Below are 71,760 nucleotides of genomic sequence, written 5' to 3'. Positions count from 1 at the left end.
TTCAACAGAATATTATTTTTTGTTAGTAGTGCAGACCAGAGCTGAGAGACAGACGTCTGTTTTGATGCGACATGTGATGTAGCATGTCAACTCACCACGTAGGGCTAAATAAATCACCACATGCATTAAAATTAATCATAATACACGGACAAAACTGGAGAGAGCGCTACACAGAAAGAAACGAGTCTTGTCAATCAGACACAGACGACGGCAGGTGAGCTTAGATTCTGATCTCATCCAGACTGAATTGCAACTTATCTGACAATGAAAGCAACATTTATTTATTTATGACTTTATGTTTTAGTTTATGCAAAAACACACGATGTGCAAACGCATGCTCACCGTCTCAGAGCTGCAGTGTTATGAAATAGCTCTATCGCATTGATGTGCTCTTTGTTCAGGCAGACACGTTTGTCAATTGATTCAAGTAAAAGCTTGTGCATTAAACATTGATCATTTCTTTGTGTCTAATGCTGTCGCTTAAAGCGTTTTAAATATGTTATGAGGGCTGAATGGTGTTTTTCGTCTGTCAGCTGTCTGCACTGTAAAAATCCCCTCTGAACAAAGGCAATATGAGCAGCCACCAAGCGAGTCTAGTTATACCGTTAAATAAGGCAACACATTCTTCTGTTGTATGATTTAATTTGTTGTTGTATGTACATGGACAGCAGGCGGTTATTTCCAATACATGCACACAATGAGTTTTTCCATTTCCAATTCTTGAATGAATCGTTCATTTGAGTCGGATCTTTTCAATGATTCGATTTTCAATGTATGAACGATTTGAATCCTATTGAATCGTTTCTCGCCTCAGACACTCGTTTCACTGTCTGGGAATCCTCTCTTTTTCGGAGATATCGGATTCTTAAATAATTAGTCCACTTTTAAATAAACTTTTCCTGATTACTCACCCCCATGTCTTCCAAGATGTCATGTCTTTCTTTCGTCAGTCGAAAAGAAATTAAGGTTTTTGATTAAAACATTCCAGGATTATTCTCCTTATAGTGGACTTCAATGGCCTCCAAACGGTTGAAGGTCAAAATTATAGTTTCAGTGCAGCTGAATGTTTCCACATTCTTCAAAACGCTTACGCTGAATGTCCTACGCCTTCCCTATTCTACTTACGGAACGAACGCAGCGCCAGTTTGGTTTTTTTTTCCGTAAGTAGAATAGGGAAGGCGTAGGACATACAACGTAAAGCGTTTTGAAGAATGTGAAAACCGGAAGTATGTTCAAGGCGATATTTTGTGTTTATAAATCATAAACAGTTGTATTTTTTATTTTTTTTTTTCGAAAATGACCGATCGCTTCGCTAGATAAGACCCTTATTCCGCGTCTGGTATCGTTTAAACCCCTTTGAAGCTGCACTGAAACTGTAATTTTGACCTTCAACCGTCTGGAGGCCATTGAAGTCCATTATATGGAGAATAATCCTGGAATTATCAAAAACGTTAATTTCTTTTCGACTGACGAAAGAAAGACATGAGCGTCTTGGATGACATGGGGGTGAGTAAATTATCAGGAAAAGTTTATTTAAAAGTGGACTAATCCTTTAATAACCGATGATTGAGCTGATAAGAGCATAAGGAAAAGGCTAGATTAATTTTAGTGAAATAACTGTAAAACATTTAAAATTACAGAAAAAATCTAAATAAAACTTATGCTTACATATGTTTTATTTAAGTGTAATATGCCTCACTGGGATGTCAGGGACCACGTGGAAACGTAATTACGTCATGACGTAAAATAATTGCTGAAATGTGTTGTAACGAACTGTTCGAAGGAACCGATTCGTGGAATGAGTCGGACTTTCCATCACTAGCGAACTGAAATTAAGGAGGCGTGATATGAGAATTGTTGTGTAGCTTTTAAACAATGTAGAAGGAGCGTTATCAAATTGCTAGACTATAACTTGTTCAGTATTGTTTTGGATGGAAGCATTTTAATCTGAGCTTCGATTAAGAGCCAAACAAATGGAAAAACAAACATCCGGCGCGACCTTAAAATGTGACGTCAGTGACTAGCACTCATGCGGCTTTCATTTACGTCAACAACACACAATCTCCCAAACTGAGGCTTTATGCATTTTTCATATGGACTGTGATGCTCAGCCGCTGCACTCTAGGATTCAATCCAAAATATTCTTCATAAAGCAGACAAACGAAACAAAGGGAAAAGGCGTCCATCAGTTCAGGTAGTGCTGGTTATGCTCAGTGTTATTCTCCTGGATGACTTGTATTGAACAGAGGAGGAGGGGTGAGAGATGCTCTGTCTGGATGGCACACAGTGTGCTGAGTCAGATTTAATGATATTGGGGATGTTTGTATGGATTGACTTTATCTGTATAACTCTAGAACAGCCTGTCTAGTATGCAAGAGGAAAAATGCTTTCTATTTACTGAATAACCAGTCCTCACATGTCTGCCAAATATTACTACAGCTATTGCTAGTACTGTACAGTACTGAAGCTTTCAGAAACCTTCTGTCAGATTAATATTATTATTTTATTTTATTTGTGCAAGTTACAATAATATATTGTCTATTATAGGTTAAGGACACCTTACAAGCATAAAAAAGCACATATCAACATAAAATATAAAGGCCCGTGGCTTAAAAACACAACATATACAGTAAGATGGGTAAATAAATACAATCACATTAACGCCTGTCCAAAAAGATGAGTTTTAAGAAGAGATTTAAAAACAAGAAAAAAAACTGTTACTTAAAATTTTTGGATATTCTGTGGAAGCGACTTCCATAAATGTTGAGCTGCGTAACTAAAAGCTCTCGAACCCATGGAAGTCAATAGTGAGTGCAGAAGAAGATCTAAGAGTATATGTATGTGAAGAAACATACGAAGGGGTGAAATTATTGAGTGCCTTATAGGTAAGCAGAAAATCCTTACACAGTCAATATTGTATTTAACCAAATTCAAGTGCAGATGTTGGAAAACATGTTAATTTGAAGGAGTTCTGGAAATGAAACATGCAGCTGGGTTCTGCACTAACTGAAGTTTGTGAAGAAGCTTACCACAGTCATTGCTTTTCACAGTCATAATACAACTTTTATTTAGCAGCAATGCTGGAGTTTCTCAATTTGTTACTGCTTTGAGAGGCAGGCATCTACAGAAACTCCATCCTGAGTGCCTACCATACTACAAATAACTAGTGTCAACAGTTTCATCTGTTCTGCATGTTTAAACAGTTAGTGACCTCAGGTTTCAGACCGCAGCGTTTGCTTTGTATAACTAAAGGATTTATGCATCTGAAACCCCATAGCCATTTTGTGGGCAGCCACACCACTGCTGGCTGTAATGCTGAGCCTATGACTCTTTTAATTCTCTTTCACCTGTCGTCTGTTATTTGGAGTAACATGAGTAATGCTTTAGAGTTGGAGTGGTATTGTTAGGAAAACAACAAAACATCCCATTGCTGAATGCTTTATTTGATTTAAAACTGTATACACCTCAGCATGTAATAGAAGAGGTGGCATCTTGTAATCCCACCTTTGTCAACTGGATTGCTATTTATCGCCCTCCTTTAAATTGTCTCTCGCAGCTCCATCCAATCTTCCCACTCAAAATGAAGTGTATGACAGATACCAGCACGTTTCCGTGGGCACTGTGGTTTCTATAGTGATGCTTTTGATGGAGAATTGAATGTGTGCAGCTGGCTGGCCAACACATCACGACATGTCCCGGTCCAACCTTTCCATACCATTCGTCCTTTCATCTGGAACACCGTTTCATTTTTAAAATCAACCAGCCGGTTTATTTATGCAGCTAGTGTGCCAGAGTCTTTATGTGCACGAGAGACCAAATTTAAAAAGCTTTTGAGGCCTCGGGCCAGTGAGAAAAGGCCACCGACTATTGAGGAGCAAACCGTATGTAGCTATAAGCTATAAAATGAGTGGGAATTTGTGAAGTGATAATTTTCATGATATTTAATGCTTGAGCGCTTCGGTCTGGCTCGCTTCCCCCATTATGATTCCGTGCTCGTTGTACAAAATGCCTTGAAGCAACCATTATGCTGTATGGAAAGGAAATGTGAACCAAGAAAGCACAAATTAAAATGGATTTACAGCCTGGCAAATAACACAGAGATTGTAATGCACAGACGTTAAACATGACATTAATTAATAATTAGCATTAGCTTTAACAAGAGTTCTTCTCTTCTCAAACCCTATTTACCTCAGTTGTTTTATATTATTTATCTTTTAAATTTGATTATATCATTCACAATCCTTCATGAGATTGCAGTTCTTTCCCTCATTGAAGTTGTTAAGTACATTCTTGTACTTTTGTATTTTTGTCAGATTTTTAAATCTTTTTTTGCTTCAAATCTAATGTTATGTTGGTGTGTTTGGTTCAAGGCTTATAACTCTTTAACTAAGACTTATATTATGGGACAAATGAATGGGAAAAAAATACTTCCAGAATCAAGACAATTGAAAAAGTGGGTGGGCACTGTTGCACTCTATTAGGGGCAGGACATTCTTATATAAGAGAGCATTTGATTGGAAAAAAAATCTGTATAGTGCAGGATGAGTCATCAATACTTTTGGACTTTTTTTTCTGAAGAGGAAGAATATAGATTTTAAGTGTATACATCTGTTAAAGAGTATTTTGAAATGAACTAAAAGCCACAAAACCCAATTTTTGACTTCATAGGGTGTGTTTCTCTCTTCCTGTAGAGTCCTAGAGTGAGGCCCAGGCTCCAGCAGGCCTTGGAGAGCACCGGCATGATGGAGGGGGGTATGCAGCTGCTGAACCGGGATGGCCACAGCATCTCACACAACTCCAAGCGCCACTACCATGACTCCTTCGTGTCCATGAACCGCATGCGGCAGCGCGGCCTGCTCTGCGACATTGTGCTTCATGTGGCCAACAAAGAGATCAAGGCACACAAGGTGGTGCTGGCCTCCTGCAGTCCATACTTCCACGCCATGTTTACAAGTAGGTCTGCCATTTTAGAAATGAAAATGGTGAAAATTGAGACATATTGGCCAGAACCAAAGCCTCATTTCCACTTCTGGAACTTTCCCCTGGAGCTAGGGACTTTGGGGTGGTACGACCCGGGGACCAGTATCTAAATTAAGTTACGTGTAAAAATGTCCCCCTCAGAAAGTCCCTGCTTGCGATAGTGCTGTCAAAAGTACCGACTTCGGTACCAAGTCGTAATGCTTTGAGCTCTGTTGAGTGGAATTGTAAACATCTCTAATTGGCCATTGTGTTCATGTGCTCATCAGATATGTCTGTGATTGGCTACAATGATCAACGTTTCAAAAACATGTTGGAAATAGACATCAATGATGCTCTTCACAGAGCACTTACACAAATACACACGAGCAGTGGACCTATCCCGCTTTCAAAACACTTTCAATTTTAAACACTTCCGTGTGCTTTCAAACGCTCCCATGCATTGACCATTGTAGCCAATCACAGACATATCTGATGAGCACGTGAACACAAAGGCCAATCAGAGGTGTTTATGGATCCGCTCAATGGTGCTCAAAGTGTCACATTTTTAAAATTTCAGTACGGACTTGGTACCATGGTTGGTACTTTTGACAGCACTAGCTTGCGAAGTAGTACTTTTTCAAAGTTCAGTAACTTTCAGGGGTGGGACTTGGGCACTGAACATGCTCATTGGTTAAGTTCATGCAGCATTTTGATAGCAGAATTTTATTAAGTCTATTAAAAGCTATTTGAATCAACAAAAATACGACCGATAGACTATGATGAGGTTTAGGCTTTATTAAGGTAATATGCGGAGGATGAAATCCAGCGGGAACCGTAAAGTCACCCACAGTCCTACGTCACTGGACTAATTTGCCTAATCTTCATGGTGCTTTAGACCACGATGGAAATGCAGACAGCAACAGGTCTGGGGAAAAAAAAATCCTTGGACAAATTGTTCCGGGTAATTTTGGTGGAAAATTTTTTTGGTCTGGTAATGTCATTTTATTTTTAGAAGCTGAATTTCTGCATATATTTACTATATTTCTTTTTCTTTCTTTTTTTCAAATCAAGAGTAAGCTACCATATAGATAGTTTCAAAACTAACACACAAACTAAAAGGCACAAAAACACTTTTGACTTCACATGGTCTTTAAGGTGTATTGTGTATTGTGTAGTGTTTATTTCCTATGTACATTACCTCAGCTTCCGTTTCAAGCTTTTCCTTCCTTCCTGCCTTTTGTCATCTCCTAATGTTTGCCATGCTTTATTCTCTTCCCTGTCCTGGTCTCAGGTCAGCAGGTGCCTGGTTTTTCCTATTGCTCATCAGCCCCGCTGCACCTCAGACTAGAGTGTGATGGTATGAGTCAGGACAGTGTGGGCTTTTCAGAGCCATGACTATTCTGAATTGACCATACACTAGATCTACTTACTACACACTGATTTAAACTCCATTATACATATAAAAACTTACAACTAAATTGTACTGACATTGAGTGTGCTGCATTTTTCTTACAGGTAATTCTAATTCAAAATTACTTTTCATATTTTCTCTAAATGTCTGCTAACAGTATGATGAAAATAATGTCCAAATAGAAATAATTGGTTAAGATTTATAGATGTAAAAACACAAAAGAAGATATTATCTTTCCTTTCATAAAATAACACTATGCAAACAGTTTAACTACAGATAGTCGAGGAAATAAGTTTTGTGCAAAAGAAGTTAGAAAATTGAATTTAAATGATCCAGCATTTTATTTTTGTTTGGAATGTTAATTTAACTGTTCAGTGTTGTCATGCATTTCAAACAGTATTATTTTAGTATTATTTTGTTTAGTATTTATATGTAGTATAAATACTATTATAATATTGATTTATTTATTTTATATTTTTAGTTATATTTTAAATATTTATTTTTTATTTTTTACAAACCTGATTCCAAAAAAGTTGGGACACTGTACAAATTGTGAATAAAAAAAGGAATGCAGTAATTTACAAATCTCATCTCATTTTATTCACAGTAGAATATAGATAACATATCAAATGTTGAAAGTGAGACATTTTGAAATGTCATGCTAAAAATATTGGCTCATTTTGGATTTCATGAGAGCTACACATTCCAAAAAAGTTGGGACAAGTAGCAATAAGAGGCCGGAAAAGTTAAATGTACATATAAGGAACAGCTGGAAGACCAATTTGCAACTTATTAGGTCAATTGGCAACATGATTGGGTATAAAAAGAGCCTCTCGGAGTGGCAGTGTCTCTCAGAAGTCAAGATGGGAAGAGGATCACCAATTCCCCCAATGCTGCGGCGAAAAATAGTGGAGCAATATCAGAAAGTAGTTTCTCAGAGAAAAATTGCAAAGAGTTTGAAGTTATCATCATCTACAGTGCATAATATCATCCAAAGAATCAGAGAATCTGGAACAATCTCTGTGTGTAAGGGTCAAGGCCAGAAAACCATACTGGATGCCCGTGATCTTCGGGCCCTTAGGTGGCACTGCATCACATACAGGAATGCTACTGTAATGGAAATCAAAACATGGGCTCAGGAATACTTCCAGAAAACATTGTCGGTGAACACAATCCACCGTGCCATTGGCCGTTGCCGGCTAAAACTCTACAGGTCAAAAAAGAAGCCATATCTAAACATGATCCAGAAGCGCAGGGGTTTTCTCTGGGCCAAGGCTCATTTAAAATGGACTGTGGCAAAGTGGAAAACTGTTCTGTGGTCAGACGAATCTAAATTTGAAGTTCTTTTTGGAAAACTGGAACGCCATGTCATCTGGACTAAAGAGGACAAGGACAACCCAAGTTGTTATCAGCGCTCAGTTCAGAAGTCTGCATCTCCGATGGTATGGGGTTGCATGAGTGCATGTAACATGGGCAGCTTACTCATCTGGAAAGGCACCATCAATGCTGAAAGGTACATCCAAGTTCTAGAACAACAAATGCTCCCATCCAGACGTCGTCTCTTTCAGGGAAGACCTTGCATTTTCCAACATGACAATGACAGACCACATACTGCATCAATAACAAAATCATTGGTGCGTAGAAGGATCCGGGTACTTAAATTGCCAGCCTGCAGTCCAGATCTTTCACCCATAGAAAACATTTGGCACATCATAAAGAGGAAGATGCAACAAAGAAGACCTAAGACCGTTGAGCAACTAGAAGCCTGTATTAGACAAGAATGGGACAACATTCCTATTCCTAAACTTGAGCAACTTGTCTCCTCAGTCCCCAGACGTTTGTAGACTGTTATAAAAAGAAGAGGGGATGCCACACAGTGGTAAACATGGCCTTGTCCCAACTTTTCTGAGATGTGTTGATGCCATAAAATTTTAAATCAACTTATTTTCCCCTTAAAATGGTACATTTTCTCAGTTTAAACATTTGATATGTCATCTATGTTGTATTCTGAATAAAATATTGAAATTTGAAACTTCCACATCATTGCATTCTGTTTTTATTCACAATTTGTACAGTGTCCCAACTTTTTTGGAATTGGGTTTGTATTTCAGTTTTAGTATTTCAGTTAGTTGCCAAGGCAGCATTTCTAATTTTGATTTGTTTCTATCCATTATTTTTTTTAACTAATATTTACTTTATTTCCGCTTTATTTTAATTAACGAGAACTATTTTAAATCGTTTTAGTTGACAGTAACAACACTGGTCTCAAGGGTCGTTCATTCATACAGTTATTTCTGGTGTCGTGAATGTCACAGAACGTTGACATTGCAACAAAATCAAGCAGTTTGCAAATTTTATGCAGAAGATCTCATGCAAATATAGTACAGACAGTGAACCACTGTCTGAGACAGTTCAAAACAGCAGTCAAGTAGGAACATCCGCTAGCATCCAACAGCACAGATACTCTGTGAACTCCGAGCAGATGTTCATCCCATTTGTGATCAGATTTCAAAAGCTATTGCCAGGGGAGCAGCACCAATAACTTTCAAATGTGAACATCCACTTTGACGAACAGTACTACCACCAGAGCTCGCTGTATGTGTGAACAGGACATTAGGGTATTTCAAAACCCTTGAAAGCTGCCTAATTCTACCAGTGATCTTCAAAAGCATCCATTGCACAGCTGTGTATGTTGTGACTGTGCAGATGAGATGTCCGAGAGCCGTCAGACCCACGTGACCCTGCATGACATTGACCCTCAGGCTCTGGAGCAGCTGGTGCAGTACGCCTACACTGCCGAAATCGTAGTAGGAGAAGGAAATGTGCAGGTATGTCACCTTTAGTGTCTTTTGAAGAACAAACTGTGTGTTCATGCTCACAATTACCTTGTATCAGGATGTAATATTGTTTGCTCTGTAAGGTACTGAGCATAGTGGTATGTTCAGATGCAAATGCAGGTCTTCTATTTATGCTGTTTCAAAAGAACAAACGTATATGTGGCAGCTAGGTGTGTAACAATATATCGTGTTGCAATATAAAAATGCAACAATCTGTATTGTGTATAGTTAATTAATGAAAATTACTGTGTGAGATAAAATTCAAGCTTGCATAGTTTTAGTGTCAGTACTATGTTAAACTACTATATATAATGTATAATAATGCAATGGGGGAATATTTGTGGGTCCTGATAATGCCAAATGCCTTGTGTTACCAGTAAAAAGTGGCCTACATTATTTTAAATATATCTAGTCAGTGACAGAGAGCAGGCATATTGTCTAAAATAATTCTGTATATTCAGCTTCAGAATCATTTTTATTCTGGTGTCACCATTGTGCTGTGCATATTCATTCAAGTCCAAGCCTATTTATTTCCTCCCCCAATGTAATACCAAATTTAGCATTTTAATTACCAGTACATTTTTTGTTAACCTTTATGTCTTGGAGTATCGTGATATGTATTGAATCGTGACATGAGGGTATCGTTACACCCCTAGTGGCAGCTAATTTACACAAATTTGTCTCATTAGACTAAAGGTGCTGTCACATTAGCGAAATTTCAGAGAATATTTGGCAAAATTTGGCCTGCAGAGAAGGTCCATTGTCTGTTGTCAATAGTGTAGCGATGTATAAAGCACCACTTACCCGGAAGTCACTTTTAAACCAAGCAGCTTTCTCTTGTTTATCGTGACAATCTTGAACATGAACGAGATCTGCAGCAGGCCTCATGCGAAGCTCATTATTGTGCAGATTCCTGTTGAAATGCCCACAAAATTTTGAGAGCAAAATCCAGTAAATGTGACCGCATATAATGATGTTAAATATTAATTTCTGAAAATGACTACTACATTTTAACTTCAACTGCCTTCTTTGAACAGACCTTGTTGCCAGCAGCTAGTCTCCTGCAGCTCAACGGAGTAAGAGATGCCTGCTGCAAATTCCTCCTCAGCCAGCTGGACCCCTCAAACTGCCTGGGCATCCGTGGCTTTGCAGACACTCACTCCTGCAGTGACCTTCTCAAGTCAGCCCATAAGTACGTCCTGCAGCACTTTGTTGAGGTCTCGAAGACTGAGGAGTTTATGCTGCTACCTCTCAAACAGGTGAGTGATCTGCTTTGTAGTTAATGTAGTAAAATAGTAGTAAAGTAGTTAAAGACATAGTAAAATTATACATTTTCAATATTATTTTAGTATTTTGTCATTTTTATTCTATTTAAATTATATATTTTTAACTTTTAGTAGTTTAGTGCTTTAGTACTTTGCCACAGCAACATTTTTCCCTACTTTCTTCTGTGAAACACAAAATTACATTTTTTTTTTTTTTATTTATTTTTTTTTAGGTAAAACACAATGGTGAATGAGAACTGGGGTTGTGAATCTCCAAAATGACAAAAAACAACATGAAAGTACATATGATAGCTTTGTGTGAGGAACAGACTGAATTGCACGTGGTCATAAAAAATTTAAACCGTAAGAAACTCGGATCCGAGAGGGATTTTAAGAATAGATTTATTCAGGATGTAAAAATAGGGGTGTAAAGTGTACCCGTTAAATGATGCATGGGGAGTGCTGGGGAGTTGAGCCATAACAATCCTTGAGGGAAAATGGTTTTGGCTACGGATGTCTAATTATATTCATATGTCACTGACACCACTTCCTGTCACATTGGCCTTGAGCTTTTTAAAAACAGAATCTCTTGATCCGGCCTCTTCTTCTCTCTGTTGTCAGGGAAGTCTTGATTCTTTTGACTTAGTCTGAGAAAGAATGATCTGCACTCTTTCGACCTTCCCTGCAGGAAGGCTGGTCACATCCTGGCTTTTAATTCATCCCCTCACCCTACTCAAAGAAAAACACAACTTTCCCAAGGTCTGGAGAAAGCTGTTCATTAGCATTCCCATTAAAGGCACAATATGTAAGATTTTTGCAGTTAAATATCCAAAAACCACTAGGCCAGTATATTTTGTTCAGTTGAGTACTTACAATATCCCAAATGTTCCCAACTATTTGTAAATCGTGAGAAAATAGCGATTTTAACCAAGGTTACGGGACGTGTCCGGGAGTCGCCTGTCAATGCGTGTTAACCTCTGTTTTATTTTGTAGAAACCATGGAAACACCAAAGACTCTTTAATGTATTACATGTTTTATTAGACAAGGGAACAACAGTTTGGTTACATTTATAGACAGAAAACTAAATATTGCTATATTGCTCAACATGTTTAGTCTTATTGTTTAAATCTAGTTTTCTTGATTGTCTGAGAGTACCATACTTTACCATGCCTCAGAAAAAAACACTATTTTGTGAAGTAGCTAACATAGCATAATCAAATGCAGCTTTATTTTTAGGAACAGTAATACAGAATTTTCTCCATCATACAATACGTTTTAAAATTAATTGCATGCCATTTATCAACAAGCCATCCAGCGTTTGATATATTCTAAAATCGATCTAGCTTACTGCAGTGTGCTTTCTTTTACACTGCCTGTGAAGTGAAGACGACATCTCCCATGAATCAGCGCTCGTCATCAAGCTACGCTTTTTGTTTTGAATATGGACCTCTAGTGGTGAAAATCTATATATTGCAGCATTAATCTCAATGGCAGTGGTTCAGCTGGTGCAGAGTTTCTCTGAATTATGTGGTTCAAATTCTGATATCTTTGCTCATGGGCAGAAGTTTTTAATCACCAGAGCTGTAAAAGCCAGTGACTAGCAACTATCTTAAACTGTGTCAAAGGAAGCAGACATGGAAATATGTCAAATTATGTTTTTAAGATCCCTCCAAAAATGTAATTTTTATATATATACTTACATAATGTACTACCATTCAAAAGATATAGCCTATATTTTTAAAGTGCCCCTATTATGCTATTTTAAATGTTCCTAATTTTGTTTTGGAGGTCTCCTACAATATGTATCCAAGGTCAAAAAGTACTTTAATACACATTGCACATCACCTCATTTCTCAAAGAGTCTAAAAACGGTTCAATTAATTTTATTCAGCAAGGCCGTTTTAAAGTAATAAAAGGTGGCAAAACAGATATTTATAATGTTACAAAATATTTCTGTTTCAAATAATAATATAATAAAAATAAAATTGTCTTGACTTTTTTAAAAAAAAGTTTTTTGTTTTGAATTTGAATATTTCATAATATTACTCTTGTATTATGTTGTTTTTGTTTTTTTCCAAATAAATGCATTGGCGAGCACAAGAGACTTCTTTAAAAATAAAAAATCCTACCGACCCTCAATTTTGAATGGTAGTGTAGTGTACATATTATATATCACTTGGGAAAAATATATTCAGTCAGAATACACAGGAACGTTTGAATGGCTGTGAATGGAAAGAGATGTTTTTTTTTAACCCCCATTGATATAGTTACAGCATCTATCAGCAGGAACTAACTGGACCATGCCAATCAGCCAAACTTTGAACTTTTCTTCGACTCACCAAAGCTTAAATGTCAGCATGCATTAGAGCGTGGTGACACTGATATAAGTGCTCTCTGCATCAGCACTTCAATACACTGTCAATCATCCGTTCGAATATGTGGTGACAACGGCACGTCAGTGAGAAGCTGAGACGGCTAATCAGCAGAACGCCCTGCTCTCATACGACACTAATTTCATCAGCTCTAATCCGCTCTCTTCATAGAAAAGCATTCTTTTGAATATTCAGAGTGCTGCTGGTATTAATGTCCCTGTGTTTTGAAAAGTTGCATGATTCCATGAAATCCCCCCTGCTGTTCAGACACTGATTAGAGAGGACCATTAGCAAGGACTTGCTGATGACATAGACTGCCGTTCCCTCTCTGTCTGTGATTCTCTCTCATTTTTAACAGCTGTTGCAGGCTAGAGGCTCCCATTGGCCCCATATTTAACCCACAAGACCTGGGACATGCTTATAGTCATGTTAACTGTGCCCTTTGCCCCAAATAAACAAACAATCTGTGACAGGAACACTGCAAAGGCTGTTGTAGTGCTTCTGAGTGTGTAGATTATAAATGATGGTTTGATGGTATTACATTTGTCCTTAGCAGTTGTGGTGCTGGTCAGTTAGGTTGTAATTCTTAAAACCTCTGTCCATGTATGAGCTGGTGTTGGGCATTAGCTAAAGTCTCTTATATCACATCACACACACACACACACACAAAAATGTAATGTGTGCAATTTGTTTATCACCAACAGCAGCTAATGGAATTGCAAAAATAATGGTTATGGTTTCCCAGACACTGTTATCACTTCTTCCACCCCCACCTCCCCATCTGCCATTGTTCAATCTGAAACTCACTCAACACTGTTGGTTGACCCAGAAGTTGACATGTTTACATGAAGTTGGCAAACACAGCAGTGTTTTGATCACAAGTCAATTGAACAAGTCAAACTATAACTAGTCTCTTGTTTATTTTTTTTTTTTTTCCCATTTCGATTTATAAATAAATAATTACGGAAGAGGATTAGGGCCAAGCAATAATAAAAAAATAAAACCATCTCGAGATTAAAGTTGTTAAATTTCGAGAAAAAAGTCAAAATAAAATATTGAGAACAAATTTGTTAAATTATGAGAAAAAAGTCGTTAAATTTCGAGGAAAAAACGTTGAGATAAAATGTTGAGAATAAAGTCATTAAATTACAAGAGAAAAGTTGTTATTATGAGAACAAATTTGTTAAATTTTGAGAAAAAAGTCGAGATAAAATGTTGAGAATAAAGTCATTAAATTACAAGAGAAAAGTCGTTAGATTATGAGAACAAATTTGTTAAATTATGAGAAAAAGTCGTTAAATTATGTGAACAAATTCGTAATTTGTTCTCGTAATTTAACAACTTTTTTCTCGTAATTTATTGAATGAGCATGTTAAATTTCTCAAAATTTCTCAAAGTTTATTCTCAACATTTTATCTCCACTTTTTTCTTGAAATGTATGAGTTTTTTCTCAATTTAACAACTTTAATCTCGAGATGGTTTTATTTTTTTATTATTGCTTGGCCCTAATCCTCTTCTGTAAATAATAAAAAAAAATCTGCAGAATGGATTTAAACCAGGTAAGATGTGTTAAATGGAGTAGTATACTATTATGGGTAGCCAAAAATGAGCCAAAACACAACTAAGAATATGAAGAACTTTGAAACATAATTGGAATATATATTATTATGCAAGTTAAATTAAATTATATTATTACAATACAATATTTATGTTATCGTTCAAATGTTTGTAGTCTGTAAGATTTATTTATTTTATTTTTTTAAAGAAAATAATACTTTTATTCAGCAAGAATTCATCAAAGAATAATGAAAAATGCCACAGTTTCCACAAAAATATTAAGCAGCACAACTGTTTTCTACATTTAATATTAATAAGAAATGTTAAATGTTGAGCACCAAATCAGCATATTAGAATGATTTTTGAAGGATCATGTAACACTGAAGACTGAAGTAATATTTTGACTGTATTTTTGATCAAATAAATGCTACGTTGGTAAGCATAAGAAACATTTGAATGGTAGTGTGTACGTGTATTTATGAAATATATTTTCAATTTATTTTTTATGATTACACTAACTTCCTTTAGTTGATGTGACTTTACAAAAAATATTTTTTCAAATAAATTAAGGAATTAATACAGTGTTGATTAATGTGATATTGCCTTTCAAACAAACATTTTTAAACAGAGATCTGTTTTTGACATTATAATGTGTCACAATTGAGCACATCTGTACTGTGCAATATATTACATAAGATTGTTGTACAGCAGGGGTCGGCAAATAAGTTTGGCATCGGGCCCAAAAAATTGTTCGCCACTATATGGCGGGCCAGAACATAGTCAAAGGATAATTTAAATTAATTGATGAAAAAATGCAACTAGAATTGCCTGTGACCGACTGTTACAGTGTCTTTTGTAACTGGTAGTGAGCTGTTACTCTGTGTTAAACCCTGTAGTAGGACAGTCATTAACAAAAAGCCACATTTGTGTGGCAGTGGCCGGGTTTTATTAATATTTTAAATTAATAAAGCAGAGTAGTGACACATAACATGACAAGTATCTTCATTCACCAACTTGCAACACTGACCGCCTTGCTAAAACACATATGTGAGAGATGTGGAATGGATAAAAATAAAAGGAGTTGAATAAGTCCATTAATGGCATGTTTGAGTCATGCTCTTAACGAACTGTTTTATTTCCATATTGTGAATAATAAATGTGTATCATTTTAATTTGCTTGTTACAAAATGGTATGTAACTTATTGTAATAACTATTTGCAGTAGCCTACTTTTACACTCAGAATAATTCCTTGGCATCCTCATGTACTAAACTGCATATTTTTTTTATTTTTTATATTTTTTAATATTTATTGTTTGCATGCTGTGGGTACGCTATTAAGTCATGTGCAGAGTGATGTTAACGTTTAAGCTAGCTGGTGAGAGAAAATCTCACTATCAAAGAGTCTAAAGAGGAAAGTTGACAGCGAAAATAGGGCATACAAAGAAGAATGGAAAGACAACTATGCGTTCATGATATCTAGTTTTGTGAATGCTAAGCCGGTGTGTCTTATCTGCAACGAAGTTGTTGCTGTTTGCAAAGAATATAATATAACAGGCTGTTCACATGTTGCATCAAAAAATGCATGGAAAGCGCGGCCACGCCTCTTTCCTTTCCAAAGCTCTTGCGCTCCTGTGACGTCTGTCCATGAACTGCGCTCTCCAGACAGATCCACTTCAGAGCCAGTCGCTATCAAAATAATCTGGCTGTGGGCGCGGGCCAGATATTATTGCTGGCGGGCCAGTTTTGGGCCACCTATTGCCGACCACTGTTGTACAGTCTCTCAACAATTGCATTTAAATGCACTTCCTTCAGACTAAAACACATTTGTCTTTTCAAAATGTAATGTAGACACTTAAGTCTGATGGAAACCATAATCCTTTAGTCTTAAAGATCAGTAATGAACCCTTTCTTGTGATTTCTGCAGGTGCTGGATCTGATCTCCAGTGATAACCTGAATGTGCCATCAGAGGAGGAGGTGTACAGGGCTGTGTTGAGCTGGGTCAAACATGACATTGACGGGCGGAGGCAACACGTGCCCCGGGTGGGTGTGATTCCTCCTGTCAAACTGCGCTTTTAGCAACATCACAATAAATCACAGGATTAGGACTTATAAAGGATTGTCTCTGCAACTCGATACTTGTTTCTCTATTCCGTTCCTTTGTATTCTCTGATCCTTTTTACATACACACGTCTTACCTCTCACTCTACGTCCATTACTCTCTTCAGCTGATGAAGTGTGTGCGTCTGCCCCTGCTGACACGAGACTTCCTGATGAGTAATGTGGATACAGAGCTGCTGGTGCGTCACCACTCCGAGTGCAAAGACCTGCTGATCGAGGCACTGAAGTATCACCTGATGCCTGAGCAGAGGGGCGTGCTCAGTAACAGCCGCACCCGACCACGTCGCTGCGAGGGAGCCAGTCCGGTCCTCTTCGCCGTAGGTCTGTAAATGAGGGCCAGAGTATGTAAAAACACACGTGCACAAACGTCTATATGATGTTGGATTGATTTAAATGTATGTCTTTCAGGTGGGGGCAGTCTTTTTGCTATTCATGGAGACTGCGAGGCCTATGACACCAGGACTGACCGCTGGCACATGGTTGCGTCCATGTCAACACGGCGGGCACGAGTCGGAGTGGCTGCTATCGGAAACAAGCTCTATGCTGTGGGCGGGTATGCAGACCTTAAAGCCTCATCTTTGTCAGAGATAAGCTGCTTTTTTCTTTTAGAACGCCAAACTAAAGTGACAGAGACCCTTGTGTTTTAGGCACCTTTTGAAAATTCAGAGTTTTGTGGCACCAATGTGAACGTCTCTGCTGCTTTAGAATCGAAATGGTCAAACTTGAGATTTACCTTTATTTTTTTTTTAAACCCTGGAATAATTTTCCCCAATTTTCTCAATTTTGAATTTTATTTCATAATTTTGTTTATTTCTTTTGTATCTCATAATCATGACTTTTTTATCTTAATATCTTGTCATTTTGACTTTGTCATAACTGACATTTTATATTATAATTTTTTATCTCTTAAATATAACTTTATCTATCTATCTATCATCTGACCATATATACCCTGTGTACCCTAGAAACTGCATAGCAACATCTTAGCAACCACTCAGAATACCTTAGCCAAACTATCAAAACTACTAAACTTAAACTTTCAAACTTGGAAACTTCAAACTACTTCAGACCGTCTTTTTCAGGCCAACTTAAAGTTTGTCTTGACAAACTTTTTTCATCTAGTTATTATTATTACTTTATAAGACAAATGGTAAAAAGTTAACGAAAAGGCACTGTTGATTAAAGAGCTAAATTTTGACTTAAATAGGCTTGGACTTGGACTTTTTTCATCTAGTTATTATTATTACTTTATAAGACAAATGGTAAAAAGTTAACGAAAAGGCACTGTTGATTAAAGAGCTAAATTTTGAATTAAATAGGCTTGGACTTGGTCCCCAATGCACAGGGCAATGGTGACACCAAAATATGGCATTATCAGGACCCACAAATATTCCCCTATTGCATTATTACACATTATACTCAACATTATATAGTAGTTTAAAGTAGTGATATCACTGAAACTCTGCAAATTTTAATTTGTTTCTGTACAATTGCACTTTCCAATGCACTTACATGATAAGAATAAACCATCTAAAATGCTTTGAATTGTCATACTACTAAAACAACAACAAAAAAAAAGCTCAATATGGTGATTTGAATGTTTGAGCTTTCACTTTGCATTGATCTGAAGCGCACGCGCTGCAGCGACACTCCTCAATCAATCACAGTTCTAATCACAAAGCATGTCAAAATGATTATTCCCAAACTTTAAAGGGTTAGTTCTTCCAAAAATTAAAAATAAGAAAAATCTCTCAGGTATCATAAAAAATCATTTGTGTTTGGAATAATATTGTTGCATTTTACATTGCAATATTTTGATATAATGATATATCGTTACACCCCTAAAAAATAGCACAGATTTGATTTATAACATAACAAAGGGTACAGAATGTACAGAAAGCTATGTTGTTTCCTTAAGATTACCCTACTGAGGCAATCAAGAAGTTACCTAAGATTAGTTAGGAAATGTGTCATGAATTTCTGTGAATTATGACAGTCTTTTCTTTGTTTAAATTGCATCTTTATCATGCAAGTAAAGACATGCATGAAAGATCTGTTGTTCCTCTCTGTCATTTCCCAAACCAGGTATGATGGCACCTCTGATTTGGCTACTGTAGAGTCGTATGATCCAGTAACCAATGTGTGGCAACCTGAAGTGTCAATGGGAACGAGGAGGAGCTGTTTAGGTGTGGCAGTTCTTCATGGGTTGCTATATGCAGCAGGAGGATATGATGGTGCTTCCTGTCTCAACAGGTATACTGTTCAGTCAAATAAATATGAAAAGCCTAAAAATAATTCTAAAAAGAAATATATAAAACAGCAATGATTGTTAATCTAAGATCAGTTAAAGCTCTGGAAATGTATGTTGAATTATCTATAAAATTGAAAAACTAATATAACTATATTTGTAATATTACAAAAAAATATTTTTAATATACACATTTTAATATATAACTGCATTAATAGCATAATAATTTGGAAATATGATGATATGCAAGAAGAATTTCTTTTTCTTTTTTTTTCATAATCATCAAATAATCTGACATTTCTCTCTCTTTGATTTTTGTCTTCAGTGCAGAGAGGTATGACCCTCTGACCAGTACCTGGACCTCCATCGCTGCCATGAGCACCAGGAGGAGATATGTTAGAGTGGCCACATTAGGTAAAAAATATATAATGCTAATGTAATATAATGTAAACTATTGTCCTCAGTATAGCTGCAAGCTTTACGAGTATATCTTAGCCAGTTGAAATGGTTAATGTCCTCCGTGATTGCTCTAAACTGCAAACATGAACTTGTTTCACATATTCCTTCTATTAGATGGCAGTTTGTATGCCGTCGGTGGGTACGACAGCTCCTCACACTTAGCCACAGTTGAAAAATACGACCCTCAGGTATGTGACACATTTCTCTCTGACATGTTGAAACGTCTCCAGAGTGTGTTTTATGTTTTCTCTCCATGGATAAATAAAGGACTGAAGATGTTATTATTTTTTTTAGAGTAACGCCTGGACTGCCATTGCCAACATGCTGAGCAGGAGGAGCAGTGCAGGGGTGGCTGTACTGGAAGGCATGCTTTATGTTGCGGGAGGCAATGACGGTACAAGTTGCCTAAATTCAGTGGAACGGTACAATCCAAAAACCAACACCTGGGAGGGAGTGGCTCCCATGAACATCCGCAGGTTCGAAAATTAAAGTTCACCCAAAAATTTTAACTCTGCCATCATTTACTCACCATCATGTATACATTTCTCTCTTCTGCAAATCACAAAAGGAGATATTTTTCTTTTTGTTTGTCCATGCAATGAAAGTCATTGGGGTCCATTGGGCTTGTTTTGGACCCCATTGACTTTCATTTGCTATGTTTCCATTCAAAGTTGCAAATTTAACTTGTGCTCACATAAAACATTTGCAAATAAAGTGTGTTCAAGAGTACAAAATCGCCACTTCCTGGCACAAAATATTTGTAATAAAAATGGAAGTTTCTGCAATCATGGAAGAAACTGTGGTTCTTTTTTTCCTCCATCTCAAATGAATTGTGTCTCAGAGCACTCAGATGAAACACAATAAATAAATGCTGTCATGTTATCTTGCGTTCAGGTGCTTAGGAATGCAATCGTGCGAGATTCTTCTGGGAGGGAATTAAACCAAATCATTCTGATGACAGACTTTGGCTCAAGCATTTCAAAATTGAGATGCTATGCAATGAAATTGGTCTGCTGGTTAGTCCAGTTAACCAATCACATCCACTGTTGAGGCAAAGTCACGTAAGGTTTTTGTTGCACATCGAGGGACTTATTCGGTAAATGTCCATCGTATTTTATGCACATATTGTCTTAACGAATTAAAAAATGATCCGTCTCAATTGAGTGCAGGAGTTATGCACATTTAGAATTCATGCGCATCTTTGTCGTTTCCATCCAGCATTTTTTTAAATGCGATATTCTAAAATGCAGGTTTGGAATGACAAAAAAGTTGTTTTTTGGTAAACTATCCAAGTCCAAAGAAATAATTCAGTTCCTAATGGACATTTTTTTCTTCTCTTGATCATCAGGAGCACCCATGACCTGGTCGCTATGGATGGCTGGTTATATGCAGTTGGAGGCAATGATGGCAGCTCTAGTCTCAATTCCATAGAAAAATACAACCCTCGTAGCAACAAGTGGGTGGCGGCGTCATGCATGTTCACGCGCCGTAGCAGTGTGGGAGTCGCTGTCCTGGAGCTCCTCAACTTTCCACCTCCATCCTCTCCTACACTTTCCGTCTCCTCCACCAGTCTTTGACAAAGGGTAAAAACCCGGCTTAGCTCTAGCGGCCTGCCCTGCGTGGCAAAGAGGCGCAACTGCTCTGTTTGAGCACCAGACGAGGAGTGTTTCGTGGGCCACAGCGGCCCCCCTCTGCCTGGAGGAATACTGCAGCATTCCACAGCTCATGAGGGTAAAAAAGGATGAAAAGAAAAATCACACACTCTCACACACTCTAGGCCTCCACAACTCTCACCCTATAAACCCCAGTGCTTGAAAGTGCAAAATAATGTTGCTCTGCCATTTTGCTGTCACTTTGTGTATGATGTATATCTAAATGTATATTTAATTTATGTTTGATTCTTTTTTGAAATATTAAGAAATAATATATATTAAAAAAAAAAGTATGAACAACTTTAGGAATGTAGCTCTTGACAGGTTCTGCCATGCATGTTTACAGAAATTTCGTCTTGGCAGAACATAATAATGTAGTGCTGCTGTGCCACACTAGGTGGTAGTAACGTGCAATGCTGCCCTGTCTCACCACAGATGCGCATGGACATTTAGAAGCAGAAAATTCTCACAAAGCGGGGGCTGGACTCTACACTACATACAGCTGAGTGTGGTCAGATCATGTTGATGACATAATATATGTTTTATGTATTTTCCTATTTATTTATCAAATGTAATATAAACATGACACTATTTCAGAGATGTTTGAAGGACCACCTCTGACTTAAGAGCAGAGATATAGTTTTAACATACTAATGGACGTACTTTTTGCATATCAGAGAAGCACTGGTGTTTGGTATGAAATATGAGTGTAAGGGAGAACAGGTATTTAGTGTTTTATCTAACGGACATGTTCGGTTTGGTTTCTACAGTCATGTATTACAAGCTTTTGAGAGTTTGAGCTCTACAGGAGTACAAACTCAACACTAATGACATGTCTATATCACTAACCAGGAGAAATGTCTTTCTAATAAAGACTATAGCCATACCTAAAAACTAGCTGTGACGTTAAAGCTGCACTTTCTCATTTCTCATGTTTTTGAAAGGGTGATCGGTGCTCAGAACTAATCCTGGTTAACTAACGGGTAATCAGTAATACTGACACTTCAATATCAAGCCCTTCAATGTGAGTAACTCGGCTATTATAAGCTCCTATATGTTGTTTGTCACATTTATTCGTATTTTGTCATAAGTCTTTGGTTAGTTTCAAATGTTGTTAACATTGAACCATGTCATTGTATATTGCATTTTCTAAATTCTGTTTATTTGCCAGGATTGTCAGCTTTGATTGGATCTAGATAGTATGTGTTGTGCTGTGATGCCATTGGTAACAGCCACTACCAGTGCATCTTACCTCAGATGGGCAGATGAGTGAACGGTGGGTTTTGTAATTAGTTTAACTGATGAGAGCACAGATCACCCCAAAACGGGGGATAGTTTCCACAAGAATTAACATTTATGACTTTCCAAACCTGTATGACGTTCCTTTCTACGTAGAACACAAAAAAGGAGATTTTTAGAAGAATGTCGAAGCTTCTTTTTTCTTTTTTTGGAAGTAAATGTGAAAAAGGTATAGTCGTATGGAAAAAGAGCAGCTTGGACATTCTGCTAAATATATTCTTTTATGTTTCACAGAAGAAAGTAATGCATACAGTTTTGGAACAACATAAGGGTATGTAACATTTTTGTGTGAACTATCCTTTAAGTAGATCCTGCTCTCTGCCATTGTATGTAGGTTTTAAAATGTAGCGTAGTATTATATGATTTCAAAACTTCTAAGAAGTTAGGATTTTATTTCCTTTTTTTAAGGACTATAATTCAGAGAAACATGTTTAGGTCAGTATAAGTTTATGTCCAGGGAGATCAGAGTGCTGCATATGTGCATTTCTGTAGAGGTGAAGCATCCTGCACTGACAATACATAACACCACAGGACCACAACCCCACAGAAAGGAATTACAGTATGTATATAACCAAATATCCTGAAACTTTGTGCAATGTCAATGTAACTGGCTGTCTTTTCTTTTGTCTTTTTTTTTATTGTAATGTTGTTGAATGTGTTATATTGTGCCGGTTATGTTTTGCTATATTTAAGAACAAACATGAATTTTTTGCACTAATGTCAAATGGAGCAATATACTGCTGTATAAAATCAAAACACTACTGTAAATGAAATAAAGCTGTTTTCAGGTGGAACGAGAGTTTAATCTCATTTGAACAAATAGATTATTAGACATCAGACATTATTAAAGGGAAGTTCACCCAAAAATTGTGTCATCTTCCTTCTAAACCTGTATGACTTAATTTCTTCTGCAGAACACAAAAGACGTTTTAAGAATGTTGTAACCAAACAGTCATGGTGAACATTGACTTCCATTGTATGGAGAAAAGAAAGATTCCTCAAAACAAGTCTTACAGTTTGGAACAACATGATGAGTGAATAAATTATGACAATTTTCATTTTTGGGTGAACTATCCTTTTAATTTGAGGATGGAACTGTTACTGTACATGTTAAAATACTTCAAGTAATGACAGAATTAAAGAATTAATCTATGGAGCTAATATTGTGCCATAATTAAACTAATCCAGCATTTTGCAAACAAACACGATCTGCTTTGCAAAGGAAAACTCGACTCGCAAACAAATAGAAAATGATGTGCAAATACAAAGGTCAGTTTGAGCGAACACATTGTCATGTTAATTATAATTCAAATGCATTTTGTTTTATTGACCACAGTATTATCACTGCTATTTGTCTGAGAGGGGCAATTTGGAATAATTTTGAAAAAGGGCAGGGGCTTGAGCCCCCCTTGCATGTGCCTGCTGGCGGTTATACATACAGAGATAACTGGAGTAGCCAGAGCGAGCCAAGTGATGTTATCAAGATTGCTGCTGTTGCATTTTGCAGATAAGGTAGAATTACCAAACTTTGCTTACTTGGTATTGAGAAACGGTCAACTCACCTGTTCTCTCATTTTCGTCAGCTGTTAACTCCTTGTAAACTTATTGAGGTGCAACTTTTAAAGGCGCTATAAAATAGTTTATTATTATTATTATTATGTTTCGTATACGTGATTATTTTGTTTTATATATAACTATATATGTCTTGAAATGTGTTTTGATATGTTTCTATCTTTTATTTCCCCTATTCTGTTGTATTTTATTTGTATGTTCTTGTAAAGCGCTTTGAGATGCAACTTTTAAAGGCACTATAAAGTTTATTATTATTATTATAAATGCATGTTTCAGGGGTTCTCTCACAAGACTAGCGTAAATTGACCCATAGCAAAGCGCCATCTGCTGTTTTGGAAGAGGAAGTTGCTCAACTGCATTTGTGAGAAAATCAAGCGAAAAATCTCATAAAAAGATAAGTGTCTTACAATCGTAATAGATAGGTGTGTGTTTGTCTGCACTAGATTTTGCTAATTGTTCAAAGGTTACATGCCATATGGTTTGTATTTATTTGTGAAATATGATATAAGCTCATTTATATTTGTAAAACACAATACATATATTTGTTACTCATCTGCGTTTTCGCTCAAACTGACCTTTGTTTGCGAGTCGAGTTTTCCTTTGCAAAATGCTGGATTTGTTTAATTATGGCACAATATTAGCTCCATGTCATTGTCTACTCACCCTCATGTGTTTCTTTCTTCTGAAGAACACCGAAGGATTCAATTTCCAAGCCACTGTACAATGAAAGTGAATGGTAACCAAAGCTGTCAAGCAAGATTTGATTTGAAACCTGTTTATTCTCACAAATGGCTTCAGAAGACAGTTGTATGGACTAGTTTAATCATGCTTTGTGTTGCTTATTGTCTTGACAGTCCCTAGTCACCATTCACTACACTGTATTGAAAACAGCAGCATGGATATTGTACTAATTTTTTGTCCTTTTGAGCTTCAACATCATAAATGTTTGGAACGACATGAGGCGGGTGAGTAAATAACAACAATTAAATCTGTCCCTTTAATAAACCAAATGATTTTTGGATTAAAGGAGCGACTCTTCAAAGCTCAGCCCATTAGAGTATCATTTGATTTTTCTCCCAGCAGGTTTTGCTCTCTGACTGATGTAAGCAGACAGCTGAGCACTCTCGCTTTACCCACCATGACCTCAGCTTCACGACATGAACACCTGTGCTGTGCGCTTACGCACACATACAGACAGACACATTTGGGCAATACATCTGATCCGAGCAGGACGTACGTTAGCGTTTGCTTTAAGGACAAGATTCATTTCAGGACTATGCAGTATTGTCCTCTGTTATTTTAGCATCGGTTTGTTTGCGTATTACCCCTTGTAGCCGTCTGTCGTTAGGCAGCTCTGTTAATGAGGGTAAAGGGCTGGGGGGGCTCTGTCGCATGCCACTGCGCATGTCCCAAGCCCTGCAGCGTACTGATATGAGGGCGTATGATGAGTTTACAGCCTGGAAAGGCAGCTGCAGGCATAGCTGTATAGCAGAGAGGAGACATCAACACGGCCCGTCTCTGTCCAGTGAATAACCAGTCACCATAAACAAACCTCAGCTAGCTTTATTCACCTGAGCTCTGTCAACAGAAACAAGAATCCAAGCTCATATTTGCAGTTCTGTATTATATTAGATATATATAGATGTATAAAAAGACTGTTCACTTGCACTTCCATTAAAAAGTTTAATTTTTTTAAAGAAATTTATACTTTTATTTATCAAGAATGCATCAAATTGTTCAAAAGTGGCAGTAAAGATTTAGAATGTTACAAAGTATTTCTATTTTAAATAAATGCTCAAAGAATCCTCAAAAAATAATAAATATTAATCAGCACAACTGTTTTCAAAAAACTTTTCCTATTATTATCAATGTTGCTTAATGGAATGCTTTTGTGGAAACTGATTTTTTCCCCCAGTAATCTTTTGATTAATATGGTTATAAGTTCAAAAGAACATTTATTTGAAATAAAAATATTTTGTAAAAAATTATACATTTCTTTACTCTTACTTTTGAATATTTTAATATACCCCTGTTAAATAAAAGTATTAATTTCCTTAAAAAAAAAAAACATTACTGACCGAATGTTTGAATGGGATTGTATATAAAAATTTTAAATTATCTTCCTTAGAATTGACTGATTGCAAAAAAAAAAAAAAAAAAATCCTTTAGAAATGAATTACTCAGCACCTGCGTTTATTCCAGGGAACAAGGAATTAATTCTTTCAGATCTCCTTTGACTAATTACACCACCTCTGACGTTTACATCTCTCAGTCATTTCTGTTGAACGAATTAAAAAAAAGAATTCCACAAAGGTATTCTACAAAAAAAAAAAATCTATCTCCTGTTTGATGTGTCCCTTCAAAGCCTGGTTTATTCCACCTCTTACACCATGTTTTTTTGTACTGTGAGAGCTCTGACACCCATGGTTCTCTCTTGCACACATGGTCCATTGAAAACATCCAGAGGTGTGAACTTAGCACCCCTAACACACCCGGTGAGTCTGAAAAAACATTGCGGAGGGACTTCCCAGACAGGACCGTGCCGATAGCCTTGCTCAATGCACAGCTCTGTGTGTGAGATTCTGACTCGTTTCTGACTGAAGTATTTATGACTTTGAAAGAACACTGGGAACTAATTTGTCTTGTAATTTTTGGAATCTTTTTCACTTTTCCTGTACACTTATTTTAAAAACATCTTTGTTACAAATAGTGACTTGAATTTATAGATATTATCATATTAGATAAGACACGGGTATGGTCAAAATGACTATTAGGGATATGAATCATAAGTGAATGGTGACTGAGAATTACATATTTTTCCTCCATTTGTGTAGGAAAACAGTCCATTCAAAGGCTAAGTATTTGGCCCCACAGGATCCAAACAGAAAATCTCTTTCAGATGAGGAAGCAAGTCATTGTTTTGAGTAAGATCGGAAGAAGAGCTGCTCACATAAAATGTTGTGGGCAGTCAGATACACTGTTGTGTTTGGCTTGATTTCCCACTTCCTTCCGTATCCTTTCCTTCTCCTTTGTGACAACTTTCAAAAACATTTTCTATGGCCTAATATAAACCTTCTGTTTTTACAGAATATTTCAATTTTCAATAGAATGCTGTTGTTGTTACTAGACACCAATTATTCATACTGAACAATTAATTTCTTCATAACTACTATTTAACCTCATAACAACAGAAAGAAAAAAAAAAAAACATTGATAAATCTTGTGTACAAAAATCCTAAAGTGGTTTATCAAAAAATGCATTAAAAACATTAATATTTTTTACAATTTTTACCATTTAAAATAATGATATATATATTATATATATATATATATATATATATATATAAATAGCATATATAATATAAATAGCATTATATATATAATATATATATATAAATAGCATATATAATATAAATAGCATTATATATATATATATATATATATATATATATATATATATATAAATAGCATATATAATATAAATAGCATTATATATATATATATATATATATATATATATATATATATATATATATATATATATATATATATATATATATATTTACAATATTAAATTGTAAAAAAATCTCACAGTATTAATGATGTAGCATGATCCTTGAGAAATCATTCTAATATGCTGATTTGGTGCACAATAAACATTTCTTATTATTATCAATGTTGAAAACCATTGTGCTGCTTAATATATTTGTGGAAACTGCATGGTAACAAAGTAAAACCCCTTAAAGGGGTTTATTTTGTTAAAAGTTTGAAGTCAGTAAGATTTGTTTAATGTTATTGAAAGAAGTCTCTTTCTCTCACCAGGACTGCATCTATTTGATCCAAAATGCAGTAAAATTTCTTTTGAATACGGTAATGATAATGCGACCACAATGCGAAGCGCAGTGGCCATTACACCTCGGGTGTGCATTACTTTCTAAGAATTCAACAGTCAAAAGTCAATAATTCTGCATATACTACGGTTACCACACCTCAAGACACTGTTCCGGTGTTGTATTTCAAGACATTTGTCAGGTTTTTGTAGTCACATGATCCTTATGGAAACGTAAAAGTCTTTTTCACTTTTAATCAATTTATTGCATCCTTGCTGAACGAAAGTATTCATTTATTTATTTTATTTTATTTTTTACTGTTATTAATTACGTTAATTTAAGTGTAGGAAGGAAGGAAGAAAATCTTATTTTCATAATATTTTGGGGGTCTCTAGTTGACCAAAAGTCAGAGTTTGTAAAGATTAAAAAAATCCCTGATATTACCCTTTCCTAACACCTGCATGTGAGGGATGATCTGACCTGTATTCCAACAAGTAATCGAAACTTTGCATCAGGAACAGACAGAAACCCGTATGACTGGAAGTGAGATTTTCCCAGACTCTGTCAGATGTTTCCCTGATTTTTTTCTAACACTGTAATTTCCTTTAGGAGCTTGATACACAGTGAGCAGCTTGTGACTCATGGTGTAGTTCTGCACTCAGAGAGAGAACGGGGAATAATACATCATCACTGTTTTTCCATGACAGCTCTATACTGATACAATGAAAGAGCTCTTTCAAGAAGATATTTATTTTATCACCAACTGCCTTTGCCATATTATTATATATAAAAAAGAGGACCTTTGAGAGTTAATAAAACAGGAATGCTATGCTCATATTTTGGTTTACTTCTTCTTCAGATTTGCTTTTTATTGCCTCGAACTTAAGCTATAATTAGTCTGAACCAAGGAACTTCTCAATAAACACCATCACACTTCTTGATAAGAGTATAAACAATCTGAAGCTTAATTCAGTAAATTTAGGAATGTGAGAGTTGGAATGTGACAGTTTAGTGCCTCCAGCGTGGCCTCAGTTACATTTCCTTGTTTCGCTGGTTTGGATAAGCAGCCGCCCACACTAACAATGCCTCTGAAATTTAATTTCTGAGGGTTTGTTTCGAAAATATGCTGTGGAAATGAAACCATAAATGGTAAGAGCTGAAATGCATAGAGTTTACATACCTATACATTTACACGTCATTAGACCAGAAGAACCATTCAGAGAATGCATTCAAACAAAGAATCCCTCATACAATAGCTAATCATCATTAAGACACACAAAGAGGGAGGCTAGAACTTGTAATTGCATTTGTTATAATGTAATATTCTTGAGACAATCTGCATGTCTGACAGCTGGAAGACTGGGATATCAGGGATGCAAACCCTCACCAGGACAAGATTACATTCACTTGTGCTTTCTTGATTGCATATAGGGAGTGTTGCTCTTTTAATTTGATTAGATCATATCTCACACCTTTGCAAACACAAGTGACAGGTTCACAGCAAATACAAATGAGTGATGCTCCATGCTCAGAAATATAGATCCTTAAATGCTCTGTACATATTAATGTTCCTAAATGATATCACATTTTTTTGTGGAAGGTTTTATATAGTTGGTTTTGTAATGTTGTAAGAAGTTTAATTGTACATAGCATTACTTTTATTATTATTATTTTAGTATTTTAAGCAATGATTGTAGATTTTACGGAAGAGGATTAGGGCCAAGCAATAATAAAAAAATAAAACCATCTCGAGATTAAAGTTGTTAAATTTCAAGAATAAACTCATTAAATTACGAGAAAAAAATGGATAAAATGTTGAGAATAAAGTCATTAAATTACGAGAAAAAAGTTGTTAAATTACAAGAAAAAAGTTGTTAAATTATGAGAACAAATTAGTAATTTAACAATTTTTTTTCTCGTAATTTAACAACTTTTTTCTCATAATTTAATGAATTTATTCTCAACATTTTATCTCAACTTTTTTCTTGAAATTTAACAAGTTTTTTCTCGTAATTTAATGACTTTATTCTCAACATTTTATCTCGACCTTTTTCTCGAAATTTAACGAGTTTATTCTCAACATTTTATTTAGACTTTTTTCTCGAAATTTAACAACTTTAATCTCGAGATGGTTTTGTTTTTTTATTATAAATAAAATACTGCCAATAATAATTCATATAAAATCATATAAATAATAAACACAAAAACTAAAAATACAATAAAACAATCAAGTAAATGAATACACCATATTTGTGTTGAAACATCTTTAAAACAAGACTGAGAAGTTTATTCCCCTTTGTCAAACTGTTTTTACCTCACAAAATTTTAATATGTTATTATTATTATTAATATTATTATAAAAATACTGCTATTAAAGTAAAATCATATTAATGAACAGAAAAATACAAGAAAATATTCAATAAAATAATAAATATACCATGTTTGCGATTGTCTCTTTTTTTGTGTTCTTTTTAATTACACAGACATTAATTTACAGACATCTTAAGTATATTAATTATTTAGGTGGCTGAATAATATAATCAGCCTGTGGTATTCAAAGCATGGCCATGTCCAGACATGTTTGCCATGACCTCTTAAGTGACACCAGCAGGCTCCATTCAGACTTTTAATACTCTTTCATCACAGTGTTCAAACATTCAAATCAGTGCCATTTGCCCACTATAAGGTGTGAAAAACTACACGTTCCCCTTTGTCATTTCGGCTTTATTTAGTGAGGGGATCTCACGCAGAAGGTGTGAACTTCATTGCTCCGGTCCTCCATCCTCATCTCCCTCCCCTTTGCCCACACACACCTCACTTTATCTCCACCCACTGACACACTCCCTCTCTCATACGTTCCCCTCTCGCCTGTCTGCTGCTTCAGTATCAGTCTCGTCTCTCCGGTGAACAGACACTCACTCACTCACTCCGGGGAGGTTGGATTACAACAGGGATCACTGAATTATTAGTCTTGCAGACAGATACACCAGCTCTCTCTCTCTTCGAGGAGATACACACACTATCCCAGGATCAACATGGGGAGTAGTATGTCATGCGTTCCCCAGCACAACTTCAGGTTCTCCAGCAAGAGTTTCATACGGAGGAACAGGTAAGAACCATGAGAAACTACCTTAAAACTATGATGTTTTTAAAGCATGAAGGCAAGTCATGCACACTCGAGGGAAGTCAATGTTCTGATGTGTACTTTGATTTCATGCTCAGTTTGATATCGGATTGAAATGCCAGGAGTTGCAGGAGTTTGGAAAAAAGTAAAAATGTCTTTAAAACAAGATAAATTCACTTGAAAAGCAAATTTATGTATAAGATATTAATGCGTAAGATTTTTTTTCAGAGCATATATTTGGAATTAAGTTTATCTTACTCATTTGCAATTTTTTTTTACTTAACTATATTTTATTTGATTATTATTATTACTAATTTTTTTTACATATTTAAAAGAAGTAAAAATTAAGACAAAAATACACAAAAATATTTTTGTAGTATAGGCCTTCTGTAGAACAATGATGAGATGAAGACTGATTGGCAATTTGAATTTAGCGGTGTAATGATGCTGTCTGTAAATCTCATTAGCTCAGTGTCAGGATCTCGCTTCACACCGACTGATACACTCATCTGCTAATAGAATTCACTAGTGTAATGAAGTTAGATCTATTTCTGTTTCCAGAGTTGCCTTCAGGGCAGGGAAGAGTTCTCAGGTTTCGTGGGTTTTTGAGAGAATTGGGTTTATCCTGCACAGAAAGTAATACTATTGTACTTGCACTGCTAGTGACAGTGATCCCTATAATTTACTGCTGTTCGACTTTGACAACTCTTCTGACTATCAGTCAGCAAAATAGGCAGTCGGTCTACTTTAAATCAGAGTGATTGTCTGTTGTGTCTGGTTTGCATGTGCTCTGAATGTAAGTTAGTGGGTTCAGTTAGGGTTCAGAGTCCTAGACCATAAAAAAGCCTTTGTATTTTTACTACGAACATATCAGATCAGAGTTCAGTGTAGCGGGACATAGCCCCTTTAAAACCCAGGACCCCTATCAGATTTAAAATAAGTCCAATGAATGATTGTATTTTTTAATGAAAACAATAGGTGAAAAGGCACTGTAAAAAATTATTTTTATGATTTTTAACATTTTTTCTTTTGTCAAATCAACTTTGATAATTAATGTCGTTCGGATAACATAATATTTTGAGTTTCTGTTGATTAAACCAATCGCCTTCATTGTATTAACTCAAATTTTTAATTTCAATGAACTCAAAATTTTAAGGCAACCAGGTAACTTAAACCAACTATTCTTTTTTACAGTGTGCCTCTTACACACAGTTGCAAAGTTGTCGCTGTCAAACTTTCATCACTTTTACGAGCATGTTCTGTGTACAGCCTACAACCTGCATTCTTCTCCCGAATGAATTCTCCGGATGCCAAACACGTCCATCACTGAGCCCTAGTAAATCACCGATACTTCCCATTATTGTCTGCATGAATGAGCCCAGTGTTGTTATGCTAATTGCATTCAAAGCAGAGACAGATTGACAAAGAGAGAAAAGAAAAACACGGGAGTCACTGAGGACATCTCTCTCACTGAGGATGACTTCCTCGCTGACACCGACTTCCTTGGCTTATCGTGGGGCAGGAAGAAGTTCATTATACAGATCTGACACTAATGATTATAAATGGGGGTCATGGGCAACAAAAGGCATTTCATGAGCAGGGCATTGTGGCTTGTAACATAAGCTTTATTGTTTTTTCTCTTTAAATGGTGCAGACAGAGATGTAAAACTGATATGTTGACTAGTGCAAGCTAAGGAAGAATAGACGTGTAATGGTGATGTAATCTTTTGTGTGGGACACTGAGCACCAGAATCTATACAGACAGTTTGACTCAGACTCAGTGTGATTAACTGCTCATCCTGAGTCAAGATAACCCCTATGTGGGGTCACGTCCATCTTTTCTTATCCCACAACCCCATACTTGACTAACTAGGGTCTCTTGTTTTCTGAGCAGCAGCCGTTTGTTCCGGAAAAAGTACCCACAGGAGGGACAGGAGAAGTCCAATAGCATCATCAACATTCTCTGCACCGTCACCCCAAGAAAGGTGAGGAACTTCTCAGCTAGTGTTTTCCTAACATTCCGATTAAGTTATGAAAACGTTATTCCTCAAAGCTATTTGAACATTCAAAGTGTCAATTTATGTTTTTAAAAAGTTTTTCTTTGGTCTTACTAATGTTTTAAAAATGTAAGCAGAATGTTACCAGAAAAAAAATTATGTTCTAAAAACATTCGATTCAGTTATTAAAATGTTATTTCCAAACATTTTCCAAACATCCATTTTTTTTGTTTTAAGAAAGTTTTTCTGTGATTAGGCTAACTTTTTGAAAAACATTAGCAGAATGTTACCAGAAAACAAGTTTATGTTCTAAGAACATTTTCCTAACATTCCGATTCAGTTATAAAAAAGTTATTTCCAAACATTTTCTGAACATTTACAAACGTCAATTTTCTTTTTCAGATGTTTTTCTTTGATTAGGTTACCTTTTTGAAAAACATTAGCAGAATGTTAGCAGAAAACAAGTTTATATTCTAAGAATGTTTTACATTAAGTTTTGAAAACTTTTTGAAAGTTAAAGAATATTTTTCAAAATTGGAAGCTCTGAATGTTCGTTCCAAACATTTGGAAATAACGTCATAACTTTTTTAGATTGTAAACGTGTACAAATAATACTTTGCTAATATTTTTCAAGTATTAGAATGTAAAAACATTCTATTAATATTACTGCAAGATTGTTTTTTTTTTTTTGTAACTTTAAGAAAACCTTTGCAGAACGTAAGCCAAAGCTGTAAGCACGTTCCCTATTAGCTGGGCTTTCACATATAACTAACTTTTATCACTGTGTTGACATAGGAAATGTCCCCCAAAGATCTCCAGACAATTGAGAACATCAAATGGGACCCTCCGTTCCCCTACGACCCAGCTAGTGGATGGAAGAAGAGCAGCATTAATGTGAAGAACTATGGCAGAATGATCCACAGCTCCAAAGTCCGCTTCCGCTTCCTGCACTGCCAGGTAAGACACACCAACTCGCATCCAAAACAAATCCAATCAAACTCCACACAAACACACTGTTGCCAAGAATAATCATTCAATAAACTACTCAAAACAGACTTTCATATGATGATTAAGGTGGTCTAAGCACACATGACAGTCACTTACTCACTCTCTATGAGCGAACACACAACAAACAGGTGGAAGATACAAGATGCCACACTGTGGTTGTATGAAGCGCTGTGGGAATGACGTACACGCATTTGCTGATTAATTGATGCAACTCAGTTTGGGGAGTTTAGGCCATGTCGGAACACGCAGGGATGTGAGGTGTTGTGAAACATCTTAAGGCCGGAACACACCAAGCCGACGGTCGGCCGTCGGGCAGTTTTTCTTCGTCGGCCGACTAAGTTTCCTCGGTGTGTTCTGCACCGTCGGCTGAAGTTGGTCCTCGTCGGCTTTGTTTCGGCCGATTCGAAATGTTGAATCGGCGTTGGACCTCGTCGGGCCGTCGGGCCATATGATCATTCTGATTGGCTGTTCAGCTAGCGAACCAGTGCATGAGAAAAGAAAAACGGAAGTGACGAAGCAAGTAAACGACGAAGTCAAGAGGGAACACACATTGTTTACCTTAGGTACGTGAAAGACATGGCTATCTGGAACGAGGCAAGTGAAGACGAATTGATCAACATGATCCAGGAAAGGCCGGGTTTGTATGACATTACGGAAAAATGTTATGTCAACCGTGTGCTGAAAGCTGAACTGTGGCGTGAGATCGAAAATAAACTCGTCATATCAGGTAAGATTTCCTTTTTGGCAATTGAGAAAGCTTGTTTGTAATTGTTCAATAGTCCATAGTAAAACTAATATAACCATTTTAGTGTTTTGTGTGTACCAAACTAAGTTTGTTTATGGAAACAGACAGTAATTAATATGTGCTGTGCTAGCATCTCATATTTCATAATAATATTAAAGTTAATCAAATTGTTAATAATATAATTAACAATACAGCAAAAAGTAACATTTGTTGGCATAACAAATACTCATTAAAGTGACAAAATAAGCAGCCATAACACTTAATGCTTACAAAATTTTACTTTGTCCCTCAGAAAAAGAGCTCAAGAAGCGGTGGGATTCATTGCGAACCCAATACATGCGTTATAAGAAACAAGGACCCTCAGGAAGTTCTGGAGCTCAGAAGACTGGCAGGCAGCAATGGATCCTGAACCGCCTGCAGTTTCTAGAGCCTCACACAAAAAGGAAGGAGAGCACTTCAAATCTAATGATCATGGTAAATAAACAAATATATTTATATTTATTTATTTATTTATTGTTTAATTTCAGAATAAAATAAACATTTTGCTTTTTGTAAGATGGCAAGTGCTTCTTTAAAAGAGTCTATTCACAAGTAACTCCGCATATTAAGTCAAGCCATTACATTAACTTGTCACATTTGTATCTTATGTTTTTTAAGGAACCTGCGGCTGATAGTGATTCCTGTTCACCCTCAGATGGTACCAACAGTGACACCTGGACTGGCACCCATGAAGACCCCAGCTTCAGTGATGCTGACCTACGGTCAAGTACACCCTTGGCTGAATCCACCATCTGTGGAACTGAGTCCACAGCCATGAGAAAGGACCATTTGCAAAGCTCCAACATAAAACCAAAGCCTCCAGGGAAGCGCAGGAAGATGCAAGACGAATCCTCCAGCGAGGAATCCACAAACTTGATGCGCACCATCGGCAAAACTCTGGAAAAGTTGGCATCACAGGAAAACACCAATGATGCCATCTCAGCTTACTGCAAAAATCTTGAACACAGAATGCGGAATTTGCCACCACATCTACTGCCACATTTCCAGCATGAGGTTGATAATTGCATTTTCAAATATTCAGTGGGCCACAACCATGCACTGGATGCATCTTCCAATCAGTATACACACTTGTAATTTTTTATGTAGCAAAATTGTAAACAGATATTGTAGCATTTAGTAAATATGTCACGCTTAGTTGTACGTTATATTAGAGTACTTATGCAAAGTTTATATTTCTGTACATTTTATTTATTTTAAATACCAACTGTTGATATTTTTCTGTAAATTACCTTAATGCTATTTTTGCACATTTGAAAATAAAACACTGACTTTGTGTAAAAGGTACTTCACTGTTCTTTATGTAAAAAAAAAATCACAAAACACAATGATGTAAAAATATAAACTTTATTTTGCAAATTCACACCATTGTTATAAAACATAAACCAAGGTCAAGGGAAAGAAACAAGTTTGCTACATGCTTATATTTTGCCCCACTGAAAGGGCACTGCACCGGTGTCCGAATTAAAGTACTGGCACAGTTTATCCCTGAGCTGTTTGGCGTGTGTTGTACTGTTGGTTGTGCGTGGCAGAGAGGCCTGCTGTAGGCCAGGGTCTTCTCTCCATCTTCCAGGGACAGTGTCATGATCTTGTTCTTCCTGGTCGATTCCTGCCATGTACACTTCACAGCACTCTTTGCGCAGAAAGTTGTGCAGAGCACAGCAAGACAAAACAATGTCCTCCACTTTGGCAGTGCTTTGAATATTAATGGTGGTTAGTAGGACGCGAAAACGATTTGCCAGGATGCCAAATGCATTTTCAACCACCCTTCGAGCTCGCGAAAGTCTGTAATTGAATATGCGTTGCTCTACAGACAGCTTGCGGTTCGGGTATGGCTTCATGAGGTATTCCTTTAAGGGGAATGCCTCATCAGCCACAATGCAGTAAGGGGCCAGCTGGTCTGATTCAGGAAGTGGTGCAGGTGCAGGAATGTTGGATGTTCTTTTCTCCAAGGCATCCTGCAATGAGCATCCCCCAAACACTCCACCATCTGAAATGCGCCCGTTGCAAGCCCACATCAACATACAGAAATCTGTAGTTGCTGTCTACCAGTGCCATAAGCACTATTGAGAATGTATGCTTGTAGTTGAAGAATTTAGATCCAGATCCTGGAGGGGGACGAATGTTAATGTGCTTTCCATCCAGAGCACCCAGGCAATTTGGGAAATGCCACTGATTCTGGAATCCAACGGCTACTTGCTGCCACTCTTCCACTGTGTCTGGGCACTAAAAAACAATATAATTAAAAGAAATTAGTTTAACTCGTCAGACCATTAATAACTCAGTGATTTTGACATTCTTGAATTAACCCTGCAAAGCCCACTTCTGCAGAATTACAACATCACTTTCAAAAATTTAAAAAAATGCCTGCAAATGTTTTTTTCTCTCAAGATCACATTTACATAGTTAATGGGTTCTATTGTTCGTCCTCACAATGCTATTGGGTTGAAGAAGTGTTTATAGGTCAGCATTAGGCTCTTTATGTTTTGGATTTTGGGGGGAGATGCCTGTTGCATTGTTCAGGGACAGGTATGAATGGTCTTGAATATGAACCTGTAAGTGCTCTGGGGGGATGAATGTGTTCTTTTAGTATGATAAGTAGAGAGCATAATAGGCCAGCCAGACTGTATTGTTTGAATGTAGTAGTGGAATTTTATTTGCATTGAAATTATAATTTGATGGATAATACTTAGATCTCTGCCCTCGACACATGGTCTACCATCCTGTCTATTCTTTCAGTTTATCTACTACAATATAAGACCCTAAAATTACCCTTATTAAAATGTAAAAAAACTGAAAAATCTTTAATTTCTACATCAGAGGCCTCCTAAAACAATATCTGAGAGATCAAAAAAATTGCTCATTTTTGGGCTAAAACAAAAAACATTAAACAGATACATGTATACCTTTAGGTATTTCTCTTTTAAGACTTGGTAGATTGCTGCACAGGTTTCAGGAACAAATTGCTGAATTGTGGACATTCCCACCCGGAATTGGTAAGAAAGGCTCTTGAAGCTTTCTCCTGCAAAGATTACAAACACATAACTCCACTATTAATTTTCCACACCTTTTACAGAGTCAAATCTAACACTTTTAATGCATTTGTACTACACTACATTAAAGCAAATATTTTTTTTATCAGTTATTAAAGACATTGTGCTACAAACAACCATAATAATGTTTTATACATTGTGTCTTTTTAAAGTAGGCTACAACTGGATACAAAATAATAAAATTCTTTTCACTTTTATAATGCTTCATAATACACCAAAATAAACACAACTGAAAAGGTGTTTTAATGAAATGTTCAAACAACGAATAACCTTACCTGTTGCCAAGAACCGTAGTGTAATCATCAGACGTTCCCCCACGGAGATACAATCCCGGTAGTTCGTGTTTGTTCTCTGTATGATTGGACTAATAAGTTCTTTTAACATGTGAAATTGAGTGGGAAAAAGCCGAGCGAAATTTTTAAAACCACAAGTTTCCTGTAACTCGAGCTCTCGACACAGGTTCGGGAAAGCACCTTGGGCCTGTCTCTGGAGTATCCATGGTTTCACCCATTTAGTGCGCTTTCTCCGTATTTTTCTCATCCGCTTCTTCTTTTCCTCTTCCACAAGCAAAAGACCAAGGGCTGACAAAGCCAGTGCCATTTGCAACGTGTCGGACATTTTTGAAATAACACGAATCCGTATGTGATGAGCGAGAACTGGTTTTTCATGCACCTTTGTTTATGTTTTGTATCCCTGTAGCTCTTCCGGTCTCCCTAGCAACGAACCATAGCAACGAACACAAACTACTGCCACCTGCTGGCATGGAAAGGCATTTCATCTCACGCAGGCGCAGAACGGACGTGCTATTTGGCCGTCGGCTGTCGAACGTCGGCTTGGTGTGTCAGGGCAACTTTGGACCCAGACGCTGCCGACGCCAGCCGACGCCAGCCGACCCCGCAGTCTGCTTTCGTCGCCACTAGTTCGTCGCCGTCGGCTTGGTGTGTTCCGGCCTTTAGAGTTGCAGAGATTATCTGGGGCAGAGCGCACTGATCAAACCACTGATATATTACACATTGGCTCTGAAGCGTGGGAATCTCTTTGGTTTGATAACATGTAGTCATACTGAAAAAAAAAAAAAAAAAAAAAGACTGTGAAGGTGAAGGAAAGAAAAATAACCCAACACAGGGTGAGGTCAATTGGGGAACATACTGTACAGTGATATTACAGTTGAAAGGAAATGTTACCTAACAGTATTTGTGATAATGGCATATTCTGTAACATGGTAAAGTACAGGCCTAGATCAGAGGAAAGGAAATGAGCTGTCCATGATAAATCAATGTCAGTGGCTTTAACTAGTCTTTAGTGCAAACAAACACTTCTTGGAAAGTATTCACAAAGAGACTTGATTTACACAGGAATTATTATTATTATTTAGCCATTCATTCCAAAGACTGTGAATACGATTGCTACATTTAGCTTAGCACATATTAATGCTCTGTCTCTGGGTGAAATGCCGCATCTTGTTTTGAGTTTGCCTTCAATGTGACCTTTGAAAATCTTGCTATTCAGGCTAAGATTTAAAAAAAAAAAATCATTTAATCCTCTAATGTTGTTGAATTCAAGCCTATAAAGCAGCATAACCCAGAATGATCCCTCTGATTGTGTTGATCTTGAGCTGATGGAATGTGTCTGTTCTTTCAGGATGTGCATGACTGCTACCTGGACCTGTTCCAAACCCATCTCCATTTTGTCTCCAACAACACAACTGGACTCACATACCAGGTAAAAGATGCACCTATTCATTTCGTTACACACAATAAACAATGCATACCACGGGCCGAAATGTAAAGCAGCTCCATAAATGGCCATGCTTGTGTCATCACCTTAGGCAGGAGCCATCGTTTGAGTCATGTGGTAACGAAGGCGGAAATTACAGGATTTCTGGGCTTTATGATGATCAAAAATGTGTCACCTCTCCATGCCAAAAATGCCACACTAAGTTTTATTCAATCATAAAAGTCTATTTTCTATTGTCACCTGCATTAATCAGGTTTTATTATGTCTGTATTCATTAACCTGAGTCACTGGGAGGTGGCCTGGTAATAAATGTTTATTATCAACGAAGACGCGTTGTGCAATACTGAATGTGTCAGTGACAGACATCTAAAATATTATAAATTTCATGACATTTCTTTGTTTTTAAAAATCTTAAAACATTCCATTCATTCCCAGGTTTAGTTAAAGTTATACTCTAAAAAATGCTGGGTTAAAAACAACCCAAGTTGGGTTGAAAATGGACAAACCCAGCAGTTGGGCTAAATGTTTGCCCAACGTGCTGGGCAGTTTTATTTAACCCAACTATTGTTTAAAAATTACTATATGGCTGGCTTAAAATGAGCACAAAATAGGTTAAAAATTAAAAATCAGACACATAATTACTAGAGGCAACAATAATAATTAAAAAATGAATATTTATTCATAAGAAATTTAATAAATGTTTATTGTTTAATCATTATTCATTAAACATTTATTAAAATGTTAATTTCCAACATACTTTGGGTTCATTTTAAGCAAGCAATACAGTAATTTTTTAAACATTTTTATAGGGCACATTAATAAAAGCTACTTAAATGCCCTAACTGAACTAAGGCCTAATCCCGGTTTAGTCTAAACCCTGTCTGTGAAACCAGGCCTAGATATTACAAAAATATACTATAATTTTTTTTTTTAATCTTATTTTCCCAATTTAAAAATTAGCTAAATCTATTTATGTTTTTTAAATAATAAATAAATATAAAAATAATTTTGAATCTCAGTTTTTCAAAGTCAATTTTTTTAATGGCTCTGTATATAATTTTTTTTTACATTCTACAAAGGCAGACTACTAAACTTTCATTTATTTTTGTTATACAGGGAACACTTCCTCTTAAAGAGCTCACGATTTGCAAGGTGCAGAACAGGAACAGCTTTGGTGATCTGCAGGAATTTGCATTCCAGATAAACGGTGAGTGTGCTTGATAATCCAGGGCTGAACAACCAGGAAAAAGTAGACAAGAAACACAAGATAAAGCAATGGGGAAAAGACAGTTACATACATATAAAAATTTGTACTACTACTACTACTTATTTGAGGGTGGAATCTGTGACTCTCAACTAACCAGAAAACAAAAAGATTGTTGAGGCGTTCGTCGTAAAGCCACACTATGTAGGCCCAAAACCACTTCCCATGTTCGGACATTCCAGAGGTTCAGAAGCACTAAGACTAACTGAACACTCCTCCATTTGCCACTAGTCAGAAGAGAGATAAATTGTCCTTCAAGGCCCCCCTTGTTATACGACAGGTGCGCCTGAACTCGCTCAGCTGCGGAGCTACGAAAGCCCTTTCCCTCTTCACCTCTCCGTCACAGTTAAAGTACTTCACATTCCAGGGCGCTGGACCTGAACACACAAGTTTGCTTATAAAATATTTATGAGAATTTACCACATAGGAAAACATTGACTTTATTGCTTTATCACCCTAAGCAAAATGCTTTCATCCATGCCTAATGTTCTCGGAAGATGAGTCAATGTGGCCGTGATTGAATGAAAAAGAATGAAAGCTTAACCATTATGAGCTGTTAAGTCCCATTCTCCAAATTACTAAATAAATCTCCTTATTTGGACTCACTATTTTAGATTGGAAAAAGATGATGTCTTAGATTGCTGGGAGTGAGATTTGGGAATCTATCAGGCACATCACAGAATTTTCAGTCCTGACTGAAAGTCTATGTATTCAGGGGGAAAAATGCACATGCCTTAACACTTTACTGGAAATGACAGTACAGGGCAGGTCAGAGTTGCTGATATCTGTACTGATAAAGGCTGGAATGCAGGTCAGATAAAATGGAGATTCCAGGTTTGATGCATTCTTTCAGAATAGCTGTTGTCAAGAAGGTACAACTGGTTTACTGCAAATGCATGGCATGTTGTAATGACAAGAGCTCTTGAAACACATTGTTTGCTCTCAGGGTCAGAAGTGTCAAAATTGACATTTTGACATGAAGCAGAGCAACGGTTTCCAGACAAATGCATCTATACTTAAAAACAAGAGATTCACCAAAACATTCAGCAACCTGTTGCGGGATCTTAAAGAGATCCAGATGGCTGTTGGTCAGTCATCTGACCTAACCTCTGACCCCTTGTCTTTGACCTTTGTAGGGGTCAGCCTGAACCCTATCATCGTGTACTGCTCGACAGAGGAGGACATGAACAACTGGTTTGGGCTTTTGAAAGAACAAATCGACGCCAATGGCGGCAATGCAATCGAACCAGAGGAATATACAAGAATTAAGGTATGGTATCAGAATTACTGTATTTACTGGATGCCAAATCATCAATGAACATGTAAAAAAGAAGGTGTTAATTCAGGTCAGAGTGACTAATGTTGGTCATTATCCTCTGGGATTTCATAAAGGAGTGGTTTCTTTTGTGGTCACCTTGACTGGATTTGAAGACATGTTTTGTTTTCTGTTCTGACACACGCTATTGCGGCAAGTGAAGTCACTGAGAAAAACATCTGCATCCCATAATTAGCAGATACATGCAATTGAGCAAGCAATGGATTTCTTTAAGATTCCCAATATTGATGACACTCTATCTCATGCCTGTTGTTTCTTTTGAACATTGATTTAAAGCCAATATTGCCTCCAAAGGTACAGTGCTCAGAAGAAACCACAGTGGGAAAGGAGGAGTTGAGGAACTCCATCAGTAAAGAGCCTATCTATGAGTGGGAGGGCTCGCAACGAGAGAGTCTAGGGCCCATCACTTACGTCACGAAAGTCAGGCTGCAACACATGCCATGTCAGGTAAGAGCTCTCCAGGATTATTTATATAACCTAAAAAAGATGAAAATAAACATATATATATATAAATATATTTGAGTGCATACAATGGCATAAAAACAATAAAATGATAATAACAACAATATTTATTCAGAAATGTATTGTCTAATGAGGGAAGAAAATAAAATTACAGTAAAATGCCAGGCCCCCTTTCTGTATTCATCCGTGCAGAGTGCCATCTTATCTGTGATAAGTCTTTAAATTAATTGTTTAGTCTTAGCTAAATTCACTTCCATGCTTTCTTGAGAGGAGCAAAGCAGGCTCAGTTTACACTCAGGGTATGTTCACATTCAAACCACCCTCATTAGTCAAAGTCTGCCTGGTGTCAGCAGGTCTCCTTGAACAGACTGCATACAAACACACGGGCACGCTAGTTCATACTACCGGACTGTAGTGTGTAACCAAATATCCGGTGTACGTGTGGCCAAATATCTAAACCTTTTCCCGGACAGCAAGGGAGGGTGAGCAACTGATAGTCCTTCTTAAGTGTACTGTGAGAGCGGAGAGGATTTGCTTGTGAAAAGGGTGTGTAAACCAGTTGCTTGCCTCACGCGCTTGACTTGACTCACCCAACAGCTGTCTTTGAACACACCCCGAGGAGCCGAGCTAAAACACACACTCGTGGTTGGTGCAAGACCTAACCAGTGCTTTACACAATACTGTGCAAAGTGATGGTCAAATAATTGTTAATATACAACACCCAACAGCATTGGGATTTTTACTTTTTTTGTCACTCCGTTTGTTGTCCGTTTTGGCGAGCTGCGCACAAAGTCACGTGATTTCAGCAAACTCGGCTGTTTATGGCATTCTGTTTCGACGCTGGTTTTTAATATTTATATTTTTGTTATGTTACATTGACAATATATTTAAAAAAAATATTCGGAAGCAAAAAAAAAAAAAAACTGAACGTTTGGCCTCGTTTCACGTCGCATTTACAGCGTTTTGACGGTTTTGACCAACAGTTGTCGCGAGAGTGTGGTTTTTCAAGCGCTTCTAAACAGTGAATCGTTTTGCAAAGCAAATGATTCAATTGATTCACAGTTTCGAAAAGCTTTGACAATGAATCGATTCGTTGAGAAACCAAACAACTGATTATTTACTTAGGAATGAATCAAGTTAATGACTGAGTCAATGAATCATTCTTTCAACCGATTCGTTTAAAAACACAGATTCATTTAGGAATGAAAGAAACACAAGTAGGCTACTGTGTGTCGAGAGGCACAACAGGCTTTGGAAATATTTTTGTTGGTGGAGCAAAAATAAAAAAGTATTTGCAATAATCTGTCTAAAATAAGTTAATATTAGATTCTGATAAAGGTGATTCAATTTCTCTCTTTGGCACACAGGAGCAGTATGACCGTTTGCTGGTGCTGTACCCCAACTATCTCATAATTCTGTCAGAAGAGAGTGATGGCCTCTTTTACAAGGTATCTCAAAATAATTTCATTTGCACAAATGAATACATCAGCAACTCTGCATAAATAATTTAATGATGCACTCTGATAATAATCTTGCATGTATTTGCAATTGCAGGGCAAACTTCCTCTCAACATGATCACAGTTACAACTCCCTGCCAGGACATCAAGCCTAACACATTTATGATCGAGGGTGAGTTATAACTCAAGCCTTTAATTGCCGGATGTTATTGTCCTTGGCACAGATCTGATATGTGCCATAAAGATGAGTGTAAACTATGATTGTTTTCCTATCATGCTGTGCCCACTTTCTGCACAGAATCTGATGCATATCTGACTCTAACGCTTGTGGCTTTCGTTGCCAGGGAAGCTGATAAACCCCATCATCGTGTCCTGTCTGAACAAGAGCGCGTTCCATGACTGGATCCAGTTTTTTAAAAGTGCTGACGTCCCCATCCTCAGCCCTCCTCCCCCTGTGTATGACATCATTTACACTCCAACACAGAAACAGGTGAGCGGTTGCTTCCATCTCGGACATGGTGTTGAATATCTTAGATATTGCCTGTAAATGCTGCGAGATACTCACTTTCTCTGTTATTCTCAGGCTCTGGAGTTTGACAGGTGGAGCAGCAGCAGCCACGGAGTTACTGACCCACTAAGGCAGTCTCAGGACAAACGCAGGTCCCATGAGCTCCAGCTGCCTATTGCCGATGACAACCTTGTGTCCCCCGGTTACGCTGAGCCTCTCTGCGTAAGTGTCTATCTCACCAGCCCAAACCTATTAACATCAAGCTGTGAACGTGATATTTGTCCAGCTGCAATGTGTTATAGGGAACAAGTTTTCCTAGGTGAATTGTTCTTAGTATTTTACAATTTGATTTCATATCTGGTGTGAAATTGGGTTAGGCAGGGTTATCTACAGATTTAATATATGGAGCATTATTCATCAGAATGACTTGTCTTGCATGTTTATTTTGGAGGAGCAGCACACGTGGTTGTGAAAAAAGATCAGCAGTGTTTCAGTCGAACTGTTAATAATTAACTTGTGTGCAATCAATTTCCGTTGTGTTCCCACCTACAAGACTCTGGGGATCAGTAGTACTGAACACTAATTTACCTAGTAACCTCAAAAAGTTTCCATAGTACATTCTTTATTCTATTTATTTCAATTTTCAACTCTTAAAGCCCCATTTTCACAGACAAGGTTTAAGCCTAGTCCCGGACTAAAATGCATGTTTCTGCTGTTTTAACTGAAAGTAACTTGCCCTGACATATCGTTAGCCTCATAGCATAATTGCCTAAGTCATTTTTTGGCCAAATTGTGATATCTGCCTTTGAAATATGATCTGAGCAATTATGCTATGAGGCTAACGATATCTTAAAATATGTCAATACCATTGTTTTGTCTCAAGATGCACACCAGTAATGTTTTTTCGAAGGCATGTTTATAAAAGCTACTTAATTATCTTAATTGAACTAAGGCCTAATCCTGGCTTAATCTAAGCCCTGTTTGTAAAACCAGGCCAAAATGTTCATATTTGAGATTTAATCCTTCATGACGTGCATGTATTGATATTACATGGTGTTATGACATTTTAAACTTATTTTATTTCAGTTAGTTGCCAAGGCAACATTTCTATTTCTATTTTTTTTTTTTTTTGTAAAGTTAGTGGTAATCTGGTAAATGAATGTGAATACAGTGCAGTTGATCAGTTTTTGTGTTTTGTGTTGTTACAGTTTATTTCCAGCAGGCCGACCTCCTCGGACACACAGTACTCGGCTCACCTGGGCAGCAGGAGCAGCAGCTTCTCCTCTCGTGTCAGACCCACCACGGACCACCACCCCATTTCTCTCCACTACTCCTCCCCGCCACAGTCATCCTATCTCGCCTCTGAAGGGCCCATGTCACCAGTTTACAACATGCCATACAGTTCTGTGCACTGCAACGGCCCTGTTCAGCGAATCGAGAAGGCACCACTAGTCAAGGTAACAGAATATGCCTTACCAGATGCCCAGCTTAATGCTTAGTTCTATTTTTTGTTCTTTAAAGATTGTTGATATTTGCATAGCAAATTACTATTTGAATGATTTGCTTATAATTTCACTTCACAGATCACTTAAAGGGTTAGTTCACCCAAAAATGAAAATTCTGTCATTAATTACCCACCCTCAGGTCATTCCACACCCATAAGACCTTTGTTCATCTTTGGAACACAAATTAAGATATTTTTTATGAAATCTGAGAGGTTTCTGTTTCCCAAGAGAAAGCAATGTAATTACCATATTCAAGGGCCAGAAAAGTACATTGTTAAACTAGTCAACGTGACTATAGTGGTTCAAACCTTAAGTGACGAGAGAGCAATGATGAAAAAAGATGAATTTGTTGAAATAAAGTTATTTTTGTTTTTGTGCGCAAAAAGTATTCTCGTCGCTTCATAAAATTAAGGTTGAACCACTGAAGTCACATTGACTATTTTAACGATGTCTTAGTAGTCTACCTTTCTGGATCTTGAAAAAGTGGTTAAATCGCTGTCTATGGAAGAGTCATATACCTCTTGGATTTCAACAAAAATATCTTCATTTGTGTTCCGAAGATGAACAAAGGTCTTATGGGTGTGGAACGACATGAGTGTGGAGTTATTAATGACAGAATTTTCATTTTTGGGTGATCAAACCCTTTAAAAAATTGGACTTTTGAGAAAAGAGTGCCTAAAAACATGCATAACTTTTTCATCTGTCTTTGTTCAGTCAAACAGCTGGAGCACGCCACAGACAAATGTCAAACACCAGTTCTTAGTTCCTCACCGCCACTCGGATTTGATCTCCCACCGCAAACCTCTCTCGCCCCTTTATGACGACCCCAGCACCCCCAGTATGTACCCTCTGGAGGAGAGTTCTGCACATGCGTCGGTAAGTGGGTCAGGATATCAGATCCGCTCTCTCACTTGACACCGCTGCCTTCGGTGACCAAACACCCAGGGGCTCTGATTTGACGAGTTAAAGCCATGGAAAGTCCCCATAGCCTACATTACTAATTGATCCATTCAGATGCATAATGGAAAAAGGCTGCTGAGCGAGCAAGACAAACTGTTATCCTTCGTGACATGCACATTTGAGACAATATTTCTAGATGGAATACAGGTTTACACTTGTCTGGGGTTTTTTTCAACACGGGTTTAGGTCTAAATCCTTTAATCAGCTGACTGGATCATTATGCTATCTTCTTGAGTGAAGGCAAATCTCATAAAGTGCATGTTTGTCTGCTTTACAGCACTCTTCTCGGGGCTCCATAGAGCAGTCGTACCCTCCTCTCCTACCTCCCTCCTTCCGGCTGTGCACTCCTCCTCTTGGGCGGAAAAACAGACATGGCCAGGCCCAGGAGCCCAAGGTGGTCAGCAGCCAGTGGTCTGATGAGCTGCGAGCCCAGGCCGTTTCCAGACTGAAGATACTGCCTGCTCCAAACAGACAGCCACAACACAACCACATTTCTCAGGTAATGGGACAATAGTAGTCATTTATACTTAACAAGACTGGATTCATTTAATCAAAAATACAGTAAAAACAGTAATATTGTGAAATATTATTACAGTTTAAAATGTTTTCTACTTAAAGGGTTAGTTCACCCAAAAATGAAAATTCTGTTATTAATTACTCACCATCATGTCGTTTCACACCTGTAAGACTAACCCTTCGTTAATCTTCAGATCACAAATTAAGATATTTTTGATGAAATCCGATGGCTCAGTGTGGCCTCCATTGACAGCAAGTTTAGATATTTTTGATGAAATCCAAAAGTATATGACTCCTGCATAGATTTGTTTTGAATCAGTGGTTCGGAGTGTGTATCAAACAGCCAAAGTCACATGATTTCAGTAAACAAGGCTTCGTTACATCATAAGTTTTTCTAAACATTTCAAAATTTCAATGGAAAGAAACAAAAGATTCATAAAGCTTCAAATCTTCATGAAGCAGTGTTTTGAAATCGCCCATCACAAGATATTGTGGAATAAAGTCTTGTTTTTTTATATAAAAAAAATAAAGTTTTGTTTTTTCTGCGCACAAAAAGTATTGTTGTCACTTCATAACATTAAGGTTGAACCACTGTAGTCACATGAACTGTTTTAAATATGTCTTTAGTACCTTTCTGGGCATCTAAAAGTGTTAGGCATCAGATTTTAATGACAGAATTTTCATTTTCTGGTGAACTAACCCTTTAATATATTGAAATCTAATTTATTCCTGTGACTCCAGTCTTCAATGGCACATGAAGTCACTTTAAAAATCATTCTAATATGCTGAATTGGTGCCCATGAAACATTTCTCATTATTATCAATGTTGAAAACAGTTTGGCTGCTTAATATTTGTGTGGAAACTGTGATTCAATTTTTCAGGATTCTTTAATAATTATGGTAGAAAGTTAAAAAGAACAGCATTTATTTAAAATGGAAATCTTTTTTAACATTATAAATGTCTTTAGTATCACTCTGTCAATTTTGTGTCGTTTCTAAATAAAATTTTTAATTTACTTCCCAAAAAATCTGACCTCAAAATTTTGAATAATAATAATGAAAAGCAGCATGAAAAAAATGATGGGTATGAAAAAAATGATCTCTTATTCTACTGTCTTTTACAGAGAGGTTTCTCAGGTCACACTGTCATGGAGGCGCAGCAGATATCTTATGGTTACTCACCAGGTAAGAATTTTTGGCATGCAAAACTTAGCAGGCAGTTACAGTATCACAAAGATAGTTATGTTTCACGGACGTATATACGGAACTAGATAGGCAAGATATGCACAGCAACGTGCATGACCAGTTTTGCGTCCACAAGTTTTGTTTAGAGTGTGAAATGTTGACTTAGATCATAAATATGTTTTATAGGCAGGTTAAAATAATGGAAATCGATTTTGTTTCATTGTTTCATTGTCTAACTAGGCCACACCATATAAACTCTCACTTGTCATGTTTAAACACAACACCATAGGGAGGAAATAATCCATGGTGACACGTGCATAAAGCAGACTCTCACGGCACAGTTAGGATGGTTTTAGAATGACTTTTCCAGCACACACACACACTGTTTGATGGGGCGTGGTGGCCCAGGCAGGACATGGCAGTGGAAACAAGAGTGCAGATGGAGGGGTGTGTGTGTGTGTGTGTGTGTGTGTGTGTGTGTGTGTGTAAAATGGCTCAGGTCCAAGGTATTTTAAATGACAGCACTGCAGGTGGCACATGAAGGAAAGACCAGTTAAAGGACAGAATTACCACTGAGGATGATTTAAAGCTCACAAGTGGGAGATCTTACAAGACATCTCAGAGTCTCTCTGCGGAAAGAACACAACAAACGACACGTTAGATCTTAAATTAGGGCATGAAGTATTTCAATGGCTCAGTTTACTGACTTCTAAACCTTGGCATCTTTGAATATAATATATTGAATCTCAGTATTAGAAGACAAATGTTCAGTTCAGTGATAGAAGACATGGAAATATCAGGGAATTTTAGTCATCATGACGCAAACTGGTGCAAACTCACATGATATGAAATCACAGCAAGGTCCACAATGATCCAATCAATTCCCGATGAACCTACATTTTTTCTTGTTCAAGCTATTTCACTTGGATATGTGTCACAACAGAGAAGAAAAGACTATTGTAACTTCTGTTTCATGCTAAAAAAAAGAAAAAAAAAAACCAACTAATTAATGTTTTTCTTCTCACAGATGACTCTTACCTTCAACCAGTGGATCCAGATGACCAGGAAATGGACTATGATAACATATGGGAGTTTGATCCGGATAATAGGATGATTCAGGCCCTGCCTGGAACTTCACCACACCGGACACAGGCTTACTTTGGAGCTCATGGCCTGGGCGCTATGACAACACAGCAGAGATGGTCATAAAAGAGAACAATGGGCTTATGCCCGTCCGGACTTGCACACATAGCAGACTAATCAAAGCCACACATGCACAATGGGCATGTCTTTACCAGGGGCCGGCATGCCCGAGTATCAGGATATTCACAGTTTGTTTATTCAATGGCTCTATGACACATTTTGCACATGTAATATCCTTTAATTCTGTGGTGATGGTTTCACACTGCTGTATGTATTCGGTACGAACAAGTGTGATGCATTTATGTATATATGAATATAAGGAAAGTACTCAATTATTTCAATGGTAGCATTTGGGAGTTTTTGCATTTAGTTTGTGGTCTTTGTTTGTATATGGATATTTTTAAATACATACCAAATGTAAATAATTCTTTTTTCTATTTAAGTGTTAAATGTAAGGTTTTTTTTATTATTATTGATTATTATTGTAATATTTATATTTCTTTCATTACGGCTTTCTACTATCTGTTCAAACGTTCTATTTGTTCTGTGTAGGTCAAAGGTATTCATTCAAAGAAAAGGTTTTGTACTGTTTTTACTGACAAATAAACAGTGATAAAACACAGCTGTAACACTGCTTTAGCTGTCCACTTTAAATATGAACCTGTGGTTTATTTATTTTTTTTACATTTTTGAGTGATTTAAAATGTATTTTTAAAATAAAACAAGTTCTCTGAACTCCTTTACTCTGTCATATTATGTAGAACGTTTAATTTAGTATGGCTAAACAGTGACAAATGCTTTAAAAACGTTCTTCAACTGTGTGTAGGAAATTCTGAATTTGAATTATGAACATCTGTGAGCGTGGCCTATATTAGTGTTATCAAAGACCATGGAAAGGGACTTTGGTGACCTTTCCCTCAGGGTTCTGCTGCCATCTGCTGGTAACATTTAGAAGTACTTAACTGAAATGCCTCACTAGCAAATTTTCTTAAAGGGTTAGTTCAACCCAAAAATGAAAATTCTGTCATTTATTAGTTACCCTCATGTCGTTTCACACCCGTAAGACCTTCGTTAATCTTCGGAATACAAATTAAGATATTTTAGTTGAAATCCGATGGCTCTGTGAGGCCTCCATAGGGAGCAATGTCACTTCCTCTGTCAAGATCCATAAAGGTAACTTACTAAAAACATATAAATCAGTTCATGTGAGTACAGTGGCTCAATATTAATATTATAAAGCGACGAGAATACTTTTGGTGCGGCAAAAAAAAACAAAACAAAATAACGACTTATGTAGTGATGGCCGATTTCAAAACACTGCTTCAGAAAGCATTGTGAATCTGTTTGTCGAATCTGCAGTTCGGAGCGCCAAAGTCACATGATTTCAGCAGTTTGACCCGCGATCCGATTCATGATTCGATACACTGATTCATTTATGCTCCGATGCTTTCTGAACCAGTGTTTTGAAATGGTCATCTCTAAATAATTATTTATTTTTTGCCGCACCAAAAGTATTCTCGTCGCTTTATAATATTAATATTAAGCCACTGTACTCACATGAACTGATTTAAATATGTTTTTAGTACCTTTATGGATCTTGAAAGAGGAAGTGACATTGCTCCCTATGGAGGCCTCACAGAGCCATCAGATTTCAACTAAAATATCTTAATTTGTGTTCCGAAGATTAACGACGGTCTTACGGGTGTGAAACGACATGAGGGTGAGTAATAAATGACAGAATTTTAATTTTTGGGTGAACTAACCCTTTAACTTTCTCCAGAACCGTTAGAACACATCTATTGATGTTTCTATTGCACAAAAACTGTAATGTATGTTATTCCCCACAGTTATAACAAATGTAACATTTATCAGGTTTTCTGGTACAATCAGTACAATTGGTTGTTCATTCCCCTCTTGTGGCCAAAATAAGTATTACTATTAACATACAAATGTACTTACAAATAAAACCATTTAACCTTTTTTAAATGCTTTCAAATAAACATTTATTTTAGATACAACAGACATAAAATGAATTTCCTACATTATATTCCTGACATTTAAAGAAATCAATGTTTTCAGATCTGAAGTGACGTCATCACATGGGTATATGACTTAATGTTAATATGGTCTATAGATACACCACAATAATTTGGCCCAGCAAAAATTCCAGTTACATTCTCAGTAGCATCACAATACATAAACTGACTATTTGTGCTTAGACATTAGCTCTTCCAATGAAAACTCTCCACATGTACACTTAGACACACGTCCATCTTCATCATAACATTTCCATAAGCATCTCAATATCAAATATTAATCAACATCCCGCTGCTCTCATCACAACGCACAACAGCATTCACTGCGAACAGTGAATCCATAATATCTCTGATAAAGGGCTTTGGTCATTTCATTAACAATCTACCTTTTTTAATGTTGGATATGCAGATTACTGAAATGTTTATACACGAAAGATACATATTATAAACACTACTGCCACTGGTCTGAAGTCAAAGTCATCTATTGTGTATCAAGTTTATCAACTGAGTTCATCAGCAATTAAACCGCATGAGAATATTAATCATAATAACATGTACTGAGAATGATGGAAAATGTCCTGCATGCATGTTTGACGTTCATCATCACCCTTTTGGATTACATGGAAAAAGGTTGATATGACTGAAATCAGATCCTGGAGGAGTTATGCTGGCTCTATCTGACGCAAAGAAGTTTTTCCAGAGACCTCCTCCCTCTTGTGTCTGCGCAGGTATCGTATTGCCGAGAGCGCACTGACATTCGCAAGAAGAGCTGAACAATAAAAAAGCAGATATGTGTCATTATGGACTATTATTGCTTAATTTACTTTTTTTTTTCTCAGTTTGTTATGATGCAAAGCTTTCTACCAAGGCTTAACTTTTTCTTCTGTAAAGAAAATAAAATTAGTAAACACTGTCAAAACACAACTGAACGACTAAAGTAATGGCTCACTTGAAAGACTTTGAGAATGTAAGCAATTTATGTCAAAATAATAATAAGTATATTCATGAAACAAATATATATATATACCAGCTTTCCAGGTGTCTGCTCCTGAACCTGTCGATTTCAGCACCCACGAGGCAAAAGCAATACACACCAAGCACATGTCTGCCTGTTTAAGAGGCAAGAATGGGGCATCCAACCCTAAAAAAAGAGGCATTAAAAATCAGAACAACAGGGCAGCATCACTTAATGATCAACCAAAATAAATAAATAAATACATAATTGTATTCAATGACAAATTGGCTTTTATTATAAAAGGGTTTAATGGAGTGTGGTAAGATTTTTTAAATGTTTTGATTCTATTTTATTATATTTTTAACCATGAAATATTTTTTCAGGATCCCTTTGAGGAATAGCAAGTTCAACAGAACAGCATTTATTTGAAATGGAAATATTTTTTAACAATGTAAAAGTCCTACTTTTGTTCAATTTAATGTATCTTTGCTGAGTATAGGCAGAATTGACATTGAACAATAATCAATGACTATATCACAAATGACTGTATAAGTGGCCTGGTGTTCCTGGAGTTCTCTCTATTTTTACTTGAACTTCAAACTATGTTCATAAATTCTGGCACACGGCAGATTTGAGAAGCTGCCAAGCAGGAGTGTAGAAAGATTCGCACGTACAACCATTCCACCGGCCCGGGCATGGCTCTACTTGTGACTAGATACTCTCAGTCAGCAGATATTGAAAGAAAAGGGATGAGAGTTGACTAACATATGACTAACATAAATTATTTCCAGAAAATGTGGAGATACCAATGTATTCTCTCATTTAAGGGTCTCGTATGGCAGATAAAGTTTAAAGGGAGCAAATAAACCCTTTGAGAATAAGTTCTAGTGTTCAATTTCCAGTTTCTGTGTGTGCAGAATAATGTGTGGTAGAAGTTCTTACTTGGATCAGCAACAACTGTCTGCATCTCCATACACTTCTTCTGTTGCTCAGCCAGTTGCTGGAAGATGCTGTTCTCCAGGGTGAGAAGCAAGGAATCTGGGAAAGGGCTCCCATCAGGGCCCAAAGCATTAATAGGTTGAATGATTCCTTTGGGAAATGTCTTTACAGGGACAAGTTCCCTGGAACATTTATTGTCTTCAGGGATGGTAAAACCTGTGCGTCGTACTCTTCTAAGTGAAAGAGGGTTTGTCCAGAGGAAGTCACTCTGATCTTCAGAAAAGAAGTGCTCATACATGTCAATGGGATCATGGTTGGGAGACTTATGATCATACCGTGTCACTACCTTGATAACCGTGTTCTCATTCTCATCATCTTCGTCTGAATTCCCAGGGGAATCTGGGAAGAAATAGTCATATGCCTCTGGGAACTGAAGGTTTCTGTTAGCCGAGCGGGAGCAGGAGAAAATGGGAACCATTTTATCTCCACTTGACTCTTCCGCAATTGGATAAACAAAGCTTCCAGCATCAAACTCTGAGAAGAAATGTTCATACATCTCAGGAAGAGAAGTGCCTGTTCCATCAAGGTGTGACGCAGCTATGTTGTCTGCACGAGACGCACAACGTTCAGGTTCATCCTCACCGAACAGATACTGGATTATTTCAGAAAATGTGACACCACTGGTTTCTACTTCCTCTTCATCATCCGACAAGCTCTTTGAACCTGAAGTGTTCACATGGTAAAAAGGATCTATAAAATCATCTACCTCTGAAAAGATTGAATGCATAGAGGCATTTCTGAGTATTTGCCTGAATGGTTGAGCATCTAGAGCTTGCAGGTTCTGCACGCTAATGTTCTTACACATTTTTCTGAAACATTGTTGAGCATTAGCCGTGTAGAGATGTTCAGGAAGAGTGGTTTCCGAACTTATGAACACCATTTCATCACCCACAACCACTGGATCTGGATCATTCTCCCACATCACTCCACAAGAGCTAGGGATCTCACACGACTCGTCCTCTTGCTTTGAAGAAAATGGGGTTTGAAGCTGTGCAAGGTCTTCGTCCAGATCAGATATGTAAGACATATCTCCACTTAAGCGGTCCGGCTTGGAGTCATCAAAGTAACCAGAGTCTCCAGCATCTGTAGTGTCCACGATGATACCATCCTCCAGCTGGGTCAAAACGCTGGTGTGCTGGGTGTTACCAATTTGCCTTATACGCAATATGTCATTGATGGTTAGCTTCTCCATTTCATTCCAGAATGATGAGATGGCATACACAGGGCGTGGAAGATGATCTGCAGCATCAAGAGAAACACTTTCCAGATCTTTGGCTCCACATTTCGACTCAGCTGAGGAAGTGTACTTTATTTCAGCAAGTGTATTATGAGGCAACTCTGAAACATCTTGTGTAGGACCACTTATGTGTTCACTAGATCTGGTGGACTTGCCACAAAAAAGTTGTTCTTCACTGCCTGAAACATCAACCTCATTAGCACTGATGTCTCTCTTATTGTCTGATTCATCTGAATTCCCTGGCTTTATGGGTGAGGCATTCACAATTAATGCTTCACTAGTCTTATTTCTGCTATGACTTTGATCTGTTCTATGATAAATATTATCAGACATATGTTTCTCCGTCTTTGCATCTGTCTCATTTATAGCTATATTCGTGTTTATTTCAATGATTTGAGGGGTCGAATTGCTTTGATATTCTGAAATGTTCCTTTGAATACATAATTTCTGCTTTTGAGGGGCGTCCTGTGTAAAAGTAAATCTTTCTGGACCATTTCCATCCAAGCAAGTTTCTGATCCATCCATGTAAGACAAGCTGCTTTCTTTGGAGTCTGAAATTTCTACCTTATTCCTTTTGCTTGTCATGGTTTGTTCATTTTTAAATCCTGAACAGTCAGTCTCATTTCCTAAACAGGATAAATCTTTGTCCTCAGTCAATTTAAAAGAGACTACAGAGGAAGGAGGCTCTGTTGAATCAGCCGCAATGGAAATGTTGGGAGATAATAAGGATTTCCTCTGATATCCTGCATCAGAATTATCATTTAGAGGTGTTGATAAGGTCTCTCTAATACTGGTCCAGGTCTCTAAATGTAAAGAAGGATTAAATTTAACCATATTTAATCCACTTTCTTGTAAATTCAGAACTTTATCTATCCTGGGTAATGGGGGAATATCCGTTTTTAATTGTCCATTGTTTACAAGAGACATGTCATGCATGCTTTTGGACAAAGTATTAAAGCTTGTGTGTACAACTTCAGGCTTTGAAGGTATGGTGCCGAAATTACTGGTAAAAGATACTGGCAAACTTTTTGAAGACTTAAAATCAACTGAAGCCTCCAAGTCAAACATGTTTCTAGGCTGTAAAAGATCAGTATTTTGTGTTGTTTTAATTCTTTTTAGTGATATGTGCTCTGTCTCCCAGACATTTGCCGGAAGGTTATTCATCTCTTCCCTCTGAATGAATCTCTCTTCCTCAGATTCACTTTGATGGATGTGGATCTGAGCCTCATATCCTGGTTCTACTGGTTCGATACCAATTCTCTTCTTCTTCCTCCTCTTTCTCCTAAGATTGGAAGGTGACACTGGCATCTGACAGATTGCAGAATCTTTTGAGTCAAAACTGTTTCTGGTATCCGGTTGAGAAATATTTTGTCTTGCTGGAATTGGGTCTGTCATATCTTTCCTATTAACTGTTACCTTTTTCTCTTTGTCAGGTGGCTTTGTTTCAGGTTTCAGCTCTAAGTCTTTGCTGAGATCACCACATCTTCCCTGCTGCTTATCTTTCATTCTTACTGTAATTAGGGGAGTTGACAATGACTTCCCTCCAATGAGTAGCTCAGTGTTAGACTTTGATGCATCTTGTTGTGCATTAGCAGATTCAGGCTTTGTAGCTTTTTCTGAGGCTATATCACCCCAGGTATTAACCACACCCTGCTTAGCAATTTCACCTATAAAACAGGCCTCATTTCTGCCAGATGGACCAGTATCTACAGACAAAATATCCTGCTTATCAATCAAACCCTCCAGATGGCCTGTCTCCTCACTTCCCCAATTGACAACGTGGCTTTGTTTCAAGGGCTGTTCGTTTTCTGTGACACTTTTTAACTGCTCAAAGAACAGATTGACAGTCTGAAGGTGCAAGTCTTCTTCACTGCCAGAGAGAACCTGCTCTGGGCTACGTATTCCATACTTGCTGAGGTAATTATACACAGGTGAGCCCTCACAGTCTGGCGGGCCATCAATCTGAAGGTCTGGATCAGGCTCTGTGGATGCTGTGTCCACAGCCAGGGTCCTGTCTAGAAAGTGGCAGCCCATCTCATCAATGTCACTCATACCAGAGTCCTCTCGGCTGGCAAGCACTGGAGAGAGCAGGTCACAGTCCTCACACTCCTGAAAAAAACAGTCCCAGTCTTTGTCGGAGATGTGCACGCTGTATTCAAAGTCATCCATCGTGAATACACAGACGGTTCTGAATCTACAATTGAAACATTAACTAATCAATCAGTGACATGAATAAATAGTCTGTCTAAGCAATTACACAAAAATATGGATATATTTGAAAATGCATCACGGGAATGGCACAACCAATATGAACTGACAGGTAATTAAAGGCACACTATGTAAATTTCCGCCGCTAGTGTTCGCTTATTCAAAACACAGGCGTAGCTTGGTGACGCCTTGATTTCGCGGAATCATGGGAGGTGTTTTCTTTACGTCTACAGCCGGTGGAAAAGAATCGGGATGGGACTCGGGCAGAAATCATGTTCATGGATGAGATTATTAATGTTATTGTAGTATAAAAAGCAGAGCAGGGCCGAGTGATGTGTGAGCAGAAATGGAGCAATTGCTAATGAGAGACGAGCACAACACATCTCAAGAGCAGCAGAACTTTTATTATGCAGCGGTCGCCGCTTACGCTTCTTCCGGTCAAGCGTATGTTGGGTTAAAGCAGCGCTTTTTTATCATATTAGATACATTTGTGTGTTGAAAGTTGTTATAGTGCTACTCTGTGTTCGCTTGGTGGCTACTATGTGACACTTAATGCACACTGCATTAAGCTAGATCGGTATTAGACATGGTAAAACATGGTACTCACTGTAAATCAAGAAAATGAGACTTACAAAATAAGTCTTACAGTGTTGAGCTATATAACATGATTAGTTTTCTGTCGATGAATGTATCCATCCAAACAGTCACTCACCTGTCTAATAAAACACATAATATATTAAAGCATCTTTGGTGTTTCCATGGTTTCTACAAAATAAAACCGGAAACCGAGGGTAACGCGGATATAGGCGATAGGTGACGCACGGACACGGTCCATGTCCTGGTCAAAATTGCTTATTTCTCTGGACTTAAACATTCTTGAAAACATTTGGGATAATGTAAGTACACAGGTCAACAAAATATATAACATTGTTCTAGTGGTTTTTGGATATTTTAATCCCAAAAAAAAAATACATATTGTGCCATTAATCTAAGTCTTCTGATAAACTAGGACTATACGTGCTGCAACCACAAATTGTGATACAAAATCTTTTAAATCAAATTTACTCAATATAATTACAAAAGTTGTCAAGGGATCGTGGTAATTAATTACTATCTAACTAATATATATTTGTAAGTTGCATTAATGCATTACAAGAATCTGCATAGGTTTGCATCAGGAAAAAAAATCTCATTATAGTCAAATGAAAGAAATGAAAGGAAATTCAATCTGTTATCTGCATGGGCTCAGATGAAATCAGAATTGATTCATTGGAAATCAGAAAATACAAACTCAAACAAAAGAAAATGTAGAAACTATACAGGGTAAATTAATGTTAATTAATCACTATCAATCATTCATGTACTCAACCACAACTCTTTGAAAAAAACAACCGCTTTCCCTTTTTTTTATTCTCTCATTGGTAAAACTGCATGGGGAACCAAGTATGCAGAGTTCACTGCATTCTTTCACATTTAGATTTTTCTTTGGTGTGCACACTATTATAAAACTAATACTAAACTTAAATCAGAAATATGTACAGTACCTGTCAAATGGTGTGAAAGTACAGACGTCCCAGAGTAGTTAGCCTTTCACACCACTTCAGTAGTTTGAGGCATAGTGAATGCCCTTTGAAGTGTGTCCTTCTGAGTAAGAGAGGAACACCACAGGCCCTATGATTTGTTATAAATAGAACAGTGTTACACATCACGTAAAACACGTAGTACGCTCTCTCTCTCTTTGACACCTTCCACCAGCCACCTAAACAAATATGTACATCATGAACATCATAGCTTCTTGGCTGGCTCTGATAAAAAATCTACAGTATATATTACTATTGTATTCAGCCCTGAAAAAGTCACAACAGAATCTATCAGAAGAATAACTGGTCATGAAAACCATGCTTCAGTCGCAGAAAAAAATACACATTAGCAACAAAATGTTAATGTGAGGTTTTGAAGCTTTAGGTTGAATATGAGTTTATTTTTAGATAATTTTTTTTGTAATTTGTACACATTTTTTATAATCTATTTTTAATAATTGTAATTATATTGCAATAATACAATAAAATAATCAAATATATGTATATAAAATGTAAAGTTTGGTTCCATTTTATATTAGATGGCCTTACTATGTACTTACATTTAAATTAATCATTGCACTTATTACAATGCACTTATTATGTATATACAGGTGCTGGTCATATAATTAGAATATTGTGAAAAAGTTGAAACTTTCATTTATACTAGATTCCCTACATGTAAAGTAAAACATTTCAAAAGTTTTTTTTTTTTTTTTTAATTTGTTGATTAGAGTGTACAGCTAATGAAAGTCCAAAATCCAGTATCTCAAAATATTAAAATATTTACATTTGAGTTTTATTAAATTACCATCCCTACAGTATAAATTCCGGGTATCTCTTGTTCTTTGAAACCACACTAATGGGGAAGACTGCTGACTTGGCAATGGTCCAGCAGAAAATCATTGACACCCTCCACAAAGAGAGTAAGTCACAGATGGTCATTACTGAATGTGGTGGCTGTTTACAGAGTGATGTATCAAAGCATATTAAATGCAAAGTTGACTAGAAGGAAGAAACTGGGTAAGCAAAGGTGCACAAGCAACAGGGATGACCACAAGCTTGAGAATACTGTCAAGTAAAGCCGATTCAGACACTTGGGAGAGCTTCACAATGAGTCAAATGAAGCCGGAGTCAGCGCATCAAGAGTCACCACACTCAGACATCTTCAGGAAAAGGACTACCAAGCCACTTCTGAAACAGAAACAACGTCAGAAGCCTCTTACCTGGGCTAAGGAGAAAAAGAACTGGACAGTGGTTGAAAGTCCTCTTTTCAGATAAAAGTAAATTTTGCATTTCATGTTGAAATCATGGTCCCAGAGTCTGAAGGAAGACTGGAGAGGCACATAATCCAAGCTGCTTGAAGTCTAGTGTGAAGTTTCTGAAGTCAGTAATGATTTGGGGGGCCGTGACATCTGCTGGTGATGGTCCATTGTGTTTTATCAAGTGCAAAGTCAATGTAGCCATCTTCCAGGAGATTTTGGAGCACTTTATGCTTCCATCTGCTGACAAGCTTTATGGAAATGCTGATTTCCTTTTCCAGCAGGACTTTAGCACCTGCCCACAGTGCAAAAACCACTTCCAAGTGGTTTGCTAACCATGATATTACTGTGTTTTATTGGCCAGCCAACATGCCTGACCCCTGAATCTATGGGATATTTTCAAGAGAAATGAATGAATGAATGAATGAATAAATGAATGAGGGATTTATATAGCGCTTTCATATGTACAACTGTACACCCAAAGCGCTTTCCAATCATATCAGGGGTCTCTCCTCATCCACCACCAGTGTGCAGCATCCACTTGGATGATGCGACGGCAGCCACAGTACAACGGCGCCAGTGCGCTCACCACACACCAGCTGAAGGTGGAGAGGAGAGAGAGTGAAAGAGCCAATTCAATGGATGGGGATTATTAGGAGGCCATGATTGGTATGGGCCTATGGAGGGAATTTGGCCAGGACACCGGGGTTACACCCCCACTCTTTACGAGAAGTGCCATGGGATTTTAATGACCACAGACAGTCAGGACCTCGGTTTAACGTCTCATCCGAAGGACGGTGCTTGTTACAGTACAGTGTCCCCATCACTATACTTGGGCATTAGGACCCACACAGACCACAGGGTGAGCACCCCCTGCTGGCCTTACTAACACCTCTTCCAGCAGCTACCTGGTTTTCCCAGGAGGTCTCCCATCCAGGTACTAACCAGGCTCAGCCCTGCTTAGCTTCAGTGGGCAACCGGTCTTGGGCTACAGGGTGATATGGCTGCAGAAAGATGAGAAACAGTCGATCCAACAATATACAGATGATCTGAAGGCTCAATAGTGCCTCAGCAGTGCCACAGGCTGATCACTTCCATGCCACACTTCACTGATGCTGTAATTTGTGCTAGGAGCAAGTCATTTGCTGTAATATGTGCTGCCGACCAAGTATTGAGTGTACAAATGAACATACTTTAAAGAACTTGAAATTTTCTGTTTTGAAAATCCATTTTTTGATTGATCTTAGGAAATATTCTAGTGGATTTTCTACTGGATTTTGGACTTTCATGAGCTGTATGCTCTTATCATCAAAATTGAAAAAAAAAAAAAAAACTTTTGAAATTTTTTACTTTACATGTAGGGAATCTAGAATATATGAAAGTTTCATTTTTAAAAATAATTTACAATAAAAAAATGAACTTTTTCACGATATTCTAATTATATGACCAGCACCTGTATGTTTTTACATTGTACTTATATTTTTAAGAATACCTGCATGTAATTACATCTGTAATTAATTTCTGTAATTACATTTATAATTACACTGTTGACCCATTCCTTACACCTTAAAGGTGCAGTATGTAGGATTTCTGTCCGCTAGAGGCCTATTCAAAACAAAGGCGTAATTTGATGACGGCAAGATTGTACGGGGAATCTTGGGACATGTGGTCTTCAACATTTGAGATATTATAAGTACTCAAGTGAACAAAATATATAACACTGGCTTAGTGGTTTTTGGATATTTTACTGCAAAAATCTTACATATTGCACCTTTAACCCAACCTTAAACCTACCCATAACACCAAACCTGTTCCTAACCGTACCCGTACCAGAAAGGCACTAAAGACATTGTTAAAATAATTGACATGACTGCAGGGGTTCAACCTTAATTTTATGAAGCGACGAGAATACTTTTTGTGTGCAAAAATAAGGACTTTTTTCCACAATATCTTCTCTTCTGTGTCATTCTCGTACGCTGTTTACATCCAGCACATTCAGGTTCTACATCAGAATGCTGACTTATTATTGGTCGGCTCCTCACAGGAACAGCGTCGGCCAAAACTGAGACCGCGTTCTGACATAGAACCTGGAAGCACTGGATGTACACAGCGTACAAGAATGACACGGATGTGAAGATATTGTTGAATAAAGTCTTTTTTTTGTTTTGTTTTAGCACACAAAAAAGTATTCTCATCGCTTCATAAAATGAAGGTTGAACCACTGCAGTCACATCGACTGTTTTAATGATGTCTTTAGTACCTTTCTGGACCATGAAAGTGCTGTCTATTGAGGAGTCAGAGAGCTCTCGGATTTCATCAAATATATCTTAATTTGTGTTCTGAAGATGAACGAAGGTCTTACCGACATAAAGGTCAGTAATTAATGACAGAATTTTCATTTTTGGGTGAACTAACCCTTTAAGGCCACCTAATATAAAGTGGGACCTATAAATAAAATTGCTTATATATCTTACAATACTGTAGTAGGGTATAGGCTGTTATTTCATGTTAGCTTCCAATGACATCCAATTTGGTAACTACATTTTTGGTACAGGTTTAGTGAGGAAGCCAAAGGATTGTATTGCTTGCAGTCAAAAAGATTCCATCAGCTGACTGACACTGTGGAGGTCTCTCAAACTGGAGGTCATATGATTGTGTCTGTTGCCAGCTTTCTGCTGTGATATCATGTGTGTATGCAGGGTCTTCTTTCCCACTGCTTAGAAACAAGTAATGGCAAATGCCACTCAAGGTATTAATGTCATAGTCAGAACACATTCACATTTTGATCATTTGACCCTGCCGTGATGGTCTGACTCCTCACCAGTGCTTAAAACATGTGCTGCATATTTTACAAGGACAGTACAGAAAGAGACACTAGGACACCAGATCATGCTTTTAAACAAATCCATCAAGAAGTAACATTTTACAATGACTTCAATTTGAGCAAATAACATGAATATACATGTATCATCTGTACAAAATTGCTCGCTCCTATGCAGCCCAAGGCTGTATATGGCAAATGGGGTCCGAAGTCATGTTTAGAGACATCAAGATTATAAATGTAGACAGTAGGATTAACTAATCTGCCCATTTTGCAAAGTGCTATTAAGTCATTATGATATTAAGATAACAGATCTCTCATTATCCCGTTATCTACACAGATCCAAGCGGTGTCTCATGCCTTCTGCTCTTTCTCTCTCACAAAAAGTCTGCACAAACCCGACAGACAGTCAACGAACAAACTGAAGCACAGTTTTATCATTATTTTACATGTTATATTGCAAAAATTAGATGTGAGAACCAAAGACTATGCATCAAATAACAAGTTAGTAGTGCTCTAAGTCCCTTTTCTTTCACAGAAGGAATGTTAAGTCTTTTTTTTAAGTGAGAAGTTTGCTTGACATTCAGACCAACAAAACCCACTTTACATTCACTCTTTTAATTATTCATGACCTTTATACATTTGATTCTGGCTTCTGTGGGAAAACATTCCAATTAACCAACCACAGACTGGGCAAGCTGCCCAGCGAGGTCCTACACTATCAATTCATCTGAGCTTTACTGAGACAGAGGGGGGAAAGCCTTGTCTTGTGAGTTTACTGCACCTGGGGCGGTGGGCTGTCTGAACGCGGGTGGGATTCTGTTTTCATCAACAGGATTAAGCCCAATAAATCCGTTTCTGGGATTAAGATTGGGATCTGTTTGGACTACTTAGCAGTGGCTAATACAGTGGTGTTTCTTCTCTAATTGTACTGCTGTTTCAGCTGCAACTATTCATCGCCTGACTTTTCAATCTCTTGTAAATAGAAACACCCAGGTCAAGTGACCTGGGTTTTTCAACAAAGCATGGCATGGCATCTCCTCTTCAGTTATGCATGTGACAAAAGACAGTGTTACGGTATTTGTAAAAAAAAAAAAAAAAAGTAGAAAAAAAAAATAAATAAATTCATGCTTGTCTGTTCTGGAAGCTTTTGTCATTGTTGCAAAAAATGTTAAGAGTCTTGTGTTTAAATGAAGTAGCTTTACATGGGCATCAACTTGGTCTGTGTCTCCGATACCTACAGTTTCCTGAAAAACTAAAAACTCTCATCTAGGATTTGCACACAGGACCCCTTCATGTAATGCCATTTTTCAGTGGTTCATGTTCAGTGGTACCTTCACAATGTAAAATGGCTATTTAAGACACTTAGATATTGTTAAAATCAATAAAACTAAGCATTACATCTCTGCATACAAGGTCTAAATCAGCCTTTTTTACTCCAATTAACATTCGAAGGCCCTGATATCAGGGGTTAGACAATGAAACTGAAACACTGGCCAATATAGTATTATAGGATTCATTCCTATATATTCTTTGGTAATCTTCACTAATTTTACATTCCATCAGTAAGAGCAAAGTGTAAAGTTTGAATTAGCTGAGCAATAGCACAGCTGTACATAAAATATTGCAATCCACACAACATAATGGGAGACATATTAGAGATCAAGAGGACAAATTGTTGGGGCGCATCTCGCTGGCTCATCTGTGACTAGGACAGCAAGTCCTTTGTGGTGTGTCGAGAGATATGGTATCCAGGGTTATGTTGGCCTAACTCCACGCAGCAGGACGAACCACATCCAACAGGAGTAACTGTCATTGCAAGAGGAAGCTGTCTGAAAGGGACTAGGTACTAACCCGGATTGTATCCAAAAAACATAAAACCACAGCTGCCCAACTCATTGTTAAATGCGCATCTCAACTCTCCGGTTTCCACCAAAACTGTTGGTCAGTAACTCCACAGAGTCGATATTCATGGTCAGGCTGCTATAGCCAAACCTTTGGTCACCTGCTCCAGTGGCAAATGTCAATTTCATTGGTTCTAAAATCTTGGGTTGTGGACAGTGTGAAACACTGTTCTCTGATGAGTCCACCTTTACTGTCTTTCCCACATCCGTGAGAGTTACAGTTTGGAGAAGCCCCAAAGAAGCTTAACACCTGAACTGTTGCGTGCCCAGACTGATGGTTTGGGCTGTAATATCATGGCATTCCCTACTGTGCTTGTTGGTTGTGTCACTGCCAAGGACTAATGAACCATTCTGGAGGACCATGTGCACTTAATGGTTCAAACATTGTACTCTGAAGGGAGTGTATCAGCATGACAATGCACCAATACACACAGCAAGGCTTGTGAGGGAATGGTTTGATGAACATGAAAGTTAAATTAAACATCTCCTATGACCTGCACAGTCACCATATCTAAATATTTTTTAGCCACTTTGGGGTATTTTAGAGGAGCAAGTCAGAAAACGTTTTCCTCCACCAGCATCACATAGTGACCTGGCCTCTGTTCTGGAAGAGGAATGGCTCAAAATCCTTCTGGCTACTGTGAAGGATGTTTATCTGTCATTCCCAAGACAAATTGATGCTCTATTGGCCACAAAAGGAGGCCCTTCACCATACTAAAAAATTATTGTAGTCTAAACCAGGTGATTCAGTTTCATTGTCCAACCTATATGTATACTCTGCTATTTCTGTTGTAATAAAAATAAATAAGCTCAAAAATATGATGTCAGTTTAATTTTGTCATCAAGTGTTTTTAGCATTTTAATTGAGATTATGTTAATATAACTAAATTTAAATATTTTTAAGAACTGGGTCCCCCTGGAAGTTTGCCGAGGCCCCCTGGTTGAGAACCACAGGTCTAAAATGAACCTTTTGTCCTACCTACCTGATCATTAGATCATCTTACCAATTATTACAGTTTATTTTAATAATTTCTATTAAAATATATATATACTTTTGTCTCTGTGAATGTGATAATAGAATTGCCACATGGAATTTAGAGTTAGTTTCACCATGTGCCATGTAACTGCATGCATGAAAAGTCAATTGTTCAGATAACAAAATTGTTTGTAATCTAAATTCACAAATCAGTAACATATTACTGAAACATATTACTAAATATTTCATGTAATTATAGTGGATGTTTTACCAGTGACAGATTACTCTTAGACTAGGCCTACTAATTAATGTTAAAAGCATGAGATATTCTGAACTAAGCAACCACATAAAGGAAAGATGGCAGCCTCTAGTTGTGCTGCACTTTCAGGAGACCGCACCAGCTGAGCAACTGCCACTGGAACTTCCTCCAGGCGTTATCCTTTTATTTAATTAAACCATAGTGTTCAAAGTCACCAAACAAACAAATGTGCTTGCACTGCCTGCATAATGTATATCTTGTTTTTGTGGGAAAACCTAACTTACACAACCAACAAGCACATTCTTCTGTAGAAATACGAGACAAGTTACCTCAGGTGGGCCTGCTCGTCATTCCCAGTTAGGTGACCTAAAAACGTTAACGTACATGTCGACAGATTCTGTCAACATAGGTACTGTATTGTGAGAATGTGCCCCACTTTGTCCTGTCGTTATCTTTACCTGTGACCGGAGGCACTAGAAAGCATTTACTGACAGACAATGAGGGAATTTGACGGGCCGGTGCTCGGAACTCATCCATGCACGCGGGAGCAGATGACAACAAATGCGCATTGTCCCGTGAAAGCACCTGAGCTCGCTGTGATAGCGGTCACCAGGCACACTGAATACTACCTCAGCCGTGCTTTACTCAATCCCATTATTTACAGAAGGTTGAATGCCCTTTAAGGAGGATAGAAACTGCTCAATTCAGCTTATCAGTTATAGGTTTACTTGTTGATTGACTGGATTTGCGACATGAGTGTCAGGTTTCCGACTAAGCGCACACACATAGGCTGCTCAACATAAAATTACTTAATAATAAAAGATTAAAATGATCTTAATTAATTATTTAATATTAATAATCGTGTTCGTATTTTTTCATGTTAGGCTTTTTCAGAAAAACTGCAAAAACAAAAAAACAAAAAAAAACATATTTTGGATTTTTTTTCTCTTTTTTTGTGGGAAATGTTTTTTCCTCTGACTAAACTTTTGAAATGTTTTTTTTTTCTTTCTTTTTTTTTTTATTGTAACCTTTCTATTTGAAACATAAGCCTAATATTAACTATTGGCCACAAGGTGGCAGCCGAGAATAATCTTACAGCAGAGGACTGATAAGATCGCTTAGTGTTCACAATATTTCGCTTTTCTGTTCCCAGACAACATTTATCATGTAACTTTTATTTTGTAAGGCATGCAAATAATACCACCTTGTACCACCTCAATTTCCTGTTATTATCACCAGCTACCCAGGTGAAAAAAAGTACATTTCAATAATGTACTTAAAGTGCTCTATTTTCGTGCAATTTTGTACTTAATATACTAAAAGTTCTTCTTTAGTACTTTTTAAGATCATCTAAGTGTACTCAACTGTGCTATTTTGAGACAGCATGAAATATGAACTAAAATGTGCTTTTAATAGACTATCTCTGTATTTAAAACATGTATTTAGATACCACTTTTAGTACATTTGAATACATTATTGAAATGTATTTTTTTCACCTATGTATTTTATGTATGAATTAATGCCTTTCAGTTCATTTTGCTTACTTATATTTCAATTACACAGAATTGCATTATTTATTTTTACATAAAATAAACAAGTTTTATATTTTATTATCCGTCCAGTAGGTCTTGTTTAATGACAGTTGAATGTTTCCCCCCCTTTCAAGTATAAGGCAGTCTGCAAGACATAGTTATCATTAATGTTTTTACACAAAGCTCTGTGTCTTTACATTAAGTACAGAATACAAAAGATAAATACAGCCGACTTTCTCTGACTCATAAGTTTGGCTGTGGTCCACAATGAGCAGCGTCTCACTCAGCAGAGGGCAGGCTGTGCTCCCCTCTTCCAGGCCTGGGAGGGAGGCTTCAGGGAAGGGTCTCAGACCACAGCCTTCCTCTTCATGATGAGTCATTTCTGAAACATTAAAGGTCATACAGGCAGGAATAGGATGAGTGTTATTTTTAGTTTAATAACCCACCTCCATTGTCCTGTTACAAAAATTTTGGATGACTGTCTAATATAATCCCCATTATTCTTATCAAGGACTCTGCTTTTAGTACAAATTATGCTTTTGGATAAAGTACATAGGAAAATTTCCCCGCAGTTTGGATAAGCGTGTCAATTAATACTAAATTATGTCTGACTGAAAATTCATCTCTTGTTTTTTTGCTAGTCATCAGGCTCACACGTCGTTTCAGTTACTTATCAGCTTTTCATACAGACATGTGGCCTCCATATGTCACAAGATGCAGGGAAGCTGGCCAATTAGCAAAGTTAACAACACACAATAGAATATGGTGTGATAATGTGCAATTGTTTCCTTAAAGAACAAGGTTAAGGAATAGTTACACCATAGACAAAGGAATAGTGAACGCACAAAAGAAGAGTTACTATTATAATACTAAGATATGGATGCATTAATAAGCCCAGGTGGTGGGGGGGCTGACAGGAAATGTGATTAAAATCCTTCCAGACAGACGCACTGCATCCTCTCATCCTCCTGCACGGCCTGTGTGTTTGCTCTGAGTTAAACATACCAGGACTGATCACAGATCCATTCTCCGCTGGTGGAAGTGTTTGTTAATGAGTGATCTGATGACAAAGGTCTGACAGACCCTTACCACACACAGACTGATGGCTCAACCTGCTTCCCAGAGGTCGCCTGGGTTATCAGCACCCACAAAACAATGGGAACTGGCGGGGCCAGGCACTGGCCAGCTCTAGCATTGACATGCTGCATGCATACAGATCTATACAAACCAGCACTGGACCCACAGCCCTCTTCACTCAGCCCGTCACTCATCATGGCTGATAACAAGAGCAGGGCTGTCACTACTCATTCATTTAGCCACACTGTGAATGGACTGAGAGTTGCCCTCTGACCTCTCAGGTCTGTAGCTATTACTCCTCACAGTCCAATCAGCCCTGGACAGAGAAACAATGACCTCTGTAAGTGTTGAATAGCACTGATGAAAGATATTGCTTGGTATACAAATAGCAAAAAGTAATTCAAGATTGGTAAAGCATGTACTTATTACCGGGCCCGGATGTTTCATCAGTGGACAGTTTCTTTGTAATGGCTTAACTTATTTATGTCAGGTTCACTTTAAAATGAAAATTACCCCAAGATTTACTCACCCTCAAGCCATCCTAAGTGTATATGACTTTCTTCTTTCCGATGAATCTGAGTTATATTAAAGGATTAGTCTACTTTTAAATGAACTTTTCCTGATAATTTACTCACCCCCATGTCATCCAAGATATCCGTCTTTCTTTCTTCAGTCGAAAAGAAATTAAAGTTTTTGAAGAAAACATTCCAGGATTATTCTCCATATAGTGGACTTCAATGGGCACCAAACAGTTGAAGGTCAAAATTAGTTTAATTGCAGCTTCAAAGTGTTTTACACGATCCCAGACGAGAAATAAGGGTCTTATCTTGAGAAACCATCACTCATTTTCTAATTTTTTTATTTTATTTTATACATTTTAACCATAAATGCTCATCTTGAACTAGCTCTCTTCTTCTTCTTCTTCTTCTTCCTGTTCTTCTTCTTCTGAATTCCATCAGTGTAGACACTACTAAGTGTATTACTGCCCTCCACAGGTCAAAGTTTGAAATAAATTGTCATATACAATAATAGTATATAACAATTAGTTCAAACTTTGACCTGTGGAGGGCAGTAATACACTTACCCTGCGTTCCAATGTCCATACTATCCATCCTAAATAGTATGCGAGATTAAAATAAGTGTGTCCCAAAGCATAGTATGTTGAAAAGAGTATGCCAAAAGTCCCCGGATGGTCTACTATTTCCGGTAGATTTTTGAAGTGTGGATCCGTGCACACTATAAAGGCTAATATTGCCCACAACCCATTGCGTATTGGACGAGGATTCAGTTCAGAACTACAAACACGAGTAAAAAGTGTACAAAACATGGCGGATACGCGCGATCGACGCTGAGAGATTTGAGTGACTAATAATCAGTTTAACCTGATAGAAAATATATATTTAATGTTACCCGTGTTATTTTTCATCTGCAAATACCAATGTGGACTTTTATAAAGATCCGAATGGCCATTAACTTTTAAATGCATCATTATGCATTAATATGAGGAGAGTTCTCCACATGAAAGACCCGCGACTGCAGATCAACGTGCTGTATTTCTCTCCGATACGGTAGGAAATTAACTAAATGAAATGTGGAGGATGTAAGATGATTGACAGGGCAGTTTACGGTGACTGGATGCGACAGAGAGAATTGACGCGATTGTATGACGTGTTAGTATGTCCCAAAGCTTGTCTACTCTTTTGCTACACACTCAATAGTAAGTACTTTTTGTTCACAGAAAGAGTATATACTTTTAGGGCGTAGTATAAGTAGGCGAATTGGAACGCAGCATCAGCAGTGTTTACACTGCTGAAATTCAAATAGAGAAGAAGAGGAAAATAGCTAGTTCAAGATGAGCATTCATGGTTAAAAGTATATCATTTTTATTTATTTTTTTAAAAAAATGGCCGATGGTTTCTCTAGATAAGACCCTTATTTCTCGTCTTGGATAGTGTAGAACACTTTAAAGCTGCACTGAAACTGTAATTTTGACCTTCAACCGTTTGGGCTCCATTGAAGTCCACTATATGGAGAAAAATCCTGGAATGTTTTCTTAAAAAACTTTAATTTCTTTTCGAACATCTTGGATGACATAGGGGTGAGTAAAACTTTTGCATTCAAACTTTATAATGGCAGTGAATGGGACCAATGAGTATGAAGCTCAAGAAAGTGCATCTATTCATTATAAACATACTCCACACAGCTCTGTGGGGTTAATAAAGGCCTTCTGAAGCAAAATTATGTGTTTGTGTAAGAAAAATATCCATATTTAACAAGTTATAATGTAAAATATCTAGCTTTCACCAGACTGCCTTCCGTATTCAACTTACGAAGAAAGTGTAATGCCTCTTGCAGTTCAAAACGCTTACACTACATCCTACATCTTCCGTATTTAACTTATGAAAAAAGCATAACTGACGTGACATGAATATTTTTACGCAAAGCATCACTTCACTTCAGAAATCCTTTATTAACCCCCCCCCGGAGCTGTGTGGAGTACATTTTGCTTTGAATGGATGCACTTTCTTGAGCTTCATACTCATTGAAACCGTTCATTGCCATTATAAAGCTTTGATGCATCAGGATATTTATTAATATAACTCAGATTGTGTTCATCAGAAAGAAGAAAGTCCTATACACCTAGGATGGCTTGAGTAAATCTTGGGGGTAATTTTCATTTTAAAGTGAACTAATCCTTTAAAGCGGAACTCAGTAAGATTTGCGAAGCTCCCCCTACAGGTTCCTTCAGTGAATCACACTGTCGTAAATACTCCAAGTGCAGCTCTGGACTAAAACGACTACAACGCTCACCAGCGCAGTAGTTTTGCAAATACAGTACAAGAAATCACGATGGAGGTGGGTAATTTTCGAAATTGTCTTATAAAGTCATAATATATACATTGTTTTTGAATTACCGTAAAGCATTTTGTCACTCTCGCATGAACGTGAACATGAGGCGAGATTGTGTCGGGTCGGCGCAGCTCAACTTGCAAGTGCTGTTTTCTGGCGTAGACGTGCCAGAGGGGGTTAGTGCTCGCCTCAAACACACCACTACAAGTCAATTAACCATTGTAAGGACTTAGAAAACTATTTATGAAGGTAAAAGAAGTTACTTAGTTCTGCTTTAATGATGATAAATCATACATAACTAAATAAATAAATAACATCTCTCCAGAGTGAAAAAAACTCTGACTCTGATTGGCCGTGATTCACGGCCCGTGAACCTGAAACCAATCAAACCATGATGGCAGCGAGTATTACCAAATCAGGGGCAGAA

At 37.3% G+C, this 71,760-nt stretch overlaps 4 protein-coding genes, 1 long non-coding RNA gene and 1 pseudogene across 9 annotated transcripts; 3 read left to right on the top strand and 3 right to left on the bottom strand.

Moving 5' to 3' along the window:
- Positions 1 to 97: 97 nt before the first annotated feature.
- On the top strand, positions 98 to 22,968 carry klhl17 (kelch-like family member 17). 3 transcript variants are annotated; one of them, XR_010892869.1, is made up of 14 exons: positions 98 to 214; positions 4,692 to 4,953; positions 6,251 to 6,316; positions 9,077 to 9,198; positions 10,245 to 10,466; positions 16,328 to 16,444; positions 16,630 to 16,843; positions 16,931 to 17,075; positions 18,608 to 18,775; positions 19,096 to 19,184; positions 19,344 to 19,417; positions 19,524 to 19,705; positions 20,578 to 20,960; positions 21,317 to 22,968. XR_010892869.1 is itself a non-coding variant. In XM_067371369.1 (13 exons), exons 2-13 carry the CDS (start codon positions 4,740 to 4,742, stop codon positions 20,804 to 20,806), a joined length of 1,842 nt encoding a protein of 613 aa, XP_067227470.1. In that variant the 5' UTR covers positions 98 to 214; positions 4,692 to 4,739; the 3' UTR covers positions 20,807 to 22,968. The 3 variants fall into 3 exon arrangements, 2 of the variants coding, with proteins under 2 accessions (XP_067227470.1, XP_067227472.1); XM_067371369.1 differs by having other exon boundaries at positions 20,578 to 22,968; XM_067371371.1 differs by lacking the exon at positions 6,251 to 6,316 and having other exon boundaries at positions 20,578 to 22,968.
- A 7,483-nt stretch (positions 22,969 to 30,451) lies between these two features.
- On the top strand, positions 30,452 to 50,504 carry plekhn1 (pleckstrin homology domain containing, family N member 1). The gene is made up of 16 exons (XM_067372162.1): positions 30,452 to 30,691; positions 32,601 to 32,691; positions 33,499 to 33,660; positions 39,208 to 39,288; positions 40,420 to 40,510; positions 41,704 to 41,837; positions 42,198 to 42,350; positions 43,733 to 43,813; positions 43,920 to 43,995; positions 44,168 to 44,313; positions 44,407 to 44,553; positions 45,540 to 45,788; positions 46,551 to 46,712; positions 47,074 to 47,295; positions 48,437 to 48,497; positions 49,525 to 50,504. The coding sequence occupies exons 1-16, from the start codon at positions 30,618 to 30,620 to the stop codon at positions 49,704 to 49,706; spliced, it is 2,112 nt and encodes a 703-aa protein (XP_067228263.1). The 5' UTR covers positions 30,452 to 30,617; the 3' UTR covers positions 49,707 to 50,504.
- LOC137009714 (transcription factor Adf-1-like) lies at positions 33,522 to 35,872 on the top strand. Its single transcript, XM_067372164.1, has 3 exons — positions 33,522 to 34,438; positions 34,749 to 34,930; positions 35,114 to 35,872. The coding sequence occupies exons 1-3, from the start codon at positions 34,288 to 34,290 to the stop codon at positions 35,588 to 35,590; spliced, it is 810 nt and encodes a 269-aa protein (XP_067228265.1). The 5' UTR covers positions 33,522 to 34,287; the 3' UTR covers positions 35,591 to 35,872.
- LOC137009715 (uncharacterized) lies at positions 47,231 to 49,490 on the bottom strand. 2 transcript variants are annotated; one of them, XR_010892947.1, is made up of 4 exons: positions 49,338 to 49,490; positions 49,068 to 49,126; positions 47,459 to 47,607; positions 47,231 to 47,254 (listed from the first exon to the last, which is right to left on the bottom strand). It is a non-coding gene; the product is annotated as an uncharacterized lncRNA (long non-coding RNA). The 2 variants fall into 2 exon arrangements; XR_010892946.1 differs by having other exon boundaries at positions 49,068 to 49,490.
- Positions 50,505 to 51,635: 1,131 nt separating the features above from the next.
- On the bottom strand, positions 51,636 to 58,717 carry perm1a (PPARGC1 and ESRR induced regulator, muscle 1a). 2 transcript variants are annotated; one of them, XM_067371420.1, is made up of 4 exons: positions 58,620 to 58,717; positions 53,574 to 56,976; positions 52,704 to 52,817; positions 51,636 to 52,445 (listed from the first exon to the last, which is right to left on the bottom strand). In XM_067371420.1, exons 2-4 carry the CDS (start codon positions 56,917 to 56,919, stop codon positions 52,339 to 52,341), a joined length of 3,567 nt encoding a protein of 1,188 aa, XP_067227521.1. In that variant the 5' UTR covers positions 56,920 to 56,976; positions 58,620 to 58,717; the 3' UTR covers positions 51,636 to 52,338. The 2 variants fall into 2 exon arrangements, with proteins under 2 accessions (XP_067227521.1, XP_067227520.1); XM_067371419.1 differs by having other exon boundaries at positions 53,574 to 57,061; positions 58,620 to 58,705.
- A 2,092-nt stretch (positions 58,718 to 60,809) lies between these two features.
- LOC137010102 (5S ribosomal RNA) lies at positions 60,810 to 60,926 on the bottom strand (annotated as a pseudogene).
- Positions 60,927 to 71,760: the final 10,834 nt, after the last annotated feature.

Source organism: Chanodichthys erythropterus, chromosome 20 (genome assembly GCF_024489055.1).
Source record: "Chanodichthys erythropterus isolate Z2021 chromosome 20, ASM2448905v1, whole genome shotgun sequence".
NCBI classification, from domain to species: domain Eukaryota; kingdom Metazoa; phylum Chordata; class Actinopteri; order Cypriniformes; family Xenocyprididae; genus Chanodichthys; species Chanodichthys erythropterus.
Note: the sequence above shows the minus strand (reverse complement) of the source record. Positions and strands in the feature narration are given on the sequence as shown.

Bases quoted from the DNA above. Each gene is read 5' to 3' on its own strand.
- klhl17 (XM_067371369.1), top strand. From the start codon at position 4,740: ATGATGGAGGGGGGTATGCAGCTGCTGAACCGGGATGGCCACAGCATC. The intron at 6,317-9,076 runs GTATGAGTCAGG...GTGACTGTGCAG, and splicing joins CCTCAGACTAGAGTGTGATG to ATGAGATGTCCGAGAGCCGT. The intron at 16,445-16,629 runs GTGGGTGTGATT...TACTCTCTTCAG, and splicing joins GGAGGCAACACGTGCCCCGG to CTGATGAAGTGTGTGCGTCT.
- plekhn1 (XM_067372162.1), top strand. From the start codon at position 30,618: ATGGGGAGTAGTATGTCATGCGTTCCCCAGCACAACTTCAGGTTCTCC. The intron at 40,511-41,703 runs GTGAGTGTGCTT...TGACCTTTGTAG, and splicing joins ATTTGCATTCCAGATAAACG to GGGTCAGCCTGAACCCTATC. The intron at 44,554-45,539 runs GTAAGTGTCTAT...GTGTTGTTACAG, and splicing joins GTTACGCTGAGCCTCTCTGC to TTTATTTCCAGCAGGCCGAC.
- perm1a (XM_067371419.1), bottom strand. From the start codon at position 57,036: ATGGATGACTTTGAATACAGCGTGCACATCTCCGACAAAGACTGGGAC. The intron at 52,818-53,573 runs GTAAGAACTTCT...CTCTTTTTTTAG, and splicing joins GACAGTTGTTGCTGATCCAA to GGTTGGATGCCCCATTCTTG. The intron at 52,446-52,703 runs GTATATATATAT...TTTATTGTTCAG, and splicing joins AGCAGACACCTGGAAAGCTG to CTCTTCTTGCGAATGTCAGT.
- LOC137009714 (XM_067372164.1), top strand. From the start codon at position 34,288: ATGGCTATCTGGAACGAGGCAAGTGAAGACGAATTGATCAACATGATC. The intron at 34,439-34,748 runs GTAAGATTTCCT...TTTGTCCCTCAG, and splicing joins AAATAAACTCGTCATATCAG to AAAAAGAGCTCAAGAAGCGG. The intron at 34,931-35,113 runs GTAAATAAACAA...ATGTTTTTTAAG, and splicing joins CTTCAAATCTAATGATCATG to GAACCTGCGGCTGATAGTGA.